At 43.7% G+C, this 72,089-nt stretch overlaps 1 protein-coding gene across 3 annotated transcripts; it reads right to left on the reverse strand.

Annotated features, from left to right (window-relative positions):
• Positions 1-10,503: 10,503 nt before the first annotated feature.
• On the reverse strand, positions 10,504-59,369 carry LOC142803889 (membrane metallo-endopeptidase-like 1). 3 transcript variants are annotated; one of them, XM_075890162.1, is made up of 11 exons: positions 58,733-59,368; positions 57,283-57,567; positions 45,274-45,411; positions 43,686-43,865; positions 39,842-39,983; positions 34,545-34,643; positions 33,298-33,582; positions 23,110-23,307; positions 18,964-19,196; positions 15,123-15,248; positions 10,504-10,943 (listed from the first exon to the last, which is right to left on the reverse strand). In XM_075890162.1, exons 3-11 carry the CDS (start codon positions 45,316-45,318, stop codon positions 10,608-10,610), a joined length of 1,644 nt encoding a protein of 547 aa, XP_075746277.1. In that variant the 5' UTR covers positions 45,319-45,411; positions 57,283-57,567; positions 58,733-59,368; the 3' UTR covers positions 10,504-10,607. The 3 variants fall into 3 exon arrangements, with proteins under 3 accessions (XP_075746277.1, XP_075746278.1, XP_075746279.1); XM_075890163.1 differs by lacking the exon at positions 23,110-23,307 and having other exon boundaries at positions 57,283-59,366; XM_075890164.1 differs by lacking the exons at positions 43,686-43,865; positions 45,274-45,411 and having other exon boundaries at positions 57,283-59,369.
• Between the last annotated feature and the right edge of the window lie 12,720 nt (positions 59,370-72,089).

Below are 72,089 nucleotides of genomic sequence, written 5' to 3' on the forward strand. Positions count from 1 at the left end.
TGTTGCCAACGCTTCCCAGAGTTTGTGGCCATACGAGCAGACCTCGTATTTCTAACAATGACATCATGTTCACAAGTCCTAAAATCATTTATATATAGCATTGGATATGCTGATAGGTTACATGTCGTGTAGTGTAATGATTTCATGATGGCAACCACAATGTAGGTAACAAAGTGTAGCGTGTATCTTTCAAAAGCATTTAATACTTTGCCTCTGCGTTCGGCGTATGCATAGCAAAGGTTATTCAACTTTGGCTATGAATTGAGAAATGCACAGTGACCTTCAGTGTACCATGTAAACATGAATTCGACGTTGTTTAATTTGACGTTGTATATTTATAACGCATTGTCAACAAGCTTGAATTTTTGTGTTTCCTTCCGAATTTGGCGCTTTACCACACTGTCCACCGCATCATATTCAGGCATAGTGATGGTCATTTGAATGAGTGTCGTAAAACAAGACCTCGCTGGATGGGCAAATGTCCTATCAGAATATATAGATATAGTAGAAACAAAGTACAAATAATTTTTTTCTGTGTTTTTCCATGTTTGCGCACATACCCTTTAAACACCAACTTGTGCCTCTAGCCAGTGACGAACCCCATCTGAAAAAGTGTTTTTAATCAAATGACACCTTCTGATGTCTGTTTTTTTCAACTAGAGTAGCCACATAACGTGATTTTGGCTCACCCAGCTCAGTTTCCTCGTAGAATAGAGCTATGTGACCAACACTTGACGGACAAAATGAAATTTTGCTGCTCAAACTAGATCATGACTCCCGAATGCAATCTACAAGTTTTTCCACGAGTCGAAATTGTTTTCTGCCACTTACGATCTGCAGCGGGACCATGGAGCTTAGCAAGCGCTACGGCGAGGAGAGTAGATGGTGTTCATGACGCCAGTCCTCGGGTGCCCTCGAGCTCTTCAAGCCACTGGTAAGCTGAAATTCTACCGTCACTACTGAAGTTGCCAGCAAAACCGAAATGTCGGACAACATATTGACTTGGACCAGAACCGTCGACCGTTGTGACAACTTCCAAAACTGCTTTAGTAAGTCACTTAGCCATCACGTACTTGAAAGTGACTGCTCAGCTGTCGAGTTTGATTGATTTATACGTGGGGTTTAACGTCCCAAAACCACCACATGATTGTGAGAGACGCCGAAGTGGAGGGCTCCGGAAATTTCGACCACCAAGGTTCTTTAACGTGCACCCAAAGCTGACGGCTGTCGAGTCGGGTTGACCAGACGGTTGACGTGTCGGCGATGTCAGCGTGACATTGTGGGCGATGTCATCTTGCAGCACCAACGGAAGTTCGTATTGACGCCAGTAGTCATGAAATTGGTGCTATGCTGGCACAATGACAATGTGGATGGAATATCGTGATTGCCTATGCGAGCAGGCTGCTGTCCGTGTCGGAGTGCAATTATTTCATCACGGAGCGTGAGCTCCTGCCTATGGCGTGGACACTTGCGAAACTTCACCCTTACTCTAACAGCCGACCACTACGCATTTTCCAGGCTCACCTCTTTGAAAGATCCGACTGGTCGTCTCGCTCGCTGGGCACTCTACTTGCAGGAGCATACCTACATGATAGTGTACATGAGTGGAAAACTGCACCAATGCGCTGATTTTGTACCGTGCTACCCTATAGCTTACGGAGACTCAGCGAGCACTGACTCCATTGACTGCATATTTTCGCTTTCCCAGATACCTCGCCTCGGAGACGAGCAGCATCGTTATCCGCACATAAGCCAAACAATACAACGAATGCAATCTTCACCGCACGACGCCTATGTACGCAGTTATGAGATAGCACCTTATATCGGCACATTTGTCACCCAGTGGTCCCAATCTACAACTGGTCGTGTCAAAGCACCCATGCTTATCCACCCTCCGCGAGCTTCATGGCATACCATCAAGCAGCATTCTTGTGTTTCTCACACGTATGACCGTGTGCGCCCCCGCTTCTACTGGCTTGGCCTATGCACGTTCTGTGGGACTTTTTGTCAACGGAAATTGCGCTGAAACTTTACTGTGTCGCATGAGGTTGGGCGTGGCATTTACGAATTCTAACTCTCGTCTCCTTGGAATGGCGAGCACTTCGGCATGCACCATCTGCGCCTGCGAGGAAACGCTTGAACACATTCTATGTGATTGCCCAGCATACCAGACCGAACGACGTATTATGGAATCCAAGCTCTGTCAGCCGGATTCACGGCCGCTTACAGAAGAGAAGATCCTGGGACCTTGGCCGACGGCTTCCCATACGCGCAAAGCCGCGAAAGCCCTCTTGTACTTTTTAAGGACCACCAGACTTCACGACCGCTTGTGAAAGAACTGTGCGAGACCGTGCTGTGTAGTCTCGAGCTGACTATTCATGCTTCTCTTTCTTACTCCTCTTCTTTTCTATCTCTTTCCGTTCTATTATTCTCCCTTTCCCCCACCCCAAGTGTAGGATAGCCAACCAAGCCAAGCTTGGTTAACCTCCCTGACTTTCCTGTCTATTTATCTCCCTCTCTCTCTCTTGTCAACTGCTCCAAAGTTTAGAAGCGCCGTAAAAAGCCACTGAGATGTTTTGCGGACTATCTTCAGCCTGTCGACATTCCATCGGAGCATTACTTTCGAGTTGTTTCGCCTCTTCTTGGTCCCTCTCCAACATCCACTACAGGCAAGAAGTGGGGCCCCATTGCGACTGATTGCGCCAACCGCTACTCACTGAACCGAGCCCTGCCAACCAGATGTGCTATGGACGTCGCTAATTTTTTGCTTCGAGACCTTATTCTAGTGTGCGGTGCCCCATGGCAATAGCTGACAGACCAAGGTCATACCTTTCTGCTCCACCAAACATAAGCTGATGTCCTCGTACCACCCCCCACACACCAACAGGCTTACGTGGAGCTTAAGTTCGCAGACATGTTCTCGAAATACGTGTCAACAGATCATCATGATTGGGACCTTGCACTGACATACGTGACCTTAACGTACAACTCCTCCCGGCACAACATTGCTGGCTACTAAATTTTCTACCTTTCATTTCGGCACGAAGCAACGTTGCCACTGAATACGCTTCTTCCGCCTTCTGCAGAGTCGACCATCGAATACAGCCGCGATACTACTGCTCGCTCTGACCACGCCCATCAGCTTACCCGCATCTTATTGACGCTTCGCAAAAAAAGTCACAGCTTTTGCCGCAAAGGGGAAAAATGAACATAATAGCAACAATTTGGAGAGTCATGCGCAGAATGGCCAGCAGATCGAAACGTGCCCCGCGTTTCTCACGCACAAATGACCAACAAAACATACTCTCAGGTACTGATACACGCAAATAGGCGTCTAAGCTGTTACTTCGCTGTATCTTAAAAGCGCGCCCTTTTCGCAAACGTAGACTGTGCAACAATTGCGGTGACCTATATGCGACCGGTAACTAAAACAGAATCGTTCCGGTGAAAGCCTAAGGCCAGCCAAGACGTACGATCCTATCTACCGTGAGATAAGGACGCGTGAGAAGCGTCGACCTCCGTTGGAGATGAGAGCGCGGCTGCCACGTCGTGACAATGCTGCTACGCGCACTCATTGTGCCTTGTTGCTGGTAATGCTGAAAATACAATAGTCCCCCCCCCCCCGAGATGCCCGTGTGCAGCGGTACGGGGTAGATATAGATAGCCTGCCGTTTAAACGTTGGAGGACGTGCTCCTCAGTGGCTCATGTAGAATTCCAGAAAATTTTGCAAAAATCTTATCAAACGGCTGACTATTATTTCTTGTGCAGTACAGAACATGGAAAACGTACCGAATTTCAGCTGCAAAAGAAAATGTTACACACCGTGTATCAGCGAATATTGACAAATTGCAAACACCCCAACATAGCGGTTTCGATACCATTTCATTCGCGTGGTCTGTCAAAAAGTGCGCATTTTTTCGTACATCTATCCAGTGGTACATTTAGGTATTCACTCAGTTCAGCGCTACGCAGCAGTTTCTCAAAGAGAGTAGGTGCGTGCCGCAAGCAACCATGCCATAATCTAAATCTTTTGTTTCTATTCAATAAACGTTCAGTTTAATCACAAAAACTCTGCGTGATCTCCAGTGCTGTTCTCACACTCTCCTTGTCAGTGCATTGAATGGAACATCATCAGCATAGTAAAGCACTCTAACTTCACAGAATTGCAACTGAAAACCTCTTACTTGATCATTATATTATTTTTCCTACGCAGGGGCTCTAAAAATAAAGCGAGCAGCAATGGTGACATAGGCCATCCCTCATTTAAAATGAATGCGTTGTGCGAGTTCCCCATTTACAACCAAACTGGTGTTACAGCTTTGATATGTCATTCGAACCTCTTTACATAAAAGAGAACCGAGGCCAGTATGTTCCAGTATATTAAAAAGTGTGACATTACCAAATTTGAAGGCTTTTAAAAAATCTACTCGTACCATCGATGCACTTCCTGAACGGGCATCGCAGCATTCTACAATACTCCTCGCTACATGTATATTTGTAAATACACTTCTACCTTTGATAACACGGGTCTGATGTGACCCTACTAAATGCTTAGTTACACTTTGCATCTTACTAGCCAAGACCTTCATAAAAGTGTCATATACCACATTTGGAACGGTAAAGGTTTATATCGTTTCGCTGTTTTACGCTGTGTTTTATCAGTAGACTTCGTAATCAGCACCGTGTGTGCGCACGAAAAAGATGGTGATAAGCGTCCTCTTCAAAAAGCTTCAACAGATACCTGTTGCAGAATTAGAGCATAGTGTGGTTTAAATGCCTTATAAAAGGCAGCTATTGAGCCGTTAGAACCGGGAGACTTCCCGGGTTTCAGGTCGTCTACAGCTTTCTCCGCTTCATTCACCATAATTTCTCTTTCTAACAAATCTAGTTGTTCTCTTTGCAATTGTTGTACTTCAGGTAAGAAATTTTACTGAAAGTTCGTATTGCAGAGTTTGCGCAAAGCGAAGAGCTTTCTATAGACGGTTTCAAGACTGCAAGCTTTGTGCCCCCCAAAAACTTCCGTTCACATCAATTAAATAAAGTTTGTTCATCATCATCACCACCTCATTTACCAGCTCACTATGTCAAAACAGAAAGGACGTTTTCACCTTTTTTCAACGGTAAAGAAACTCTCTTATTAGTTTTTCAGATAAAATGAACGTCCGTATTGTTCAAAGCGATCTGTTGCAGGTATTATATAGCTCAAAAGAACGTTAATTTGAATACATTTTAAATATAATAGAAAGGAAATGTAGAAAATCAGCGGGCTATTTTCTCACACTCTTATTCCCCACCTTTGATATTCTGGCACATTTGTGGACAAAATTGCACCGCCGTGATGGTCTAGTGGCTAAGGTACTCGACTGCTGACCCGCAGGTCGCGGATTCGAATCCCGGCTGAGGCGGCTGCATTTCCGATGGAGGCGGAACTGTTGTAGGCCCATGCGCTCAGATTTGGGTGCACGTTAAAGAACCCCAGGTAGTCGAAATTTCCGGAACCCTCCACTACGGCGTCTTTCTTAATCTTATGGTGGTTTTGGGACGTTAAACCCCACATATCAATCAGGTGGACAAAATCGGAAGTCATCAAGGGTCTCTGTTTGTAAACAGAGAAAGGGTTCTCAGTAATCTGGAACGCTAGTTTAATTGCATTCCCGTTCCTCACTACAACACCCACATACTCTATTTCACCTATTTCATTGCTACGCGCATAAGTCTTCTCGTCTTAGAAAGCAAGTTTGTTTGGCACCTCTCCTAGAAAAAATTTCTTAGATCGAGCCGAAATTTTGCCCCGTTGTATTTTTTGTATTCTAAAGCTTCCAATTTTGCATTGGTTTCTCTCATTTCGTTTATTGACAACCCAGGACTACTTGTTTCTTCAAGTATTATTATGTATAGGTGGAATCGCAAGCAATTTTGTTCCTTACGCCTCTGAAACTTTAATTGGCTTGCTCTTTCTGTTTATTTGATTTTAAAGCATCGTTTGAAGCTTTCCAATTTTTTCGAACTTGTTCCTGTTCCCTTTGAGTTGCCGAATGTCTTATTTTACCCTCTAAAGTTCAATTATTTCTTATTGCCTTAGAGGCTTTCATTAAACTTCTAAAGCTCCTATTCTACTTTCTTATCAGTCTTGACCCTATATGGAACATGACCAAACTATTATCACTACTATAATTCTTTCACAATGTAGTTTCAGTAACTGAATGCTAGGTCTGAGGTGACGTAAGCTTGTTCAAGCTAAGTGGAACTGCTTACGAGATTAGCAAGATTGTTTAAGTCGTGCAATATATGAGGTTATGTTACCGGAAGATATACCAGAATTTGTTGTCTCCACCATGAACAACGGTCCGTATAAAGTATCCTGCTTCCTATGCGAGGTGGTCTCTTCCTATAGGTTCCCAATAAAACTTCTACGGAATACCTAAAGCGTGCTCAAAGAGCTCCCACAAAAGGACCTGGTAGACACAGTTTTTTAGACTCTGCTTTACAGCACAATTTATAGGGCGGGATTGGGTAGCAATGTCCTGATACGCGACAAAACGATGTTAGTTCCTGGTGTTTATAAAGTTTTTCTTCAAACTACACACAGGTACACTACCTGTAGAAACATGGCTTGAAGAGCGAGGTATGTTTGTGCCGCGGGGAGTGAACTGTAGTTTATGCAACAAAGCAGAAGCATTAAAGCAAGTTTTCATTGACTCCTGGGACGCTGTGTTTCATTAAGATATTCTGCAGAGAACTTTGAAGAAGGAGCTACCAATTGACGCCCGCGGTATTCGTTTTCTGCCTGTTCAAGGAAATTGTCTCCCGTATGACCTCTTCATGCTTATAGGTCTTCGTATCATATGGATGTCACGTATAGATGTACCAAATTCTGACCTTCAAGCGCCATCGGTTAATGCCATTTTGTTGAACAGGTAACAAAGCTAAGAGAAGGGCTGGAACACAGAGGGAAAAGCGATGGAATACTTTGTATAATAGACATATTGAAAGCGTTCAAAATGCATAGGTAAATACAGCCAGCCTTCGCACGCTGGTGGGTCATGTGTGGCATAATCATAAAACTGTATCGACACTGCAATAAAGAAAAAAATGCTTCTCAGTGTCTCAGTGGTCAACGCCTTGCACTCACGTTTCAGAGGATACAAGTTCGATTCCGCGCACCAAAGTCTTTATTGAGCTTTTTTTTTCTTTTTTGCATTTTCATATATATTGATACGTAAGTATATACGATGCGTAACGGCGACGCTGACGTCGACGCCACAGCCGGTGACAAAATCCAGCCGAGAGTGTTCATGTAATTGGTATGGTAATAAAAACAAAAGCACCATTACAACAAGCGACGCTGCGAAGAACTATTTCGAGTGGATTGCCTCGTTGTTCTCTGGTCCCCAACGCGACGTGCCTGCCTTTCTAAAAAGCTACTGTCTAGTTTCACGGGTTCAAGCCACGTGATTTGAAAAGTAACAGACGTTACGTACGAAACCGTGTTGACAAACTCCACAGCCTCGTCGCCTATGCTAACTCATGGCCTTGTCAAGGTATCGAGGCTCAAGCTCTACCACACTCATACTGTGGCCCCCTAGACGCACCAGGTCGTTTATTTTACTACAGGGGGTAGTTTTGCATGATTTTCAATGACATTCTAAACATATAGTGCCACATATTGTAAAGAGGCGCTTAGAAGGACGTTGAAAAAATAGGTGTTTTGGTGTGAGCTCTATTGTGGCTTGCAACTTATTGTTACTGCCAAGTAACATTTCATCGATGGTGCATCTTGGAAATGGCTCGTCTTGAAGCTCACTAATGCTTTCGTTAATAGCTTTCTTTATTGCATGATTGATTAGGCGTGAAGTAAAATTAAGAAACTTTGGGTGCCTGCTGCTGAATATATTATAAAATATAGTGCTGCTGCTTATGACAGACTATCCATGCATCGGTTTAACTGGTGCCTTGAACAAGAATTGCTTTAGTTTGGTGAGTAGCAACTGATGCTTGCCGAATGAGCGTTACTTGTGGAGGCAATGGGCATGTTATTTCACAATACACAATTAGCGTACTTGCTCTTGCTCGTGACAGCAAAACACTATTTTAACGATTGGCCAATGAGATAGACACAGAATACGCAGGCTACTCTTTCAAGGTACAGGTGGCGTTCTACTTGCACGGACGACCCATACATTATTCACATACAGTAGACAGAGTCCGATCTTGTTGAATACTGGGACACCTGTATTAGATGTACCGGCTAGATAAGTACAAGTTAGTTTCAGGCAAGCATCGGCATTTTACAGGTGAAAACATTTGTTTCTCGTTTCTCAGTGTTCACGTGATTTATTGACCTCACTTTGAAGATACCCTTATTAGGTCGAAGCTAAACGTTCGGTCACAAATAGCCGACATACTTTACCATCCACCACTATTGCGAATTTTTTTTCAGGGTAGCATCAGCTACTTCGGGGCCAAGCGCATGAGGAATGCAGGACATCCTAGAGAAACGTTTGATAGGGGCTCCAAGCTGGGGTTCTCCATTGGTTCTCGACTCTGGTATGGTGACAAGGCTGCACACATTTATGATATCGAAGCATGCAACAATCTCAGATACGGTGAAGACTATTTTTTGCTTTATTGTGGCGGACAAGTAGTAACAGCCATCCTTTAACGCATGCTCAAGTATGACTTTGAGGCGACATATTAGCACCAATCAAGATAATTTGCTGGCAGCTACCCTCTTATCTATTCCGTTCTCTTTTGTCCCTCCATATGATCTCGCATATGTGATGTTCGTTTTATCGACTGCCACTGTCATTTTACTCTCTTACTTTCACATCAATCTCTGCTTCTCGGTAACTTACAAGAGCGTATTCGTAAAGTAACCTGTGTGTCTTGCTAACAATTCTCAGATGTTCCTAACGTTGTGGGCACGTGGCATGGCTGGTTGTGAAAAATTTGAAGAACCAGCGAGCCACTTTACCCAAGCCATTGTGGCTTAAATAATTAAGCATTACATACTCTCAACACATACTAACGCAGAAGTCGTAAGCACGTACGGCTCCTATCCACTTTCCTAAACAAACCTGGAGAGCTTGAAAGGTTCGTTCATGTGTAGATGCGAGAAAACTATCGAGGTTGATACAAGGACGTCGAAGGTGGCATCAGGCACCTGACCGCACGGGTCATATTGTGCGTGCAGGGAGCGTGTTCTCATACTCCTTATTTGATCGAATAGTGGCCCACTTTTGCTTCGCTTAGCAGAGAACATTATTTATTTCTCCTTTGCGAAGGCATGTGATAATTTCCCAGCAAAAAAAAAAAACAAGACGCCGCATTCAGCACAGCATGGCAATATATTCCAGGCACTGTAAATTGATTTCACTTTTTATATACCAATATTATTTTGAAATCTATCTCCATAAAGAAATTCAGTATATCTCCGGAATACTACCATGATAGTTTTGTTTCGTTATACAACCCATACCGGTCACAAGCACAATGCATGCTGCCGTAACAGAAACCTTAAACCAGGTATCGTTCCACGTAGCTCAAAGTGCACTCCAAGAGAGCATAATTTGCTGGCCAACACGGACTGCCTCGAGGGATGCCAACACATGTAACGCTGTTGTGCTTATTTATACAAATTTAATTGATATATTTTATGCGCATATCCACATGCCCACCGTCAAAGGTGATTTACAAGCTCTCCAGCGGATGTCGCAGCAGTTTTCTGCGAGCTGTGACCCTGACACAACACATACCCCAGAAGGCATTCTAGGCCAGCTTATCTGCCGCATATTAAATACGCTTCCATATGGCAGGCGTCTTGTTAAAGAAATTTTACAGCTTGCAGAGAAGTCTTAAATCTAGCCAAAGGTGATGCGACCAAACCACAATTGTTAGGGAGCAGAAACTCCTGAGAAAGAACAATTTCGAGTAATGGAGTGCCGTTATGTTGTGCTTCGTTATCAGTATTCAACTGCTTAAGGCAACATCATTTTTTTGTGCTCGCAGGCGCCAACATTTCGCCAGACTGTGTTTGCAGGGAAACAAAACATACCGAAGATGGTACGCTGTACAAGATTTACCTCGATTGCATGCGATGGTGCTCCGTCTGACAACTCTCCACGTGGTTTACAAATTTTCTGAACGTTCGCGGATGTTGGTAAAATCTGTTATTTGTTATTATGTCAAACTTCTCGAATTGTAAATCGTAAAAGCATGAAAAAAATTCCCCCGAGCCCTTTTACTCTAAATAACAAAAGTATAAAAATAAATAATCAAAGTGCTAACGTTTCAGTTATACTGGCAAAATGGCGCGATTTTATAAAATTTAATTCAGTTCAGTTTGCGTGACGCTGTTACAAAACATAATATTCACCCTGTTTTTCCCGAAAAAATTGTGGATTGGATTTACATTATTTTGTGCGAAAGGAATACGAGCCACTCAGATTAGCGCACGTCTCTCAATTATCGGAATGAAAGAAGTCAGATAAAGATGAAAAACATATTTTCGTAACGTTGTTGTCATGTTTGTTTATTCTGCCTGAGGAATTTAAACACGCATCCTTGGCTCATATATGAACAACAGCAGAACAGCGATAAGTGCTGCCTACCAAAAATTGCATTTCCGAGGTGGATTCATGCGTGTTTCTTCACTGCACCCAAATGCCTCCGAGAACTCAGGCATGTTCCTCAGAGGTACGATGCAGCGAGAACGGAATCGTTCATAGAGTTTGCCTATGATGTCATGCTCAGCGCACCACTTCACACAGTGGTTGATGAAGAACAGTTGATCCGACGTCATGTTGAAACCCACCAGCTTGACGCTCTTGTACTTCTCGGGCAATGAAGCAAACGCCTCGTACGCTGTCCTGGTTCCCACAAAATCAGCTATGTTTTCGGAGTCCACTATGTCGTCTAAAACATTTTGCTGAGTTGTGGTGAGCTGCGAAAAATGGTCAGGTATTGATTACCATCGGTAGCGGGAATTCTGATTCAAGTATATAAACGAAATGTAAGAAAACAACTGCCAATTTTACCTAATTAAAGGAGCATCAGTACAGTTATGCGGGATCATTTTTTCTTACTTTATGACTGCATTTTACATTTATTCTGATGAGCTTTGTTGATTTTTACTGCCTAGACGTAGCGATCCTCGTTGCGTAGGAATAATTAGATGACATTTCAGATCCCACTTCTTTAGACTATTGGCCGTAAGACAGGTGAGCGCTACCATCATGGGCTCTTAGCTCGGAGTTTTTCAATGTTTCTGTATCGCAATGTAAATTTGTAAGACCATGAAACACCGTATGCAACTAACCCAAGCGTTTTCATGCGTATGCGTCTACTGTTACACAGCTCATTTAGTCGTTAAAGCTTGAAAACTCAAAGGGAAGCAAGTTCATTGTGGTGGTACTGAGACACTACCATAAAACAGTTTATAGCCAGCATCAATTTCTATAAAAAGCTGTTCGTGTAATAAATCACCGGAGGATAAGTGCCAAAAGCGGATTAAAAGCATTCGACCGCGAATTAAGACTCAGACAAAGAGAGCGTGAACGACAGCAGAAATACTATAAAATAAACCCTTATCTGGCAAAGTCCAACATTTAAACTCCCACCACGTTACCCGCTTTACATGTGAACCGTTTCATTAGCAATCCCAAACGAATTAACAAGGCTGTTTGGTGGCAGTATATAGCGGTGTTTTACAGTAAGACATATATATATATATATATGGGAGGGAAATAAAATGCAAGTGCATTGCCTTTCAGCACACTCATCGCTGTAAACTGCGCAAAGTTAGTCGTGTGTAAGAAACAAGAGAAAAATGACAGATCCCACGTACAGTGAAAATTGATGATATGCGAAGGACGAAATTGAAATGCTGATATATATCACACAAAATTAGCACAACGTTACGAGGTGGAAGTAAATTATGCCTTACATGACTTTCTTGTCATGACTAACATGTTTGGAGGTGTTGGTTACCTTCGTCATCTATTCAAGTCACGTGATACCAAATTTAGTATATGTGGAGCTACCGAAACGGCCATGAGCCCCCTAGGAGCGTGGTATGTTGTCATACTCTTGCATGACACGCGTGTCAGTATTATCATGTTTGCACCAGTCATATATTTCGTCATCCATTGACGTCAAGTAACATTAAATGTGGTATATGTAAAGCTAGCAAAACGGCCGCGAGAGCATTATGAAGGGCCCAATACACTCCAATGTAGCGTCAACTTGCGCGCACGCTGGGCACAGCGACGCTACTTTAGCAAACCCGAACACTCTTTAGTCTGACGCCAGCCACGACCACCGTCCGTCGGCGCGGTCCGACGGCAAAGGGCACGAAATGCAACATGCTACATTTTGCGCCAATGCATTACCCAGACAACACCGCGTCTCTTTCTTTTCGTGACGGAGGGACGCTGGGCGCGCTGAAACACACATTTTTCAAAGCAAGGCAGCGTGGCGTGCCTGCGAGTATAAGGCTGGACCGACGCCTGGCGGGGCAATGCCGGCGGGCACGCGCACCGAGTCACGTCGAAATATACTGTTGCCTTCACTGTGGCATGTAGTCATGTTCTCACATGGCACGCATCTCATGATTATAATGTTTGCACCAGTCACACACCTTAGTCATTCATTAGCGTCACACTATACCAAATTTGACATATGTGCAACTGGTGAAACGGCCGTGAGAGCTTAATCAGTGTTGCATGTAGACGTGTTGTTACATGACAGGCATGTCGTGATTGTCATGTTTGGTAGTGTCATTTACCTATGTCGTTCGTTCGCGTCACGTAATATCAAGTTTGGTACACGTGATGCTAGTGAAACGGCCACGAGCGCATCATGAGCGTAGCATGCAGTCATGTTGTTACATGACACGCATGTCATGTTTATCATTTTTCCACCAGTATCATACCTTCGTGATCCATTCACCTCTCGTAATACCAAATTAGGCATAAGTGAAGCTAGCGAAACGGCCACCAGTGCATTATGAGTGTGGCATGTAGTCATGTTATTACATGACACGCATGTCATGTTTATCATGTTTGCACCAGTCACATACCTTCGTCATCCATTCACGTCCCGTAATACCAAACTTGGTCTAAGTGAAGTTAGCAAAATGGCTGCCAGCGCATCATGAGTGTGGCATGGAGTCATGATTTTACATGACACGCACCCTATGATTATAATATTTGCACCAGTCACATACGTTCGTCATCCACTTACATACTGTAATACCAAATTTGGTACAAGTGAAGCTAGCGAGACGGCAGCCAGCACATCATGAGTGTGGCGTGTAGTCATCTTGCTACATGACACGCATCTCATGATTATCATGTTTGCACCAGTCACATACTTTCGTCGCTCATTCACTATTGTGATACCAAATTTGGTATATGTGACGCAAGCGTTACGGCCGCGAGCGCATCATGAGCGCGGCATGTCGTCATGTTGTTAAATGACACACTTGTCATGATTTTCATGTTAGGGCCTGTCGCTTTTGTTCGCCTTGCAATCATGCAATACCATACCAGTTTTGCAACATCCCATGTGAGCGAAACCCCTGCAAGAGCTGCAGGACTAAAAAATGTAAATCATGACATTCATGACACGTATGTCATCATTGTCATGTTATGACTAGTCAAAATACGTTCTTCATACAGTCATGTTATGCCATACCAAGCTTGATATAGACACCATTATCGAAATGCCCAGGAGAACTAGAATTCGTAGATAGATAGATAGATAGATAGATAGATAGATAGATAGATAGATAGATAGATAGATAGATAGATAGATAGATAGATAGATAGATAGATAGATAGATAGATAGATAGATAGATAGATAGATAGATAGATAGATAGATAGATACGCGCTAAGCCACCGAAAATTGCTAAAAATGCTTCGCATTTATTATCTCTTCTGATCCTTCTTTTCACTTGTCATCTGCTTTGCTTGCTTCGACATGTTGCTAGCTGGTGCACAGATGACGGCTTCGCTAAGCGAAGTTCTTCTGTGCGCATGTAATGGCCACACCTTGGGCTGAAACTGTCATGCTGTTAAAGTCTGGAGGCTGCAAAACTAATCGACTTGGGCAATTCACAGTGGCAACGGCACGTCAGCCTTTGCGCCTCCTGGTACAAATTTTGCGTTAACTGTTGGTTGCGCGCGCTACTCAGGTGGAAATCCCAGGACCAGCAGGGACGACCACATGATTGACATCGGCTACTAGAGAAGTGGCAGCCGTCCCAGCTGCTCACAAAAAAATTGTCTGCTCTCGAATATAAGGTAATGCTCCTTGAGTTATATTCGGGTGCTCACTGCATTGTTTGGACGGTCATGAATGTGTAGACATGCTCACCCAATCTTTCAACAGGTAATCTATATCCTGGTGAACCCCAAGTTGCAACGCTGCGCACAAGGCTCTAAGTAGTGACGACCAGTAGGTACTATCATGAGCAATACGACTTCGAACACGCGACCACATGGCTAATAGCCTCAAAACTGAGACAGCGTTATACGTGGATGGCGCTGACGAAAGATGAGGGGAAAGAAGGGCGCTCTTCCGCTTACTGTGGGCACTCTCGTTTCGGTAATGTTGCCGCAAAACGGCGGCCGAATGCATGTCATTGGCTGCGAAGAATGATAACGCAATACAAAAGAATTTCCACAAAAATAAAATAGGAATAGGCCTGGCGTATTAAGATTTCCAGTGAGCATCACCTATATATATTACAAGCATGGCATGTGCTTAATGGCAGGGTACATAACAGGGGATATCTTGGCTGCTACATATTCTGATGAGTCACTGCATCAGGCAGAGTGCTTTGAAGTGAAATCATATCTCGGCTAGCGGTCACCGACAAGCTCCCTCTTTGCAGCAACGATATCGAGGCGGGAGTGGGCCAACAGCTAGCGGAAGCGCAGAGCCCTTTCCACTTTGTTTCCGACAGCAGCTGATGCAAATCAGCCGATGTAGGGTTCGAGGCTATTCGACGCGTGTTCGAGTGTTCGAACTCATATTGCTTACGATAGTACAGTTGAGACAGTTTTGCGTATGAATCAGGATCACGATTCCCAACATCAGAAGAGTCATCTACTTACAACAGATTTATGCGACCTTCGCAAGCAGAGTGCTTTTTCCGTGTAGTCCTTTCTGAAGTCTTCCGTCCAATAACTAATCTTAATGTTATTAAGATCAAACGCACGCATGAACTCGTGGCCAATCACCTGTAATAATAACAAGACAGTGTCAGTGCACATCAATAGCGGCACATAAAATGTAATGTGTTAACGATACGTGGACCAGTCAGCAAAGAAATAGCTTTCGCTCACAGTACAACTTATACCAAGTTATTTGAGTTCACGTAAAAGCACCCCAGGTGGTCGTAATTTGCGGAGCCCTTCACTACGGCGTCTACTATACTCATATGGTGGTTTTAGGACGTTACATGCCACATATATTTGACCTATAACAAGATGTGGCGAAGGAAACAAAAGTGCTAGAGTAAAGACTATTGTAGTGACCATGACACGAATTTGCTGTGAACGCCAATCACACCATCACGCTTGTACGCTAGTTATTAATCCGCTTGCAAATTCAAGTCAATTTGCTTTGGCAGGAACGCATGCAATGCACAGTGACGTCCGAACCTTAAGTAAACAACTTTGGCGCCTTACTGCGCATAGCCGTAATGATTAGAGCGCTGATGGCCGAGTCATAGTAATGAACATGTAACGTTTCTTACATAGCAATCGGAGCATATAGGAGGTACAGCATGACTGCATGCCATAGTGGCGAGCGCAGATCATACGTGCACAACAAAAACCGACAGTTAATGAAAATTAGTGGATGCAAGTCATGCGCTAGCGGACACTGGGCCATGAACTGGTAACACTGTTCCGGGCAAACACTCGGTCAAACAAGCCTTCTAAACCGTCACTATATTCCCAGATAACGTTAATCACGACAGGTAGCAATTTCCCCACGATAGTTATCATTAACTAAGAAAACGCAGTTTAAAGCATCATATCCCATTACACAAGTGCAGTAGGGTTGTTGAATGGGTTCCCATTTCATTGGCATAATTTCCATTTCAATGAAGCTTCGTGAGTCCTACAAGCATGAAAACGTAAATATATCAACTGGGACATTTGCTGAAATCGTTAACCATGGCGGCATTTGAAATGCTTAAACTATTGATCCTGTTACCGCTTAATGCCAGTCGTTTCATCGCCTATATTGCAATGTTTTTAAATGCTAGCGACATTTGCAATAATACTTTATACGAGCTACAAGTAGCTACGCAGATTATTAAAAAAGCGCGAAAATACCGTTCAGACTTTGATGTACGATTGCGCAATTGTAAATTATAACTCAATTCAGCCATAGGTAATCATCAAATCAAGTGACTTTTTCTCTACTTGCATTGAAGTGCTTGAGCTATGCGTCTTCTATTTGTGCTACACTGTTCCGCATAAAAGAAGGAGGTGTACGTTTAGGAGTTGGTTTTGTTTGTAAAACATCATAATAAAAAGAACACACAATGATGCTAAGGAAAGTATAGCGGATAATACTGAAATATTCGAATTAGTTGTAATATAAATATGAAGAAAGAAAAATGCACAATAAAAAGACTTGCCCGGGGCAGGGGTCAAACCTTCAACCTTGAAATAGCGCGTCCGATGCTCTACCAACTAAGCTATCATGGTAGCCATCCCTAGGTCCATAATATAGGGTAAATACATGCCTATAAAAGTGGGAAAGTTAGTAGGCACCACCTGTTACCATCTTGACGACGATGGACATCATCTGGTCAGGGGTGTAGCCAGGGCTGGGAGGGGGCAACGAGGCCCGTGCCCCGCCCCCCTCCAATTCTTTAGCAATGGCATAAAGAGCGAAAAATTGCCGTTTTGAGGAAGTACCCTCCCAAAAATGAAGGTGTCCCCACCTCCCACTCTCGAAACAACTTCTGGCTACGCACCTGCTCCCGTTCAATAACTGCTGGCGGTGCTGACTGATGCTCCCGTGTTTATATGCACGTTTACACATTAGCAGCCCACGCGTCACAGAGCAGCCCACACAGAGCAGCCCACGCGTCATTCGAAGGTCGCAGGTTCAGCCCCTGCCCAGAGCATGTTATATTTTTGTTCACTTTTCTTTCTTTACAATTTAATTTCAATTACTTCTGATACTACAATATTATCTCCTATACCTTCATTAGTATCACTGTCTGTGAGTTTGTTGTAGGCCCGTGTGCTCAGATTTGGGTGCACGTTAAAGAACCCCAGCTGGTCTAAATTTCCGGAGCCCTCCACTACGGCGTCTCTCATAATCATATAGTGGTTTTGGGACGCTAAACCCCACATATCAATCAATCAATCAATCAATCAGTCAATCAATCAATCAATCAATCAATCAATCAACTGTCTGTGAGTTCTCATTATTTATGCTTCTCTCAAAAACAAGCCCTTAAGCGTTCATTTGCTTTCTTTATTTGTAGCGAGGGCCTAGATCTAGCAGACTTGGTGCCTTGAGACAGTATAAGAGGAATAATTAGTCAGCCACTAGATCGTAGTAAGATCACATTCTATACGTGACGCCGATAGGCAAAAAATAAAACGTGGCTTATCACGTTTCACGCTTTTTTTTTTTGGAATTGGCGTAACACGAAAGTGAAACGTCTTTTCGCACAGAGTGTTCATAGAGCATTGTTTCACCGTAAGGGCAAAGAAATAAAATGCTACAGCAACAAATTGCGATGTCATGCAAAGAACGACAAGCAGCTCGAAACTTGCGGCGCACACATCAAGAAGAAAGCACGCCTGAAATCAGCATACACACTTCACGACAAAGGCAGACAAACTACTGTCTCAGCACGACGCTTAAAGCTCGCTGTTCAAACGGAAAGAAATACGCACGAAGTGAATGCACAGTTTACGCAGGACGAGCGCGAACAACTGTCACAATTTTACTATTTGGTGTTTGAGCAGCACGCTTTTTTCGTAAGCGTGGGCGGCAGCAGGGAGCAAAATGACTTTCGTGCTATTTTTAACCACTGCAACTTCTAAGCAAACTTGCGATGAAAGCACAGGAAGTACAAAGCACCCGAATCTTGAGATAGGCGTGCGTGCGAGTGAGCCACCTAGAGAGCACCTGCACGCACTGTGACCACTCCATGTGCAGGTGGCGCGCATAGACACGCGCGTGTTGCGCGGCAGGACTACCATTAGAGCGCGAGTGCCTTCTGTGCGCTCTTCATGATGACTCCGAGCTGATGACTCCCAGCTGCACATGATTCATAGATATGGTTTGCGATGGTTCGCTCTGGGCTTAGTGGTTAGCGTCGCGCACTATTGAGCGCGAGGTTGCTCCTTCGGCGCCTCTTTCCAGAAGACTTCCTTCTCGTACTTTCTGTATAATCTGTATGTACACACATTGCGACCTCATATCCGAGATGGAAATACATCAGTGGAGCCGTAGTGAGCACCGGCATAAAATAAAACAGTCTTGTGGTAAAGGAGTCTCTCACACTTGCCATAATGGCAATAGTTGGTGCTGACTGACTCTTCCGCCTTTAAATGCGCGCATATACCATACAGAGTGGACGGGGAGATAGCCGCCATGGTAGCTCAGTTGGTAGATTATTGGACGCGTTATTCCAAAGTTGCAGGTTCGGTCCCTATCCACGGCAGTTTATCTTTCCGTCTGCCTTTTGTTCTTCCTAATACATTAAAATTACTTCCAACATTCGAATAAAATACCCCGTGCTTTTCTCAGCAGCACTTTAGTTCAAAATAATAGTAATCCGTATGTGCTATTGTGCTTTCCGGCCTGGTCAGTGCGCCCCACTGCTTTTAGAACTCGGTACACAGCGAGACAAAATTTACCGAGTAAAGCATACTGCTTTCTGAACCTAGTGTCACAAAAAATATGCGCCCTTACCATTCCAAGGCCACCATAATTGATTGCTAGTGGCACAAAAGGATATAGGACAGGACCACACATAATTCCTGTTGGTACTGTAAGTGTTTCCTCCTCCGGCGTGTAATAAGCGTTCACCTCGTCTTCTCTGTACAATGGAGTCGCCTTGTCGATCCAAAAATAGTGTGCGGAGTGAGAGAAGGCCTTTATCCACGTTGGGAAATATCTGTCCAGTGGCACATTTGGGTACGGTTCTGCGGCGAACGATAAACGATTATTTAATAAGATACACGTCCAGCCACGGCACACATATTGCATAAAAATCGGTGATTGCTGTCTCGTAATAAATATTATTGCAGTGGAATAATTGATATCAAAGGTTTCGCAGCACAAGAGGGAACTACTATATGTAGTAGACTCTATCCAGTCAAGCTATTGGGGACATGCTCTGGCATTATTGTCATATACTGGCTGGTATTTGGAGAACAGCGATTATTATTTCCTGTTCTCGCGCGTGATCTGGTTCAGTGCCTGGCGGCCCTGATATGTCATCGTTGTGCGAGTTTCCCCGTTGCGAAGAAATATGAATGGTAGTCTAGGTACAATCAAACCTAGTGGTAGTTTGCGCATTAACATCCATCGAGAACGTGGGTCAGCTACCAGAAATCAGGAGGTTCATTGACCATTACACGACACTGATGAGAACGAGTGACGAGAGTTCACTACGAAGGTATGTAAGAGATCTTGAAGTAAAGTACACACACGTCTTTCATCTACGAGACGCCCAAAATATACTTTTTGCCCCTTCTTGATAGAAACCGGTAGCTCGCACACCGTCTATTTGTGTAACGTTTACTCTTTATTCGGTGTCAATACCAAATTCAAGAATTCGTGGGTCTAACGAACTAATTTTCCTCAATCAGCACTCCACTGTAGTGTTAATGATTCGTCAACGTGAACTAAACGTTCAACAAGATGATGTAGTGCTCAGTGTACTCGGCTGGAGTGCCTAATCTTGTGGGTTTGATCCCGTAAGCTGCAATGAGATTACAATGAAGCATAAATTCTAGAGGCTCGCGTGCTGGTGGAGTCAATGCACGCTGAAGAAAACCACATGGTCGCAGTTTTCAGAGCCCTACATCAAAGCGTGCTGCATAGACATATAGTGGTTTGACGCGTAAGACCCCAATATTCTTCGTGTCATCGACCTGAAATAACACACAGGATTTTGAACTAAAGTTCATAGAACAAAGGCTTTGGCCTAAGACATTATAGCTGTTTTTTTTTAACGAAATTGCTTCTTTCAGGCATTCGCAGTAAGCAGAATCACTTAGAACATTTAGTCGACTTCATCACGACCCTATGTTTGTGATGACGCGGCGCAGTATACGCTCAATTATTGCAGCATATCACGCCAATATTCGTGCGAAAAAAACTTTTAAAGGTTACTTAATGACCTTTTCATTGTCTAAATCATGCTGCGACTATGAGACATGCCGAAGCGAGAAACTTCCGAAAGGCTCATATTCAGGAAACGTCCAGAGAAGCAAAAGCAAGAGTTTGCTGGTATGGTAGTATGAGACAGCTTTTCCAGCTAGCTGAAGGTTTAAGAACTGCGAGCGTGTTTTAGCCAGCACTTCCTGGGTTTTTCCGATTCATTGCTCTTGCTTTCAGCGATTGATTTTTGGGACGCGGAGTATATACACCTCGCAAAATTTATACATAAAACTTTGTCCCTGTTCGCTCGAGTAACAATAAAAGTCTACTCAAAAAGCCTCAGTGGTGAGCTTCTGCCGCGTTGTTGGTCACCCTGTAGTGTGTGCGAGTACCCAGTTCATCAGGATTTTGCGAATGGTCTACATTTCTTCTGGCACTCGCACTTGTATGTTTCTAGCATAAATAGTAAGGATCTTAGGTTTTTCAATGATTCAATAAACCACCTCAGACAGAGTTTCACCAACAGCAGGTAGCATGGTACACGGGATACACTGGTTGTTCCAGTTAGTTGGCTGCTGTATAAACTTTGCGTGGCCCATTTTGGGACTTCTCAGCGATTCTTGTTTTAACGGGAGTTATCATCTATAAGTGTTGCGGTGGTGAGCAGAAAAGCCGAACTATCACATGATTTCACCCAACACAACTTTGCCGTCGGTACACAGTGACATCCAATTTGTAGCCTCTGGCCAAGTATTTTAGTTGCATGCATCTAGTTAGTTGCATGCATTTAGTTGCTGCACTGGTGCCTGAAATCAACAGCTGTTCTTCGTTATCCGTGCAGCGTGTGTTGTGCTCGTGACCAAACATCTATTTTCGCTCAGCCAGCCACGCATTCCCGCACTGAGTGTCACGAAGAGCAGAAGGCCAGTGGGGCAGGACTCACCGACAGCCTGAAAACTTAAGCGCTGTGCAGCGCTGCAGGGGAAGTGGACAAGTGAGCACGGGTTTTAGAGAGCAATAGAGCTGTTGTTGAAAGGTAAAATGAAAACAAAGGCCCCTGGTGGATGCCTTCTTTCCCGGACCATGACACCACGCTTCGCACCCCCTCCTTGTTGAGTCACATCACAAAATTCTTCTTCGGTGACCTGCATGTGTGGAACGCTACTTCTCAAGTCGACTACCGTAGAGCCCGGCCTTGCTCTCTCGTACGTGTCAACCCTATCAGCTATGCACCGTGTCACCAAGTTTCGTCTTTTGTTAAACCACCATCATTCGTGGTGACAGAGAAGTATGGCGTACCATGTGGCTCCTCCACGTGGGAGTTAGCATGCGATAAAAAAACAAAAAAAAGATATTAAAATACAATAATAAAGGCGCGTGCACAATATTGCGATTTCGGTGGAAACTTTGTTGTCGAAACCAACGAAAGTAAAACAGCGGCATTTCGACTTCACTAGTGAATATCGGTAGTTCAAGCGACGACTTTTATTTATTGAAGTGTGCGACTTCTTATGGAGCTAGGCGATTTCTTCAGGAAGATTACTTTTATGCCTTATGCATAAATGCTTCCTCTGGACGTCCCAAAGGAAAAGACGTTTCACTCCTTCTGCAGCGGGCAACTCGTCGAAGGCAGCGCGAGACATTTTTGAACCGGAGAGTGGACGAAAGTCGTCTGCTACTCAGTCAGAGCAAGTTGTTCTGTGGAGCCAGTTCCTCGCAGCGCGCGCGTCCACTCCTCGACTCCGCCCCTGGCGTGACGTGTCATCCGCGTCACTTGTCACTCTGCCGCGTCTTCCACGAGCGAAATTTTCCAACTCTGCCGATATTTACTACAGCGTCCAGTCGCCGCTGTAGAAACCTGTGTTAGGCTCGCGCGGCGGCTACTGCTCCGCTCTTGGAACACAATCGCTTGCATGTGAAACAGGCTTTACAGTTCTTGTCAAAGGATAGAATTTTGGCAAGAAAATTCACAGGAGGGCATGCCTTACATATAGCAGGCAGTTTCGCAGCCTTGTAAATCAGTGAAACAGCAAGTATCAGTCTATATCCTTAAAATTTTGATGTCGCACTTTAGTCTGTGAGCACTGTTAATCAGTTGTTGTATTCACGCCAGTGGCTTTACCGAGGTCATCTCCATAGCTCGTGGCAGTCGTAGGCGCCCGATTGCAAACGAAGACGTTATTACTGGAGCATTGTAATCGAAATAAGATGAAATGTCGGTTAGGACGGAACACATCACGACGAGCAAGCGGCTTTAACTGTGCTGCTCTCTCATTAATTTAATGTTACTTATCTGCAATTAACTAATGAATTGACTAAAGTAAACCTAATCAAAAAGCCTCAAGTAAGAACGTAGTACAGACAGTGATTCAAGATTGAAATATTTTCAGCACTTAACAGTACTTATCATAGACAATTTCTGCGAATGGGGACTCTTTGATGACAGCGCAGCGGCTCTGCCGGAGCAGATCATGAACCCTACACAGCGACACCCGTACATGACAGAAGCATTCTTCAAGAGTTTGTGTATAAATGGCTCGGCAGAGCACGCAGGCTCACAGACGCTTATATTCTGAGCCATATGCCCAAAATCGCAGCGCTGCCGTTCCTGCACCAATACATCGTAGTTACGTTTCCACAACGCCGAAAACCATTTGTATATAAAAGTGCTAACGGATGTCACGTTCCGTGCATGCCATATAAAGCAGGCAAATAAAGATGAACACTGACTGTATATCGCTTCGACGAACTCTCCATCCAATCGTCGTCCTGCACTTCCTACGTATGCCGTGATACCGTTCAACGTGTCGATAGCGTCGGCTGCAATCTCGCGGCTGACCCAGCTTGACGAGTTCAACTGATTCGCGAAGGCGTTGCGAATTCTGGACACCATGCGCTTCGTCTGGTACACCATGCGAGGTGAAACCACTGTTAAAAAAGAAAAAAACGTCAGGGCACATGCTTACTCAAGCCTTGTCGACCAATAGTGCATTGCATATTTTAGAATAATATTCTCGGAATAAATAGTAGCGAAATATAGGAAGGTTCACCACTTTGAGGACAATCCGCCATACCTTGTTATGTTTTTGTCCTAATTAGGCATATGGCTGTGACTTTGGAGGAGATGGAGAGCCTGCTATTTTGTGCCTCACCGAGCACACAATTTATGAGGCCTAAGCCATCCGCTACTCCATGATGAGAAATTGAGTACCAGATTTGTCAGCTAACGGTTGCTACCTTGAACTGAGTCTAAAGCCAGCAGCATTCAACAGCAACCCTACTCCGTGGCAGGTATCTTCTTTTGACTGTTAGAAAACACCTAGCGTTAGTATCTGTTCATATCATTATTTTGTTTAGTTATTTGGTTTTATACAATACTGCAGACAGTAGTCCAAGCCGGGGAGGATGCACATGCACAGACACAAAAAAAATATCAAGACTTTCTGCGTAGCAAAGCTGGCGAAGATGGTAATGAATTCCACGCTGTGATTGGTCGAGGGAAGAATGAATATTTATATTAATTAGTTTTTGCGAATGCAGGTTTGACTCAATGGCTGTGCTTGTGACGTGAGCCTCGACCGATGAGTATTGGAAAGTAATCGTCCGAGTTTATTCCGAGCCCATTAATATATACTCAAGATAAGAAGTATAAGCGTGCCTGTTTTCTTATTTCATATAGTTGCTCTAATTCAGCAAACTGTAGCATATGTGATGATGAATAAAGGCGTCTGAAATGTTTGTAAATGTACTACACTGCTAACCTTTGATCTTTCTCAGAGTCTTTCTATGTTGATCTCTGTATAAGGAACCCAAACAGCACTGCCGTAATCTAAGAAGGTCTAATAATTGTTTTATATGTCATCAACCTAAGAGAAAAGGAAGGATTCGCTCAACTTGAGTTTCAGCAAGCCTTTTTTTTTTTGGGGGGGGGGGGGGGGGGCTATAGAGCATATATAATTTATATGGCTTGATCAGTTAAGACGAGAAGTTAACGTGATTCATAAATATTTGGATGCCTGAACTTCTGCGAGGGGGTTATCTTGTTGATTGATTGATTTGTGGGGTTTAACGTCCCAAAACCACCATATGATTATAAGAGACGCCGTAGTGGAGGGCTCCGGAAATTTTGACCACCTCGGGTTCTTTAACGTGCACCCAAATCTGAGCACACGGGCCTACAACATTTCCGCCTCCATCGTAAATGCAGCCGCCACAGCCGGGATTTGAACCCGCGACCTGCGGGTCAGCAGCCGAGTACCTTAGCCACTAGACCACCGCGGCGGTGGTCTAGTGGCTAAGGTAAGTTAACGTTTAGACAGTAACTTGTAGACAGTAAGTAAAATCTTGTAGACAGTAAGTAAGTTAACGTTTGTTCAATTTGTTAAGTGATGTTCATGTGGACAGTTTTCTGAAGGTTTATTACTATTATTCATTTGTTGCGCAATTCTGCCAATTTATTTAAAGTGCTGGTAAAGGTGATTGGATTAAAGACAGAATTTACAGATGTAAACATAACGCAGTCATCTGCGAATAAATTCAAATGAACTGATTGGACCGGTACGTGTTGAATGACATCATTAAAGATGTTCAACAGGAGTGAGCCCAGAACGGTCCCCATCGGATCTCCTGAGTACACATCTAAAAATCGCGAACTGGACTCGTCTATGTTTACGTACTGTTTTCTATTGGTAAGGTATGTATTAACCAAGTGAATAATCCGCGAAGGTAATCCAATTGCTCTAATTTTAAAGATAATAGCCTTTCTTGGGGACCTTTGATGCAGAAATTATGGTCTGTCTGTCTGCATATTTGTCTGTCTGTCTGCCATTACCGGTACACTAAACGGCACCAAAGTGGCGAAACGATACTCCGAATGGCCGAGCCCATTCGCAGCGCCCACGAATATTTCTCTACATTCAACGTTCATACTTGTGTGATTGTCAATTAAAAAGCAATTATTGCGCATATCTGAGGCACCATAAAAACACGTCAATATTCTGTATGTGTCTCGTACTAGGAGAAGCATACAAAATTATAAGGACCATAGAGTTTATCACGTTGCGCTTACTAGGCAACGCTTGCACGAAAAGGCAAGTGCTTGCAACCCTTTGCTAAGACGACACGGTGGTGGCACCTAGCCGCCATGCGTTGTACACCTTATCACCTCTAAGACACGTGCGCAGGGCATGCGTGCTTCGTTTTCCAAGATAACTGCCAGATAGCGCTCATGTTTCACGTGTGACGTGACTTGATGCGCTCGAGGCACTCTAACGCAGCGCCTCCAGAATACCATTCACCGATTTTCTTGTGCAGAGCATCAAATAAACGTTTTGTTTACTCTCTTCAGGTGCAAGGCTGTCACCTTCCGACGACATTCGCAGTGTAACATGCAGATACGGGGCCAATTTTTTTAATAATAACTTTGAATACACCCCTCTGTCAAACGTCTTGGAAGTGTATTAAAGTATTAAATCAATCTGACCACCTTTGTCAAACACCTTAATAAATTCATTAACTGTTGTGAATATTTGAGTCACTGTGGAATATCCATGCCTGAAACCGTGTTTTTCCTCAGGTATTACATTTTTTTGTGCTAAAAAGATCATTTTTGTATTTTGCTAATATATGCTCAAGCACCTTACACGAACACGAAGTCAGGGAGATAGGACAAAGAACGTTTTTAAAAACTGCAACCTCTTTTGCGACGCGCCAGTCGTCAGGTAACGTGGCCGTATCGATAAACTTCTGAAAAAGTATTGCCAAAAGAGGAACAACCTGTACTGCATATCTTTTAAGGAACGCGTTTGGAATGTTATCCAGTTCTGCAGATTTTCTAATGCCGAAGTGCAGGGGATGCTCAATCACGCCTTCAGTAGATATACTAACGGTGTTATTTTCATTATCCTGGAAATCTTCGGAAAGCGACTGTGTCATCGAAGAGCATGGTATCGTAAAAACGCTTTGAGAAAAAAAAACATCTTGAATGACTCCGCTATTTTTTTTATCGATAAGAATTTTTGCGAGAATCCTTTTGGGAAAAAAACTGCCAAAATTTGCGAGATTTTCAGTCGCAAAACGACCGAGCTTAACAGTAAAGTAGCGCTATCTCGATTCTTGTAGCTTCAGCTTTAGATCGAGAGTCAAATTAGGTATAACAGTCCTGCCGTAGTTTTGTTTTCTATAACGTTTTATTTATTTTTAATAGAATAATTTCTCTAGTTATTTATGGTTTATCTCGACCGATTCTTTTCATTTTATCTGGGATAAGAGTTTCAATGCAGTGCTGACAGCATCTTTTGAGTTTAGTCCATAATGTGTTGACGTTGTCATCGCAGAGAGAAAAAAGGGTGTCTTCTAAATGGAGTATGAAGTTTGAGATATCAGCTGCATTGTAGGTTTTACCTTTTACCACTTTAGGACTACATAAACGAGAATGACCTCATCTTGAGGAGTTCCGGTTCTAGGGTGTAAAGTGGCCGCATATACGCAAAGATCTCTCTTCATGTCGGAGAGGCAATAACGCTAACCACCGTGCGTCCACCATGCTCACCAATAAACTCATGAATATGACTTGACACATCTCGTACTTATGGCGACTTACAGAAACAAGTGACGAATAATTTCAATGCGGTTAGTATTTGTCTGATAGCCCGGTGATGGCAGGTGGGTGGTATTCCTTGCAAGGCATCGCCCCTTAACTGAGCGCCACTGCGTCTGCGTGATCGCCCCGACACGAATGCGTCGGCAGAACAGCTGACGCACAGCCGGCACTTGTCTCCTACATTGCTTCAAAATGTCGTGTAAGCACAACATGCTGCAACAGCTGTTTTCAAATATCTACTGAAGTGTCAAGCATTGGTTACCCACACAACACTTCCCTAAACTGAGGGCCGAGAATTCCAGTGCAAGAAGACTATGCTGTTATCGCAAAAACATTACAAAAGCTTTCAATGAAGTATTCTTCTCCTAAACAGTTTTTTTTACCGCGTATCATTTGCAAGTGAATACGCCACCGGTGAAAAGAGAGGTGGTCGACAAAAAAGTAATTGTATTAGTACTGTATTTAGAAGATGAGCTGTAGAAGCTGAACGAGTCACTTGAAGTTGTCGTTGTGTATTCGTGTGGTACCGAAAGTTGTCGGGGTTTATCAATTAAAGCTGATGCTGTACGCTGAGTGATGCAAATACGTCATTATTTTCGCGCGAATTTTCATGCCTTATCCTCTATTTTACGTTATTAGGCTGGCCGTATCCGTAAATACTAGTCATTATATCTGACTCCCGAGAGAACCACCACCATATTTATTCACCAGAGTTTTGAATACTACTTCAAAAGACCAATGTATTATGTTACAGCCTCAATGCAGCGCCAATATATTCTCTAGCAATTAGAAACTATTTCCGTTTGCTTTTGTTTCACGCCGACCTCCCGCGACGTATACGCTCAACGTAACAAACGCATAGAAATAGCCGATGAGTTCGCAACACAGGAGGTTGCAACTAATCAGTTTAGAGTAAACGTCAAAGCAGGTGTGTGACCACTTGAAATTAGCAAACCTCTGGCACTACGGACACTTGGACGCCAACAATGTCAAAATTGAGGGCGAAAGGAAGAAGTTCGGAGAGAATAAAAGCGTGAGAAAGAGGGTCATTTGGGGGTCTTAGCCATCAAAATAGAATTATGGACTTTCAAACAGTAGAGGAAAGACCAGGCGAGCTACGATCCATGATAAGTTGATCGCTGATAAGCAGTCAAGTAGTATTGTACAGTGCTAAGAAAGTGCAACAAAACTCTCTACTTAGAGCTAGCATGACGATAGTTATAGCGCGAGAACAAAACGACGACACAGAGACAAGAAGGACACGAAAGACACGAGCGCTCGTGTCTTTCGTGTCCTTCTTGTCTCTGTGTCGTTGTTTTGTTCTCGCGCTATAACTATCGTCATGCCATACCAACTAGCCCAAGCCGCCACACTTCTAAGTTAGAGATAGCACAGCAGCCTAGCATAAAATGAGAACTTTCGATTCAAATGGAGATGCTGGAGTAATCCCAACCGTATCTTTACCAAAAAAGCGTGATAAATAAATCGTTAAATAGAATAAAAAGAAGAGGTCTGCGGTTTGGCCTCCCTGGCGACCACCTGCTGTGGTATACACTTCCTCACCATAGCAGGGTATTGCACCCTGGTGAAGTTCTTGGTCACTACCTACATGACTACAGCAATTAGCCCTTGGCCCTAAGTCCGCAGCGGCTGCGAAGCAACTGTCAAAGGTGGTGGTCAGACCTGCCACGCAGCGGAGGGTGTTGAGAATCTGGGTACGGAACGGCAATCATTGGAATCTGAAATTGGTTACGTTCAGCTCTAGAACGCTCTCTATTGACACTAGTCACGCTGTGCTATTCGAAGAATTACAGTGTTAAATAGGATTTAATAAGGGCTCAAGAAATGTAGGAGGAAAAGTGAGAATTCTACCGTAGGGGCGGGTTTTTTTTTTATACAGAAAAATACCGCTGGCCACACAGAGGAATGCTATAGGATCAGTAAGAGGGTGGCAAGTATCATACTTGAGTTTATCAAAAGGTACAAGCTCGAAATAGTAAAGGCCTATGCGTCTAAATCGAAACATGATGATCGAAACATGTTGAATGCTTCTATGAAGACGTAGAGTGAGGCATTAATAAAGCAAATACGCAGTATACTATTCTGATGAGCGACTTTAATGCCAAGGTAGGCAATAAAAAGGCCGGAGATTATGCAGTGGGGATTATGGCATCGACTCTGGAAATGACCCAGGGTAGGTATTAGCAGAGCTCACAAAACGTAATAATTTACGGATATTGAATACCTTCTTCAGGAGAAGGGCTAACAGTAGGTGAACATGGCGAAGCCCTAATGACAAGATTAAAAATGAAACAGATTTTATAATGTGTGTACACCCAGGCATTGTAAAGGAAGCAGAAGTAGTTGGCAAGATCCGATGCAGTGACGGTAGATTGATAATTGCACGTATTCACCATGAGCTAAAAGAGTAAAAGCATAAACTCTTGCGCAAGAAGCCAATCAATGTGCTCAAAGGAAAACTACATGAATTCGCAGTTTTGCTTCAGAACAGATTTGAGGCTCTAAACGAGGTAACCGACGTTAGCGTTGACACAACGAACAATAAACATACTAGTATCATCGAAGCGTGTGCCATGGAAGTAGGAGGATCAGTCACTAGACACGACACTGGAAAACAATCTGAGGAGGTAAATATTTTATCAAGGAACAGCAAACCGTAAGAGCTTCAAACGCAACCGACTATATGAAGCTATTGCCGCTTTCAACGTTAATCAAAAGGCGCAAGCTAGCCGAAACCAGAACGTATAACATGAAGAGAACCGAGAGAGGTGTAAAAACCGACAGGAGCCTAAAAGCTGCGAAAGCAAATTTGTGCATAGGAAAAAATCACAAAGGTATGCATTAACAAAAACAACAATATCAAAACCAAGATGGATAGGAAAGTTGAGGTGGTAGAGGAGTTCCACAGAGAGCTGTACAAATGCCAAAACTACCAGGATAATATCATAAGAACCAATAATAGCCCAGATGAATTCGACATTCTGCAAGTAACAACAGGGTGAATAAGCAATGCATATAGGCAAAGCCGTTGGTGACGATAAGTCAACAGCTAACCAGCTAAATGATGGCGGACAAAATGTGTAAGAAACACTGGTCATCTTATACACGAATTGTCTCTTGACGGGAAGGGTACCAGAATCTCGGAAGCATGCCAACGTTATTTTAATCTATGCGAAAGCAGACGCCATGGGCTTGAAAAACTACAAGCTGATTATCTTAGTTTCCGCTCTCTACAAACTATTTACAAAAATAACAGCTAATTCAATTAGAGCGAGATTGGAGTTAACTCATGCAAAATACCAAACAGAATTTCACACCGGCTACTCATCAACGGACCATATTCACTATAAATAGGGTAATACAGTAATCCGCGGAGTACAACCAGCCCAATTACATAGCTTTCAAGTGTTTAGAAAAAAATCTAACAATTTTGAGTACTTCGTATTCAACTATGGGAGAGCACTGAGCCGTCCCGCTAAAAGAAACTAAGCTTCCATAGATTACGAAAAGACTATTGAATAACTCGAGGCATCAGCAGTATTGTAGGCGCTACGGAATGGGGTCATCGATGAACCCTACATAAACATACTGGAAGAAATCTACAGTGCAGACACAGCAACCATAACTCTCCATAAGAAAAGCGACAAAATGCCAATAAAGAAGAATGTAAGGCAGGGAGGCACAATCTCTTTAATGCTATTCACCACGTGTTTACAGCAGGTTTTCAGAACCCTAGATTGCGAACAGTTGGGAATAAGAGTTAATGAAGATTATCTTAACCTGCAATTCACTGTTGACATGGCCTTGATGAGTTGTTCAGGTGATGAATTACCGCTCACAACTACGAAACTGAACACAGAAAGGAGAACAGTAGGTTTGAAAATATTATGCACAAAACTAAATTAATGTGCAAAAGTATTGGCAGAAAATAGTACTTTTCGATAGGTGGAGAGACAGTAGAAGTTGTTAAGAAGTATGTCTAACATTATCTGTAGCCACGGAACCTAACCATGAGAGCAAAATAACTTGAAGGATAAAGATGGGGAAGGTCACATTTAGCGAGAATTTCATAAATAAGAATGGCAAACTGACCCGTCCATCAAGAGAAAGGCATATAATAGCTGCATCTGACTGGTACTTACCTACGATGCAGAAACGTGGAGCCTTACAAAGAGGGTTCAGCTTAAATTGAGGACGACGCAGCGAGCGTTATCAAAAATCGTAGGTGTAACTTCAAGAGACAGGAAATGGTAGAGTGGGTCAGGGAACAAACCAGGGTTTAAGATATCATTGATAAAATCAAGAAGAAGAAATTAACACGGGCCGGGCACGTTGCACGTAGGCAGGATAACCGCTGGTCATTAAAGTAACGGACTGAATTCCTTGAGAAGGCAAACGCATGAAGGGGAGCTGAAGAGTTAGGTAGGAAGATGAAATAATCACTTCCCAGGTATAACGTGGCCGCAGAAAGCACGAAATCGGATTGATTGGAGGATCATAGAAGAGCGCTTTATCCTGCAGTAGGCGTATTCAGGCTCATGCTGATACTTTACATTGAGCACAATACAGAGCTCACCGCAGAGTCAAGGGCTCCGGCAAACATCGAAGTAAAGGCCGCTGTCCCTACTTAGTTCGCCCTAAGCTTTGACATGAGCATAGAAAAAAAAAGAAGAATCAATACATTGAATTCAAAAAAATTCTGAACAAACAGCCTACTAGTGTACACACAAGATTTACACACAAACAAATTTAAAAGTTTACATAACACATTCGAAGAATTGAAGGTCACTTTCGAAGAGACGCAATCAAGCGAAATTGGCTAAATATTCAAAACCTGTGGTACACAACATGCATGCGGATACACCAACATACACTGTACACTAATGCAGTCAGAATTCAAATTTACGAACGAATTAATTAATGGTCGAGGCAAGAACTTTGACTAATTAACTATCAATATGTATACCAAAGGTTAGTAATAAGTTCAATTTTTTTAATAGTCTGCTCTGCTCACCATGAATCTCCATTAATTTGCAAGGGCATCTATCACATTAGGTATAGAAATTTGAAAAAAAAGGCAGCATACAGTGACACAATTTTGTGTATGTTGTTTAGGAAAAATTCAATGCAAATTGGCTGTTTGTGACTGCTTTTGATTCAGGCATAGAGGCTTATTCTACACAATATTTATGTCACCGCTTAAGATATTGCCTACGCTCGTTTGAGCAACATTTCTTCACACATTTCACTATTCTCAATATTTCATATGGGTGTCCAAATTTGAAAGCTTCGAAATCAGACATAAATGAAATGCATAAAAAAGACAGCCTTCGCACAGCCACAGGAGATTAACGGTCTCCACGCGGACCCCCTTTCGATAAACAGGCCCTCATCTACAGGGTAAAATTGTGCACAGCTGTAGAACTTGTTTTTATTCATCGTCGGTCACGCCCCGTACAGGTTGTAACAAAATACTCGTGGGCAAGGCGATGCGAACATTTTGAGATGTTGAAGACTAGAAAAAAAAACAAGTCGTCAGAGCACTTCTTCGACTATTCGTATTTACAGAACCAAATTCATCGTCGCTAGGATTGCATAATAAGCTTGGGTGAATGCCATCAGCAATGACCACCATGGTAAAGTAATAACGAGTGCTATTGCATCTGGTACGACAGGCACTGTATAATCGACCTAAATACGCGCGTAATCGCTGCACATGCTATTATTGTACAGGTTAGACATAGCTACGACTGTTTCTTCAACCTCTGCCTTTAATTATTTACCGTAATTCAGAAGGTTGCCCAGCGATGACTAGCGACCATAATTTTTTCACCATTGTGTGAAGGCGTTCGCAGGGCGCCCATAATAGTGACTCTTGTAGATGTTCTCTGTCTAGTGGCCCCATTGGCAGTAACGGCCGTGGATCTACAGAAGCTAGGGTGTTAAAGCTCCTTCACATCAGAACTATTGTCAACGCTTTCTAAATCCTGCTCAAGTAGCCTTTTGTGAAAGAAGCATTCAGCGCGTAAAATCCCCAAATCTCATAATAAAGGGTCAGAGGGAAATCTTTCAGATACCCAACTGAAGGTATTATACACTAAAAATTAAATACCTATATTTTGGGGGGCCAGTACTAGTCTCTGGTCTTTTTGATATTCATCACGTTTGTAACTATTGAACTGTTGATGTTCATATTCTGGCTCCGCCCTCTCCTTACAGTTGTTCTGTCAGCCAGCTCACGTGTGGAATCATTTCAAAGGCAATCTGAGCGGGATAAAGTATGTGCATATACATACCAGTATGAAAGTAGTGGGTTAAAATTGCCAGATTCATGACGTCTTTCACATGCTGGTAGCAAACGTCACTGGCTGGCTTGCCGCGTAAGAAATAATACTGATCAGTGACTTCCACTAGCTGCCTGTAGAAGGTCCAGGCGACCAGGTATCGCAGCCCTTTTAGGCCCACACTCATGGATTTGAAGAGCTTTACGATGATGGCGATTGCGTATGGACGGCTCATAACAGAATCGTATTCCGTATAGGTGCCATTGGTGTACTTGTAAAAAAAGGTGATCCACTCATCTGGTAAGACAAAGAAATGTCGATTAGCGTCACTGCAGTCATAAAATATGCATAAATGAAATTCAAGGTACTAGGGCGCTATGCAGGATGGCCCCAGCTTCTCGGGCAGACGAGTTCACTCCGAATTCGATTTACGGCGGCTATGGCTACAAGATGATGATGATAAATTCTTTTATTACGGAAAAGGAGGAACTAAGGTCACTGAAGGGAGCGGACTGATGATTAGCTCGTAGCCTCAGGTTTAGCTGGGATCACGATGTTGTCAGGTGCTCGACTACAACGAACCTCAGAAGCCGCGCTGATTATTCTAAAGCAGACCTGGTGCAGGCATTAAAGCTTGAAATTGAATTTACGCAGATCTTGTCAGGAAAATAACACCTGAAAAGGCTTCTTTTATACGATGGGCTCATTTTTTCACTCACTGACAGGATAAACAAATTAAAGAAGGCGCCACTTCTTTGGAAACACAACCCAACTTCGTCAACCATCTTTGACGCGATTACAGGTTGCATGGTAACCAATTGAACGCATTGCGCTGAGGAGTGGATTGAATTTTTTTGCACTGGTGAGCGCATCCCAAAAAGCGTTTCGTCAGAGCTCGGACAGATCCTGAATTGCTCTAGGTCAGGCGATCCTGCATGGCAACGCGCTATGTCCTAAACATGTGAGCGCTGATTTTCAAAAGTGTTTAGGAAGCTGGGTATCATATGAGAATGCAAGAAGCACAACACAATTTGTTTAGAAAAAAGCAAAATCGTATTGGCCTTAAAATTTAGTAGGCGCTATACTCTGTAAAATATATAAAGAATGCAGATAAAACATAACTGGTTAGAGAAGATGATAATAAAAAAACAACTAAATATAGAATAATAGCTATTTTTAAGTTGTGAATTGGCAACGAAAACCTGTTGAAATAAAAATCTTTGGCAGTTTTTGAAAATGAAATAAAAACATACACCTACTTGCAGTAACGTACGGTTTTGTGGATTCACCGAGTTTTTCAAAAGGAGTGTACGTCAAGTCCTCAAACGGTGTGATGGTAGTTACCTCGATGGCTTGTACTACAAAAGAAAAACAAGACAGAACAAGAAAATAAGTGCAAGTGTTTTTACTCATGTGCCTTTCAGAGAGATGATACAATGCTTTCTGTTCTGAAAATGTGGCTCTAACACTATAAATGTCCGTGTAATAATGCCATTTACCCACAGGTTGGGTGTCCTAAGTGATTTCTAAGTTTTTTCTAAGTAAATTGCCCAAAACGATGTTCTACCAATTCTTTTAAGTGGTTAACTGGTTGCAGCTATGCTTGGCCTTCTTCAGTTTACGTGGGTGCTCAGTTGTTTCACGTAAGCTATGCCACATCCGTGGGCCTTGCACACACTTATTCCACCTCCTTTAGACTCGAGAGCACGAATGGCACTTGAGAAATCATTGTGTCAAAAGGGCGTTTTTTTGTCCCACATCAATATTAGTCATCCTTCTCGCGGAAATTTTCTTGCACTCTCGTCGAGCACCCGGCGGTTCGCGGTTCCGACCTACAAGTGAGTTATCAGTGTGACAAAGCATTTTCGATAGGAAAGTCGCTATCGCCTAGTTTTCAAAAAAAGTAAACCAAGGCAAGTCGGAGGATGATTAATGTGGGACGAAAAGACACCATTTTTCCTTATTCTTTTCTCTTTTTCTAGGAGTGAGCCAAACGCTATATGAGAGTGGTTCTGTGCCATCACGAAATCAATGGTCAATGCCAGTGTCGTAGAAATCAGTTTACCTGTCAATTACCTCATCTTCACTGAAGTACTTGACTCTTAGTTTTACGTTGATATTTGACAAATCGCAAAATATGTAGTAGCGTACGGCCGGTGTATCACTGTTCACGTTGATGCACCCATTTTTGCACTTGGTAGCCTATATTCACCCCGAAAGCATGTCACCGAACTAGACGTTGATACAGCATACGGTAAATCTCATGAAAGGTTTGCATAAAAAAGCTAATTTCATAAAAAAGTGGTGATCAAAATGTACCCTTTCAAAGCGTACGCGGTCAAGGAAAAGAAAACCGTGTGCGTTCTTAATAATTGCGCGGCCAAAGTTCTCACCTCATTGTTACCTAAGCTCATAATACACTACTACACAGTGGTCAAAGATCTAAGGGGGCAGAGTTCGAAGCTTGATCTTTGAACGTGAGAAGCAGTTATCTTGCTGGCTGCGTGTCTCTCTCCGAATTAAACTGAATGCTGGCTCGACATTCGATTCCTGATGCTGTTGTTAACGCAGCACATCTTTTAGACTGTTCCATCGCCCATATCCCTTTCAGTCACGAATGATGATGTGCTGTCGGAAAAGTGTCAAATTCGCGTGGCATATTTCCAAGACACTCAGCATACCATTCAAAGTAGGAAAATGAATTAAAACGTTCTTCCATGTTACTTATGGAAATTCAAGTTAATGAGTGTGCAACTAATTATCTAAGTATTCTGCCACTAGTCAGCTTCAGTACTTTCATAACAAGAACCCTCTGTTAAGCCCGAAATTCATGCACAGATTGTTTTTGGTTGTATTTGTTTCAAGCGAAAAAACTATTTTCACGTTGGTATTGAAATGCGTCACGTCGAACAATCGTCGAACGTGGTATTGCATGCAGCAAAGCACAAATTCTGCCTTGTCACAGCCAAGGCACGCCGCAGTTAACGCTGTTCGCGTGTCTTTCAGTGGAATAATGCGTACCGAATGAAGTTGCTTCCACATTCTATGTGCTGCAGACATTCCGGACTGTCGAGAAAGGTCTCCTCAACGCGTCACACGAAATCAGCATGAAATTTTAGCACAGCAAGAGCGCGAAACATGCTTACAGCCGCACTCGGGTAGTGAAGTTTCGCGGTTTGATTTGCAGAGCGTCTGCTCGCGTGGCAGTTGAGGGTGTTGCTCCGCCACGCTTGCATTGGATGGCACCAAGCGCTTTTCAATATGGCAGCAAGCATTGAGCTTGCTGTGCTCTGGTGTATACACTGAAGTCCTTGCCAGGATACATTCCTTCGACGTGGGTGCACCTGCTGCGCACGCTAACGTCATCCATACGCCTTGACTTCAGCCCTTCATTCAAGCATAACAGGAGCCACACCATCCCTCGCGTCCTCCCGCATGAATGAGACCTATCCTTGTGAGCCGATGGCGCACTTGCAACAACCGCCCTATCTCATTCACGCGCAGTCGGGCCTGTCACAACGCCCGCTGTACGAGACCAGCGCTGCATTGTGACAAACCGGAACCTGCAGCGCGTTGAGGCACAACTGAGCTTCTCACACAGAGAGAAGCGGCCACAGTGTATCGCAGCAAAAGCACGCCTGTGAACTGTTTTCGTTTTAAGTTTCAGCGCGAATAGTTCGAGCAGCCATTGCATCAGTAATACTTGACTGGGGTTCAGAAAAACATTCCATAGATTGAAGGGTACTCCCTGAGGAAGTCATTGCAAAGCGGAGAGAAGCCTTGGAATAGCGGGCTGCGCTAACATATGTTTCTGGCATCGAATGCAATATTGTATGTATTTTCACTTCCTGACACCTTAATATGATTGCGAGACACTGTAATGAATGACGACGCCAAGTTCAAGAATCTGGTGTTCTTAGACGTGCACTTAGATTACGTCGTACACGGGCCTCTACCATTTTGCATTCATCAAAATGCGAACGGAATAGCTGGCATCAAACAGGCGACTTTCGGGTCAGCTGGCGTCGAAGAGACAGTGCTGTCTCATTTAGTGGTTGCTTTCTTGAAGTTCGGTCAAGCAGGCTGACGCCCTTCCATTGATAAGCATGTGCTGCGTTGCAACCACTCCACTCTCTTGTGCAGTAGGGCACATAGAGGCAAGGGGCAGCTACGTGAATTTCTTTCTGGCGTGTTATCTATGTTCTATGCATGGTATGCATGCATGTGGAAGCTGATAAAAGAAAGCACCGCTGCAGCAATACACGTATGGTGTCGCGCTGCTGTGCTTGAAGGCGCGATATAGGCGTTTTCCGCAGATAGTTTTTTTTAGCAAAACTAGATGGTACCACCACATCAAAGCACCATGGCGTGCTCCTCGGTGGCATGGCCGCCATTTGGCGTGTGGCGGACGTTGCCCTGCCGTCTACGGTCGCCCGCGCGCGCAGACTATGCGCGCGCGGGCGAGCGTAGCAAGAATATCGTCTGGTTATATATAAGTGGCTCTTTATTTCAAGATGAAGAAAAGAGAAATGAAAAGACGCTTATTTCTGTCTCTGGTATCGAAGACCCAGCTAAGCGCCAACTCGTTAGCAGTTTGCTGAGCCCGGCCTGCTGCCGGGCGACAATGTGAAACTATGTGAAACACCGGCACTCATCGCCCTGCCTTCCATGTCAACACCTTACCCTAAAACCGCTGTGCCCACATTGCTGGCCTTTGACGCGGGAGTAACGACGAATCAGCCCACCATTAGTGACGATGAGGAAGTTAAAGGGAGAATCCCATTAGATCACGTGTTAAAACGTGGCAGTGATCATTTGCCGCTGCGGAAAACGGTCTATAGATTCCCAGCCACGGCGGTCATACTTCGATGGTGACGAAACACAAAAAACACCCAAGCGCGATTTAGGTGCACATTACAGAATTCCATGCAGTCAAAATTAATCCTACAGTTCACACTTCGGCAGGCCTCGTACCGGAATCTTGTTTGGCAAGTAAAACGGTGCTTCTGAAACACCTTCATTGTAATGAGACAGGGGCAAGAAGAAAGCTAAATCTCTCGGTTAGACAAATGAAACGATCAAGCCAATTAAAAGTATATTTATGGTACCGTTGCGAGCGATAACTTTAGAACCCACTTTAGCACAGCAGCCAACGCAAAAAGAAGCTATACCGCATAGAGTGGCTCCAGAAAGCTGAGCTTTAAGTGATCCGCTATTTTACCCATAGCATGAGACATGTGTGTAGCCTAAATAATTTGAACCGAGGCATCCCCACATGAGTTATCTTTACGAGCTCATTTTCAGAAGAGCTACTTCAGCGGCTTAGGCAAACGTGCGCCCACGAACCTCTCAGAGACAAAGCAGCTTTCATTCTAAAAAATAGTTTGCAAATAATGTGTACGTCCTGTCTATCATATGATGAAGTTGTTTAATACTGCCCGTCATAACCTACGATATGGATAAGTCTTGGTCAGATAAAAATAATGTTATATGTGCAACACCTGCATAATCTGCTCTCTTCTTCTACAAACAACCAGTTAAATGCTACAGTACCATTCGCTTCGAAAATGCCGTCAATGACAACACTGGCTCTGTCCCATCAGAGTAGGAGGATACGAGGCCATGCGGGAGGAAGGCTCTGCCACGAAACGCGGAGTTTCTAAGTGGCACTGAACTATTCGAAGAACGGACTTGGCCCGTTTCCACCACTCATTTCCCATAGGTAAATCAGTTATGTTTATGTCTATAAATACTGTTCTGAATATGTTTAAGCAACCTCAACTACAGTAAAGGAAACGCTGCAAGTAGCATGCAGTTGCCTCCCTTCAGTAACTGTTCAATCGTGGTGGACGCACAAACGCGCTGTATAAGCGATTGCTACTTTTGTTTTCACGAAGGCTACATTCTTTATTGAAAACAATCGATATAGAATCAGTAGGGCAACACAACACAAATAATTATGTAGTTGACATACAATAAAGTAATTATGCGTTGCATATCGCTGCATTTATACAGAAATATCTAAATCGTAATAGAATGCGGAGTGCAGGATGTGCAGGGCGAGAAAGATCAAGACATTTTAGTAAGACAAGAATACATAGAAAAATTATATATCACTAAATAGGCCAAGGTGTGGGAACGCCAGAGCTGAGTGTCCATGACCTATCACACAAACAGATGCTGTCCGGATATTTTTCTTGTATTTATATTTGTTGTTTGGACATTTGTGGCCCAGGGTAAACACAATGCGTGCAACACACGGTTGAGTAGAAATGACTTGAATTTTTTCATTGATTTGAAATATATAATAAATACTCCTCCTAGCGCAAAACGTTTTGGTATCCTTATTCAAGTTAGTGTATAATGTAGGCGGCTGAAGCATGATGACGCAGGATTGTGGGTAGCGCAAGGCCCTTATTGATTAGAGATGTCATTCGCTGTCACCATATAGTATTAAATTTCATAATATCTTTCTCGAAGGAACCTGCACACATTTCATGGTATTTAGCGCAAGCTAAAAGATAATCAATAAATAATAACAATGAACTCATCTCACGTCGGTTCTCGTATCGCTGAATCTTCAAGGCGAGTTGCTTGTCCAAAGGCGGCTTCGCACCATACATCGTCACGAATGGGTAGTATTCCTCTATGTCTCGATTATGAGATCGCCACTTATCTAGTTTATTGCTGCGCTCCACCTATTATTGAACAGAAAAAAATAGAACGCCCGTAAGAGACTAATTTGCCGGGAAGTGTCCTGTAGCTTTGCAAGGTTGACAGTACCACACCAACCCCAGAAAACAAGCAATAAAAAACATTTCAACGCTTTCTTCACGACTTGAAAGTGTACGCTCTGGGATAATACCTAATACAAGAAGTCGCATTTTCCACGTTCTACATTTGGTAATTTTATACTGTATGTCAGAAGTAATAAAACTGGGAGCGTTGTGAGGAAATTGTGTTTCCAGAGTAATATATTCCCAGTATTTGAAGACTTTCACAGGGCTACCACCAGGAATCGGTTTATTTTCCACAATTTTGTGTTCAACTCGTTTTGTATTCAGCTCCTGAGAGTAACAGCGCTGGGGTCGAGGTGTAGACCAACTTCTTTTGATACCCCGGTGGAAAACAAAGAGGGAAGGTGATTCTTTCATGGTGAGAGTGTTAAGGGGGTTATAGTTAATATCAATGATGGGTGGGGTTTAACTTGCTAAACCCACCGCATGCTTACGAGAGGCGCCTTAGTAAAAGGGTGCGGAAATTTTGTTTTTCTGGGGCTTTTTACCTTGCACCAGCCTCAAGCATTTTAGCCTCTATTGAAAATGCGGCTACAGCTGCCAGGGCTCGATCCCGCGACCGGTGGGTCTGAGGCCGAGTACCTTAGTCACTTGACCACCGTGGTGGGCAGGGCTGCAGTTGCCTGAGTGTGATGGGCTGGGGACTACTGTGAAGAATCGACTTGACTCTATTCACCTGAATACTTACAAAATGTGTCATTCACCCGAATATTATAGTGGTAGCGTTAAAGAGCTCATTTCACAGAAATTCCGGTGTCTGCGTCGTTGGTTATTAGCGAAAAAGTGTATTGTGCGTGACGTGAACTAAAACAAATTGAGATGCGAATAAAATAAATAACAATAAATTCTGGGTCCAGATAAGAACTGAACCGTGGTCTAAAGCATGGCAAGCAAGCGCTCGACCACATAGCTGCGAGTCTGTTGAGAATGAGGTTGAAAATAGCTTGCTCGGCTTGGAAGCAGTGGGAGTAACTTGCAATTTACAAAACAACGCGTCCTGTGTACATGCTTCACAATGCATTATGTATTACCGCAGAAATATTTTTTGTGCTAGAAGTGTATATTCCAGAACAAGTGTTTATGAGGACTTCAAGATTTAAAGAGAAGACTTCTCGTGCACCATTGCCCGTTATGAATCATACTACCACAGATGGCAGCCCCATTCGGAAGCTTCACTGATACAGCCCTTTGAAATCAATACGCACCAGGAACAAGTTGAACACGATATTGATATCGCGCTCAAGTCTGGAAGGCGTATTTTAAGGTACGCAGTTTTAGGGGCGAAGCTCCTTAAAGCGGCACCCGTTCGTCCCTCGCAGTACGTAACACGTCTTACGCTTTGACCTCCAAGGGGGTGCCGGTGGGAGATTTATCCTGTGCGTTGTTGAACAATAACAAAATCGCAGCGTTCGCGTTAACTAAAAGCCAAATTCTTCTGTCTCTCATTTCCCATTAGCAGCCATTGGCATGTACATTGGGCAGTATCTGACAAGAAAAGGTTGCTACGTTATACTTGCTGGACGTAACCTCCTTTATTTCAGAAAGGTTTAGCGAGCGTTGAACCGCAGTGCCATGAATACAGTGAACTAGTATATACCATGAACTCGAAGTGGTTAAAGGTGGGAAGTAGACACGAAGCGCCAGCCGTAAGAAAGTGTGCGTGTGCCACCTCTCTTTTAGTCCTTGGAATGTCTGCTGGATGGCGGTGCTTCTATATGCGGAATATATAATGAAAAGATGTGAGATTGTTGTACTTGGAGTGTTGAATAGATGGACGAATGGACACACAGACAGATGCATGGACGGACGCACGGATAGCTGCACGAACGGATGGACGCATGGGCGGACGCAGGGTGGATGCATGGACGAGCGCATGGGTGGACGCATAGATGGACGCATGGACAGACGGAAGCAAGAACGAATACACGGACGGATGCTTCGCACCCCTCTCCATCATCCACCCCGTGGAAATGCTGCCATTTTTTTACATCAAGGAGTGAGAAAGATTCGTCTTTGTTGCGATTAAAACTGTTCCAAATGACTGTTTAAATAAAATCAAGGTAACAAAGTTGGTTGGGGACTTGTGATTTCTTACGCTGTAGAAAGCATTGTCCAGGCACCCAAGAAAGAAAATGGGTTTTGATGAAGAAACGCTGAGGACCCTAGCTTCAACGCTTTTAACGGTGGTGTTGGCTATGGTCATTGAGATAGAAGCTTCCATAGATGCAGATTTTTTAGCGCGTATAGTAAAACTATTGAGACAAAGTACGTGTTTAGTAGACCGCATTCCTGAGTTTAACAGACCTGTTCTACATTTAATGGAGCTCTCTTGCAAAATATTGGTACGTTCAAGGGTATCTCGGGTCACGACAACTGCAAGTTCAACGGGTGTGCTGGTGAGATGGGATTCCGTATCAGATGGGATCAGGTACTCATCGGTTTCTCGCTGTAGTTTTGATGTCAGCCCGACAATGTTATCGACATTGCACGCATGAGGCACCGTAATTTCACTTAGGGGTGAAATTACCTGGTGCATCTAAATGGACATTCATCGCATCGATAAATTTAAGAAGTCTGACGGCGTAAGGGGAGCTGAGGGCATAGGTGTATTCCAGATTATAAAGTTTCCATTAGGCCATTGAATGTCTATGTTGAACCGTGTTTAAACGTCAGTCAAATGTATCCAGGAAATCGGCCGTTATTTCAAATTGACGCCTTGACCACAGCAAGCAAAGCAATCTAAGCCGAACCAAATAACGAACTAAACAGTTTATAACCATCGTTCCTAAGCAACTACAATAAGCACAGCGTCACAGCCCTCTCAAATTTCTCGCCACCAATAAAGACGCTTCTTGCCTCTTTCTGCCCCCGCCCAGCCTTAATAAACTTGTAATAATCGCCTCTGCTCCTTTTGACATTTCCGCTTTAGAAGAATTGTAGTTTATAGAAAACACCGGAAAATCAACGTATTTTCAGAATAGAGCCTTGTGAATGTCCTAAATAACTCTGCTAGACAGGAAACTGTGTCAAAGTGACCAGTACGAAGTATTTTTAGACCAAGAATATTTGTCTTGACAAGAGTGGAAAACATAGCTCAGATTCTTGCAAACATCCGCAAGAACAATGATTTCATCACATTGTCAGCTACGCGCAGGATAAACCTCACAATTGTGTTGAAAGGAAAGGCAATGATTTGTGAACCAGCCCAACCAACACCCTCTGATGAAGTTCGAAAAATATATATATATCTGTGTGTGTGTGTGTGTGTGTGTGTGTGTGTGTGTGTGTGTGTGTGTGTGTGTGTGTGTGTGTGTGTGTGTGTGTGTGTGTGTGTGTGTGTGTGTGTGTGAGAGAGAGAGAGAGAAAGAGAGGAGATAGAGAGAGAGCAAACACAGCAGCTTTAATTCTCTGTATGGTTCAGACTGTGCTGCTGTATGTAAGTGGTGACGTTTCCTTGGCGTCTATGCACACTCGCAAAATCATGTCATGGGAACGATAACGGTCAGTCATCGCAGGTATAATACAGTCTTTCCTGCAACACTATACTATTTGATTCGTTTTCGTGATCTATGCTTATCCGAAGGCGAAAAATCATTTTCTCACCGTCACCACTCTCTTGCCGTCCTCAAATTGTTTTTCTTCCAAAACAATGGACAGAATAGCCTCCACTCCAAAGTCGAGGGACCCGCGCACCATCATTTCGACCGGATTGACATTCATCAACCTTGTCTCGTTAAGAAGATCCAGATTCAGTGAAACCATCCACCGCACGAGGTACTTCGTCTACAAATTAAGCAGGTCAAAAACATCAATTAACATAGTGTTACGAGAATTTATTCGTACAGGCACATGGCTAGCGTAAATCACAGCACCATATCAATACATCTATGGTGTGTGCGGAGTTTAAGTCTCCATTCGTCAAAGATAATGCAGAAAGTTGCTCAAAAAACTTAGCGTGTGCATCGAAGTAGCGTATGTTCTTTAGAATTTGTAGTCCTTACCCTACAAGCGACCAAAGTCGTTCTGGGATTGAGACGCATGTCAATATATATACGGGTGGTTAAGTGCCGAAGCATGCTTAGTTGTCTGTTAAGCAGACATCAGAGTTCAGAAGCATAAAATTAAGTCATAAATCTGTGTTTCGCACTCTCAGAGGGCTGCGGAATGAAAGAGAGGGCTGTGGTTCAGCATTTTATTTTCAGGTCGGATATACACGTTTCTTAGACATGCACAGTTTAATCGGGAAAAAGCGAACAAAAGTGTAAAACAAAAACGTGAATCGAACTGACAATTCTTTTTATCCAAATTCAGTTGATGTCAAATCACATGATGCTGAACTATTGATGTGGGTTTTATAGACATGCCGCTTTTAGATTACAGCCACAGCGTTTCGTTACCGCGCCTTTTGCGAACTGTACATGCGTGTCACAGGAATCTGGCAGCACGTACATGTAGGATTGCTCTAAACATATCTTCTATGACAGATTAAAGATGATTTTGTGTTCGAAGTGTCTAGCACATGCCAGCGAGGCAGCCTTTTAGTCCAAATATATTGATTATCCAACCTGAGAGCATTGAGTAGAGTTAGTTATCACATCGCTTCTGTTCGCAAATGCGACTCCCGTGGCCTTGTAACGCTGTTTAGCTGATGACTCGGATCACGGAAACTTGGATTCGGTCGCTGCATGCACATTATATAAAGGTTCAACCTACGGCCTGTCAAATAGAGTTCGTATGTCAGACGTTTGAGGCCTGACAGCGGAGGGCTTCTTTTCCTTCATACGGCTTTTTTTATATCGCTTTCTTTGTTAAGTAATCATGAATGGTAAGTGCGCCCTTATTCTCTTAAAGACCGGCAGCCATTCACCTTTACACGTAAAGCATTTTTCCCGTAAGCCTCCCTGAAAAATGCCTATTGAGTGCCAGTACCAGCGTCTTAATGGTCACATAATCAAACATGACAGTAGACGCTAGTGACGAGTGACGCCTCGTTTCGCAATAGGATTCACAATGCGCCGCTGGCTTTTTTTTGTTTCCCCTCTGGCATTTTCAGTTCGTTATAGCAGCAGCTATTATTATCGAAAGTGTCTACAAACTTTGTTATCATTATGACCTTCTTTTAAACGATGTGCTAGTTAGAAACAAAAATTTATAACTTTCTATGAAGATGAGACCCGAAAATTGAGCTTACCTCTGGCTCATACGACGACGTGTAAGAAATGCAGGCGTGATACATCGCGGCTGCCTTCTGCCAAGAAAGTTGGTTAGACTTCGGTATTTCCGAAATGAAAAGGTAGGATCGAATGGATAAGTCCAAGTCCCTTTGTACCTGTGAAATTACGCGGTACATTGTTATACCACTTCTACAAAAAATGTTCGCGTGTACAGAAGCGATATGTTATTTCTAAGGCGAGGGTGGGACTTTTCTGAGCAGCGTATAGCCGAAGAAATGTTGCTGCTATACAGTGAATATTCCGACAAACTTTATAGCAAAGTGGCACGGAATACAATTTGTTTAAAGAAAATAGTTTTTCTTGGGGACCTACGACGCAAAAATTTTGGTCTGTCTGTCTGTCTGTCTGTCTGTCTGTCTGTCTGTCTGTCTGTCTGTCTGTCTGTCTGTCTGTCTGTCTGTCTTTCTGCACATCTGTCTGTTTGTCCGCCCTTATCGGTACCGCAAACGACACCAAACCATACCCCAAAAGGTGGAACCCATCCGCAGCGCCCACTGATATTGCTCCAGAATTAGCGTTCATACTTGCGAATGTCAATTAAAAAGCGATTATTGCGCTAATCTGAGGCACTATAACAACACTTCAATATTCTGTGTGTGCCTTTATACTAGAAAAGGCATACATAAGTAATCCTAAGGACCGTAGTGTTTATCACGCTGCGCTGATAATGTAACGCTTGCACGAAAAGGCAAGTGTGTCCAATGCTTTGCTAAGATGACACGGTGGCGGCACCTACCCGTGGCCTTGCATTCTACACCTTCTCATCTCCAAGACAGGCGCACCCGCCGTGCGCTTTCTTTTCCAAGATAACTGCCAGATAGCGCTCACATCTCACAGGTGACGGGGCTCGATGCGCTCGTTCGCCTCCGCTGCGCGCTCGAGGCACTCTGACGCATCACATCCAGAATACCATTCACCGAGTTTCTTGCGCAGAACATCAAACAAACGTTTCGTTCACTCTCTCCAGACGTAAGACTATCTTCTTTCGACGACATTCACATTGTAACATGCAGATACAGGCCAATGTTTTTCGCTAGGGTAAAGTGCAGACATTAGTCTATATATAAAAACATTCATTTTTCTTTAGCCATAGTAAATCGACACCACTCACGTAGATATATTAGTCGGCGCGCATTTATCTTCATGTACAGAACTTAGACAACCAGAACCGTCTCTGCGGTGAGGGTTTAACAGATGGCAAGAATAACTTCTCGAAAGAGAAACTACCGAAACATTCTTCAAGCGAGAAGTTCACTGCAGATTTAAAAAAAAAAAAACAAACGAAGACTTTTGATATACGGGGCACAACGGTGCCAAATTTTTCACTGAAAATTATGTTGTGTGGGCTTTGTGTAAACCTAAAACATGCTACTGCGTGCGAACATTTTTTAATATGCAAATACTTGAAGCACTAGGTTAGTGTGCCTGCAAAGGATGAATGAATAAATTGGAATCCGGTCGTGCCTGAACGTGTGCGTAATATCAAGAGCAGTGATAAATATTAGCGCTGGAATCAACCGGTCATTTATGAGGATAAAAAGAGCTCATATTCAGACGCAGACACTATTACGTAACTGGTAAGAGTAAGGGTAGAAGTAGGCTCCAAGGTACCAATGCAAGTAAGTGCGTATATTACTTTTCTACGGTACTTTTCAGTGACCCAAAATAGTACAGTATTTCTTTTTCATACAAAACCTCAATTATTTGTGTATTTATTTGTCTTTTATTTATTTATTCATTTATTTATTTCAATACTCTCAAGACGCAATTGTACTTTGTATGGAGGAAGGAGGTATTTAGTTGAATAAATGCATTTAAAACGACATAAACAGCGAACAAAGCAAATAGAACAAAAAAAGTGAAGCAGCGAGTAAATATAATTACACAATCATGTATTAACATCACTCAATTTGATATTTGTCAGAACAAAAACGAACAAAAAGTAACAAAAACAGCACGTATGAAAATACATGGAAGAAATACAATATATATAGCAAAAACTGTAAATAAATCAAGCGAGGCAAATCAGACAGGGATTCATTGTTCCTCGCCATACAAATAGCCCGGCAGCATCGAGTGAACTATGAAATTATTTGTTATTTCGGTAATTTTTGATGCAAGCGGGTTCCACTTGATTATGCCTGATGATGATGCGTAATTTAGAAAATTGTTGGCCCTTGATAAAAAGAGGGCCAACTTGTGTTCATGATACAGGAGGGTTGAGGTATGACGGGCTGCAAAGGTATGAGACGGGATTAATAATTTTATATGTGAGGTTAAACGTTAAAAAACCACCATGAGATGGGGCGGGCGCAGGTTGGGCTTCTGGTACAAAGCGAGTGAACTATATACAAATATTATGTCTGCAAATTGCAAGATTGATACGGCTAAGTTCTGCTTTCAGTAACGAAAACTCATGTAACGTGACTAGAATGGCAAGATAAACTGAGCAGCTTTATTCTGTAAAACATTGAGCATGTTAGCAAGACTGAGTTGGTAAGGTCGCCATATGCATGAAGCGTAATCCAAAGATGGCCGGATCAATGAATCAAAAGCATTCAGTCTTGGACTTCTCTGAGTAAAATGCAAGCACCTTTATTGAGAGCCTTAATAAAAATATGATGCATGTGTGTAGTCTAGCTTACATGCAAAGCGAGTATTACGTCCAAATATCTAAATAGCTTGTTTTTTTTTTCTACTAAGCTTATGTAAGAGCTAAACCGTGCAGAAGTGATGTTAGTGCGCATTAAGTTTTTCATTTTTTTACAGAAGTTTCCATCTGCCATAAGCTGCACCATTCCTTTAGCCTCGTGAGATTCGCTTGTAGCTTTGAAGTGTCATCTGTGCAAGGTATTTTTCTGTAAAAATTACAATCACCTGCATAGCGACCAATTGAAAAACCTGATTCAAGAGAAGAGGGCCCAGCACACGGCCTCATGACAAACCAGATGTTACTCAGATTGGATGAGATATATAGTAAAGTTTTACTGACGGAAACCTATTGTTCAGAAATTCTTGAATATAAGTAATTGTTTTATGGTCAAGGCTGAGGTGACTTCTTTTTATCATCAGGCAGTTATAAAGAACGCTGCCGCTATCCCTGGGAAAGTCTATGAAAATCACATCGATACAGATTGATATATAAAGAGCTGTGTGCCGCTCTGCCACTAGTTCAAAAAGTTGAATATGAGATGATTACTTTTTTTTAAAACCACCTGGTATGCGAAGAAAGAAACTGTTATGATTGAGATGACGAATGACCTGGGAGGGTTTGATGTGCTCTGGTAACTTGCGCGAATTGGACGTTAATGAAATTGTCCTATGGTTCTTGGGGTTATTGCTGTTACCTGACCTAAACTACCACATTATCAGAGTTTGAGTCATCTCGTACACTACCAGAGTCATGGGATTGCTAAAAATATACCCAGGCATGTGGGCTGTATGTTGGTGAGTTTTATTAGGAAGTTTCGCGCTGATGTCGTCGGTGCCGCGATTGGTTTTGACGGAAAGTCGGTAGATAGCGCTACCTAATCCATGCTCTGTTATTACGTTTGCAGAAAAAGGACTTTGAATTGGCATATGTTGCATTACGAGAGAATAATTCAGTGCAAGTTTGTTAGTTGATACCTCAGTGAAGCGGTGACTGAATTTCTCAGCAGGGTGTTCTTTAGATAAGGTGCTGCCTTCTTCTCTCCCCAATACAGGTGTTGAGTGGTCGTTTTTGGCGTTTAGAGTTTTTTAAAAAAAATTGGTGTCTGTAATTATTAGGCTAGGTAGCGTTTTTTAAAGAATATATATTTGGTTTGAAGAATAATTCTTTTTGCTACAGCTGAAACATATTCGCAGGTTTCCTAATCTAGAAGCCAGTTCGAGCGTCTTGTTTGTCTGTAAACCTTTTTATTTTTCTTCAGCGCACGTTTTATGTCTGGCGTGAACCAGCGGCAATCTGATCTAGAACCTATTGGTAATTTAAAAACATAAGAAGTTTCTGGTTCTTCACGTTTATCCCAGAACAAGCGAAGGTTTTCACTTGTTGTACCCTTGTAAAAGTGTTCAAAAATCAGCTGCGAAAGTTTGTAGCGTACAATGTGTCACGCATGTAGTGCGGTAAAGAGATACTGGGTTATTACTGGTTCTCCACTTTGGTTTTCATTTACTCCCGTTAGCTGCACTAGAGTAATTGTTTTAAATGCATTTTTATTTTGTCGCCTCAGCCTCATCCGATGGAGGAGCAGGGCATATATTCGAAACACATCAAAGAACTCCCAGTAGGCACCTGCTTTGTAGTGCATTTTGTAAACAGGCAGCCCTGTTTATAAGGCCTCCGCAAGAAGAACTAAACCCAGCCAGGATGTTTTCCCTCATCCCTTATACTGTGCTACTTTCTGTGAAATTGGTAATGTGCACGTCGAAAATGAGCTGCCTCACTAAGAGCACGCAAGTTTGGCTAAGCTGTGAGATTCAAATTTGATACTTGAAAATATCAGTCACTGTACAGGAAAACGGCGCGTGTGTGGTTTGATGTGCACAAGCAGATCTTGACCAGCTGGGATGCATGAACATTAAAACTGAAACACATTTTCTGAAAGCCGATTGGACGCCGATGAGCTACCCAGAAGGAAATTTGGGACCACGCACCAATCTCTACGGAACCTTACTGTAAGCCACATTCATAAAGCGTCTCTGGTGACGGTTTCCATTTGTTTATCTACAAGGCATCCTGCAATACTGAAGAACCCATAAGAGATTGCCCACTCTTTGAAGAAGTGGTCAACGCTGCTACTCAGCCAATGTGTGCTTTACGTCGTTCCCGCGATATCCGCTGTTCAATTGTACAGCCAACAAGGGGCCTATAGTTTGGGCACCATAATATTCATTGGCCCACACGTGATTCATTGGCGCACACGTGATGGCACGTCTATATGCTTGAACTGCAACGAAATAGGTTGCATCCGCCGCTATTTTTCACTATCATTCAACATCGTATATTTGTGCGGCATATCCCCGCGCTGCCCCAGTGAACCTTGATGCGCGAAACTCGGCTGCACGACACTACCGCTTGCCGAAACTACAGAACCAAGCGAAGGTCTGTGTAGCATTTGACCCGTCACTAACCTTCGCCGATTAATCGCCGTGCATCATAGGAAAACTAAGTAGTGCAGCTCCCAAAGGCGACACTTCACTGACATACGAAAGAGGAAATTATCTGATGGCTGTGGCTACATGACAAAGACGTTTCGATAAAAAAGTGGATGATGTGCCTGTTTGAGCGCTTACAGAAGCTGAAACGCAATGATTAGTAATGAACGTACACTTTTCTCGCAGTCTCGGGAAAGTCCTTACCCCAGCATTATCTCCCGTTCGTGTATCGATGGCGGCACACCTTGCGTTCTTACAATGCATACAGCGTGTGTGAGCTTAGATTAGTCTGAGACCTCAGTTGTTTTTGCAGTTCTGGTTGCCTGACCTCTTGACGTCATCTTACGACCACATCTTTATGAGCACCAATTCTACCCATATCATCTCCTATTTTTGCTCTTTACAGCACTCTATTTGGTCTTTTTATGCTATGCATGACTTCACTATCTAGTCTTCACCACGTTTCTGTGTTATCCTGTTCGCTTTTCGCCAGGTACTGTACATACGCCAAATAACTTCTCCTTTACCAGGGATCATGTGAACTGTCTGATTACTGCCTCTTTGGACAGTTTTGTTACGTTAAGTGCTCCGCAGCCAGACTCACTTGGGAGTGTTTCCGCAAACCACTCATACAAAAGCACAGTGAACCTCGGATGGCTTGCCAGTATATCACGTTTATTCATGAAATAGCCGTTAGGCCTTGGTCACTGATGCGCCGCATTTGTATCAGGAGCCCTGTTGGTATCGCAACACTTCATCACTTATTTTACTGTATATTTTCCTCAGGTCATTCTGCTTCTCATTGCAAGGACCTACGCATAACCTGGTCATGCATATCTATAGTAACGCAGTGCGGCGTCATTTATTAAGAAAAAAAAACCTTACTCTTCGTTGGGCGCAGCGTCTACTTATGCGAACGCAATTTGCTTTGCCAGTCCCTCAGACCAGTGAAAAAGAAAGAGCAATATACAGTGCGCCTAAAATATTGAAGCTTCTCCATGGTCTACGCGTCTTCAATGAACCCCCATGTGCAGCGTCAATCCGTAACTGATCATTTTAGTGAAATCATTGGAATGTTCAGCGTGTCGCTCGACGCGCCACCTTTTAGGACAAACTTTATAAGTATAATTTTTCTTTGCTCGAAATGAAGGCAGCTAGAAACGAATTGCGCGTGCATTATTATCCTATGTTTTGTCTTTTTATGTGTCGAAATTGAACATTGATGATGATTTATCTGTATGTAGAATGTAACGTTCCAAAACCCCCATATCATTAAGAGAGACGCTGTTCTGGAGGACTCCAAAAATTTAGACCACCTGGAGTTCTTGAACGTCAACCTAAATCTGAGCACATGGCCCTACAGAAATTTCGCCTCCATCGAGAATGCAGCCGCTGCAGCTGGGATTCAATCCCGCCACCTTCGGGTTAGTAGCCGAGTACCTTGCCACTAAATTACCGCGGCGGGTTAAAGTTGAAGATTACTGACGTCAGAATGAATAATTATGTAAATATATATATATTAAAAATATATAACGAAGCTCACTAGGAAGAACTTTTTTTTGGATGTAATTTTGAGTATCTTAGAATGTTGTGCAAAATTTTGGCATTTACGGAAGTTCATCCAAATTTGCACCTAATGGGCTAAAACTGAAAAAAAAACATTTACGTGAGCTGTTTCACATGAGCGAGTATGAGCCGTTTTGTCATATCGGCTACAACTTGCCCGGTTAGTTCCCGATGTGTGTCTCGGGAAATGAATGAATCGCCGTTGTCACAGAATACGCTACACGGTTTGGGATTGCTCGCACAATTCGAACTAGCTGCGCGATTGACAGGGCAAACTTTTCGTCATTTAGTAGAATAACGAAAAATAGCATAGCGAATGCCAGCCTACTACCCCGAAAAATTCAATATTATTGCCCTCGTGGGTATCAAGCAAAAGTGTTTGCAGTCGTTACTTAATGATTGTTTTGAAAGGCTCAGAAAGGCCGCTCTTCTAACTTTCGCTGTGACTGTGCTGCATCTTCCACGCAGGCGTGGCGTTTTTTTTTTTTCAGGTTCATCAATGACCTGATGTTTATTGCATCTAGGATGGTACAGAGAAGAATACACATAACAGAGAGACATAATATCGAACACCAACAAGCCCGCAGTGCCTCCCCAGTTGACATCATCAATTACATACTCAAATCTTGGTCGACCGAAGATAAGCCAACCATGCCTTCATTGCTCAGACGAAGAATTTGACAGAACAAATCAACCAAAATATTACCCGATACTCTGGTAAAGTATGTGTTGGCCGAACAAAAAGACTGGGTATATTTTCGCATTAGTGTATAGAATACGGCCTCGCACGTGATAGCTCGTTATCCGCCTTTATGTTTCTCTCTCTCTTATTCGGCCGAAATCCTACTTTGCGTAAGAACACGATGATGCTTCCATTCACTGACCCACCAACTGTCCACACCGACCTTGCATGACATGTCCCGTGCGTTCGGATAACAGAGTCACAAGCGGGCTAACATTTTCGTTATGATAGCTGTTTTCCGACTTTTTACTAGATATTTTGTCACTCTTTGGTTTCCAGCTCTCCGCGTTGGGCTTTCTGTTGTTGGGCTCCGTGTTGGAAAAGCGTCTGTTGCCACAAACAGGACCATACCGTTTATGCTGCCAAGTGGCCAAGCGCCGCCGCGGCGCTCTCGTGGTTCAGGTACGCGGCCGCTGACCCGCAGGTTGCGGGATCGAATTCCGGCTGCGGTGGCTGCATTTTTGATGGAGGCGAAAATGCTGCAGGCCCGTGTGCTGAAATTTGGGTGCAGGTTATAAAACTCAGGTTGTCTAAATTTTCGGAGTCCTTCATTACGGCGTCTCTCATAATCTTGTGATGGTTTCGTAACGTTAAACCTCACATATTAATCAATAGATCAATGACAATTGACTTGCGAAATCTAACCATTCTTTACGCCGCCGCTGAGTCAGCCCAACAGCGACCACATTCCTGAAGTCAGTGTGAGGCATAATATATGCCGGACTTGTATCCGCTTGCAGTAACAATAGGGCTATTTTTTTATTTAAATCTCTAATAACATGGTATTATTATCTTGGAAGGCATAAACAAGCGTTCTGGAAATGTGAATAAGATAGGGTTCTTTAACGTACACCTATATTTTCCCTTTTTCAGAAATTATGGCTGCCAAAACTGGGTGGGATTCGATGCCGTAAACTGCGGGTTACATATTGAGTGCTGTATTTACTTCACTAGTGTTAGGTGCGATCGAGAATTGAACGCCTTTAAAATGTTACGCCCGTCTCGGCACAACCTGCCATTTGCTTGCTAAGAAGAATGCACCGATAAAACACGTAATGGCTGAATTCAATATTGCGAATATATATGCTTAAGAATGCCTTTGAGACTCACAGAACTACGATTCGTGGCGCTCACTGCACAACGATCATTGACGACCTATGATCGTGAGCGCTACTTGGGCTGCTTTGTGATAATTGCATCGAAACGTTTTGATTATGCAATTGTTTTTTGTAGTTGAAAAGAATCGCGGAAGTGGATTGCATCACACGAAATCGAGCTTGTCTAAGGGATATTTTCGGAGTAGTTGTCTTGAGTTTCATATGTCCTGCGGCGATGTATTGGGAAAATTCATTCTCCAGTGCGCTGAAAATTCTCGTGTGGTAAACGTCTAGTCGCTAGTTAGATATTAACATCATAAAATAAGAGCACTCATCAACAGTATGCATTTCACATTCAGAAAGGACCAAAATTGTTAAATCGGGATGTTTGTATTAGTTTGTCCGAAGCAGCCTGCATTCATATATAATAAAACTAACACTGTGTGTCAGTATTTTCTGCTTTGGAAATAGTATTTCGCTGATAGCCACTCCAATGCGTTAACTTTGTGATATATTAGGCAAGCAATATTCATCGATGCCAAACAACCACAACCTTGCATGAGAGATTTGCAAGTACGATAACATGAAAAAATATAGAATTATTCGTAGAACTAGCAAGCGCCACAGTGTGGGGGGTAAAATCATGGAGATTACACTAAAAAAAAAACCTTCGCATTCGCGTCACTTGATGACACTGCGTGTGTAGCAAGCAAGAGTAAGGTAGCGATTTCATGTGAATTCATGTTTCAATCTAGTGCGAATACACGAAATACAAAGTCAACTGCGGAAACAAACGGACACAGAGGATGCCCAGCGATTTATGCTATATCGACTTTTGGACAGGATGGAGTGAAAACACTATAAAACACCAACACGCCCAACGGTCAGTGCTCTCAGAAGGCGCTTAGTAGGAACCGGCTCACACATTCGTACTTTCGATTGCAGAACTCTCGTAAGCGCATACGCGAAAGAATATTATATATATATATATAGTGGGAGTAATGAATCAATGGGCCAGTTAGTCTTCGTAAAGGTATGGGATATGGCACAACGGGAGCGTTGTCAACAAGGATAAATATATTTATTTCCCAAAAGTTTCGGGAAGGTCCTCCCTTCATCAGGGGATGAGTTATACTCATCCCCTGATGAAGGGAGGACCCCTCCCGAAACTGTTGGGAAATAAATATATTTATCCTTGTTGACAACGCTCCCGTTGTGCCATAACCAATATATATATATATATATATATATATATATATATATATATATATATATATATATATATTCTTAGGTAGTCCACAAGAGAATATTAATGTAATTTTTAAACTGCTGCCTGTTCCATTCGGCCTATACCACTTTGTCTGGTCGAGTGAGGGAGAGCCAATTGAACAGACAATATCTCATCCTAGCTGTGCCATCGCACGCTAAGTCAAAATGAAGCATAGTATAACACAGCAAATGAGTAATAAAGGATATTAAGGGTTAAGGGGGCATTCAAAGCATATATAGGCAGCAAAAGAGAAGTGTGAGGGTGAGGAATGATGTTATCATCATCATAAACAGCCTGACAACGCCCACTGGAGGGCAAAAGCCTCTTCTATAATTCGCCAATGAATCCGGCCTTGTGTTTTCCTTTGCCATGTTATACCCGCAAACTCTTTAATCTCATTGGCCCACCTAACTCTCTGTCTCCCCTTCGTGCGTTTGCCTTCGTTTGGAATCCAGTCAGTTACCCTTAAATACCACCGGTTATCCTGCCTGCGTGCTACGTGTCTGGCCCATGTCCACTTTTTTTTTTTGATTTCAACCATGATATCCTTTACCTCGGTTTCTTCTCTGACCCACTTTGCTGTCTTCTTGTCTCTTAAAGTTACACCTATCATTTTCATTTCCATCACTCGCTGCTTAGGACACTAGACTGGGAAGAGTTAGTGATAAAAGTTTTTGAAGAGTACCTTAGTAACCTGCGATTCTCTGATGACAATGCCTTCATGAGTAACTCAGGAGACTAACTACAACTCGTGATTTCTGAACTCGACTTGGAACGCAGAAAAGTAGTTATGAAAATTAGTATGCACAAAACTAAAGTAATGTGCAACAATCTCGGCAGAAAACAACACTTAGTGACACGTAGAGATGTGCTGGAAGTTGTTAAAGAGTATGTATGCTTAGGACAGGTACTAAGCGCGGAGCCAAACCACGAGATTGAAGTAACTAGAAGAATAAGAATGGGGCAGAGCACATTTGCCATGCACTCTCAAATCATGACTGGTAGATTACCACTATCCCTCAAGAGGAAGGTATATAGAAGTTCCATCTTGCCAGTACTTATCTACGGAGCGGAAACCTGGAGGCTTACATAGAGGGCTCAGAAGTGATGTAGGGCTCAGTAAAAGCAAAAGGAAGAGAGATTATGGAAGACGAATGCATACAGAAAGGTATTGGGAGATGGGAGTGAGCGTTAGGATGATTCACTGAGGGTGAGAAGAAAGAAATGGAGGACGGGGAGAGGCTAATGCACAGCCAATTCCTACATTGTATCGTAAAGTATTTGTATAAGAAAAGTGAGTCAGGGTATTGTGAAGCGATGAGAGATTGAGGAGTGTAGAGAAGAGTAGAAGTGAAGGTTAGCACAGTGATGTAAATTATGGTTTAGCTAGGGGGTCGGAAACAAAAGTGATTTTATAAAGTGTGTGAACGTAATTAGAAGAGAATTCAAGCCTAGAGAAAGCTTAGCGCAGCGTGTTAGGGTATATTGTGGCAAGGAGGTAAAAAAGCGAGTGTGGGCGGGAGGGGAGGATGAGAAGCAATAGGGAGTAGTAAGAAGGAAAAGGGGAGAAAGCCAACAGCTCAGCTACTTTCTCAGTGTTCGCACCACTAATGCGTAGCTTACTCTATTTTTTAGGTCATGAAGAAGGAAAGATCTTTCCTCGATGAATAAGTCTCTGTGCGTATCTCAGCTCCTTGCGCCCATAAACATGTAATCCAGCTCTATATAAATCCTTATCAGAAGGACGCGCGTACGTGTGACTTTTATTGATCGCGTCGTCGTAGGATTCTGCGTTCAACGCGCATACTCAGTCTCACAGAGAAACTCGCGCATGTACTGTATTGAAGATACTAACAAGTCCCTTTATATAGTGATTAGGCACAGTTCTACGTGCTAAAGAAAAATTTCACTTCCGTTGAAAACACTAATATATGTGTTTGTCGTCGGTAGTGAAGGCTGGCGAGCTATTCTGGCCACTATTATTGTCATCAAACCGGCATGTTGGCGTTCGCTTGCCGGTGAAATGAAACAAAAGGATTACTGAACTATGTTGAGCAATTAAAGCCTCTGTAATCTTTAAATGCAGCATCTGACAAAGGGAATGGTGTAATGCAATCAAAGAAGGAAAATGTTGGTATCATTGCTCACGTACGTCAAAGAAGGTGTTGTAGCCTCGGTATTTTCCACAGACGTGCTTGTAGAAGTCATCGCACGGAGAAACGGTGTAGTCGGTACTTTCGCGCAACCAATTTGCCAGTAAGCGGCACGTAAGCCCCGTGCAGTCATTGCTGTCTGAATGAGGAATCGGAACGACATGCGCCTGTCCGCTAGGTGTGCTTTCCGAGGTATTCCTGGCATGCTCTCGATTGTCATCCGATGACCACGATAGCTTGATCGTTGGTGTTTCCGGAATGTCGAGTGTTGCCACTTTGTCAGCCTGTTAGTAAAGGCAGAAAACGTATAATGTAGTTGCAGGTCATTGCGTATATTGTTATTCTCTGGAAACTCTTGTTTCACTTCGAAGAGCTTGTTGCCTAAGAATAGATGGCATTCTAGTTGCGCACCCTTCATATTCGTCAATATTGCCGGCACAAAATGGTTAAAGATACCTACGAAAGTTTCGGAGTTGGCGCTTTACGTGGCAATGCAGTCAACCGTATAGCCTAATGATCGATATATGTTCGTTACTCCTCCGTAATTTCGGAGTATTTATTCCTCATCCTGGTATCAAAATTTTTAGCATGGTGATAATTTTATTGATCACTTGGTCTCTTGTTTCATGGCAGATGACGAGCGTTTGAATGTACCACTTCATAACCGTGTTATAATAAGTAACGCATATTCTGTTGTGCCTAAAATTTATTTTTTCTACTTAATCAGGTAACTGAATTCTTCGTAGCGTTTACAGTTTTTAGTTAAAATATATAAATAATGCTCGAGGTTCGCATGTAGCAATCCAGATGGTCGACCACATAAAACGCCAACTTGCCACTCTCAACATAAAATAAAATAACGCAGTATAAGTGTTAACCACGAAGTGCAATATCTCTCACACTCTAAGGCGAAAGGGTGTTAAAAGGGTGTGTGGTTCATCCTTTTGGGGACTAATGGGGCTACCACAACCACTAATCTCTTTAAGGACTAACGGCACTGGGTCTAACAGTTAGTCCCCACAGATGAGCTCTAAGAACTAACATTTGGTCCTCACGTTTACACCTTAGGGAGTAACCGTTAGTCCCACAATTCACCTCAAAAGACTAACAATAATCCTCACACTTGCATCTTATAGGGCAACTGTTAATCCCCACATTTACACCTTACCGGGCAACCGTTAGTCATCACAGTTGCTCCTTGCCGGACGAACGGTTGGTCCACTCAAATACTCCAATCGGATTAACTTTTTGTCCCAAGTTCAAACATTCTTTTTGTTAATTTTCCGCCAGGCCTGATATTTTTTTCACCTGTTTTTCTGCGCAGTGAGCAACAAATTGCGCAGAAAAGAACACGCGAAAAATTAGTTAGCCACCTATGTGTAACTGCTTTCGCAGTCACGGCAACAACAAACGACAAAAGTGAAGCATCGAAATCTTTGATTTTCCTACATTCACATTAAAGTTTCTCCATTCTTTTAAGTGAACTCATGGTGAAGTGTACTAGTCCAGTCTCGTTGTCAAATCTTGTTCACTCCTTGCGGAGCTCCTCCGTCGGAAGCGATAGATGACAGGCATTGCAGACGACAGCGCACGCAGCCTTCTGCCTGTTGTGTTCCCACGGCTGCACGTACAATAACATAGTAAAAATAGTTAGACGCACGTGACAGAAGATGAAGATGCACGCATATGACAAGTGCACGTTAATATAAAAACAAGCGTTAAAATATGACACACAAATAACTTTACGTTCACATCTCGCACAGTCCTTCTGAAGGAGCTCTGACGAAAGAGATGGATGACAGGCATCGCAGACGCCAGCGCACACAGTCTTCAGCACGATATGTGCCCACGGCTGCACAATAAGTATGTAAAATAGTGAGTCACACGTGACAGAGGATGACTACAAATGCATATGAGAAATACGTGCAAGATGAAATGAAAACATGCGTGACATCGGACATGCTACTAATTTCACCGACATGTCACACAACGTCAAAGACTCATTTCGATCCTTGTAGCGCAACAGCAGAGGAGCGGCGGCCGGAGCCACAACTCCGCGAACCACCGTGCCACTAAGAAGTCGGTGAGTCGTTAGCGACGTCGCTCAGCTCGAACAAGCGAACGCGAGGCCAAACACGGGGCTGCACGCGGTGTGTTTGCCGCCGGCGAACTTCGAAAGGGAGAGCAAGCGTATAAGCTTGGCCGCTGCCGCGAACAGCGCCGAGCTAGTTGGGAGCTAGCGCCGAAGAAATCGATGGTCATGCGGTCCTTTTAACTCGAGCGAGTGCCGCGCGCAAACGTGAGTCTGCTGCCGCGGCCAGCGGACGGCCCTGAGCTGCTTGCGACCGACTGGCGGGAAGCCAACTGCAATGGCGACCAATTTTCAGTGAGTTCCGACGCTAGCGAAAGCCCCGCTAGCCCGTGCTGGTGCACTTACAGCGCGCGACATATTACAACCAAGCTCTTTACGAGAACCCGCAACCTGTTTTCGACGACTTTCAATGCAGAGATGAAGTCTCAGCCCAATATTGTCAGCCCGAAGTTCATCGCGGTGGCGAAGACAGGCGAGCACTCGATGAGCGAGCTTACGGGAGGCCGACGGCAATGGCGGCATATTTGCAGGTGGCTGCAAAGCACAGGTTAAGTGCAGATGGCGAAGGTGACCTTCGCGATGCATTTCGCGTGTGCGATATACAACACGACCGAGCTAGTTGTCGACAAGCGCGATCCGTATTGCACACGCGACAAGTAGAGTAGAATAAAGAATGATAACCTACTTGCCTTAGAATCCAGCGCTGTTTTCTGCCCTGAGTCAGACTGAAGTATATATCCGATAGGCCTGTTCTTCTCGGCAGCCATATTGGCCTTCCCAACTGTTGCTGTCGTGTGTTGGTCGTGACTATCTTGAGCCCAGAGATATACAGCGCGGTGGGGACCTGTCGTGGCTTGCTCCAGACTTCGTGGGTGCAGTGAAACGCTAAAGCAGCAGCCCACGCTCATTCAAGCGTATACACACAAGCACCACGTCGTAATTCGTAGATCGTCGAATTCAGGCGGCCATGGTCGAGCACTCCGAGCGCGACGCAACGTGACGTCGCCGGCAAAATACGGGGAAAGACTGAGCCAGCAGAGGAGGAGAAGTTCATGTGTTCTGTGGAGAAGGAGGGCTGTTCACCTTGGCAACACTTTTCGCGCTGCCTGCAATCCCCGGCCGGTTCATTCCTTTGAAGCGTGTTTGGAGCCTAAGTAGTTTCGCGCGGCACACTTCCCTCTGTGGTTGCTGCTCCACGGTCTATCCATTCATCGCGCGCGCCTATTGGGCTCCGTTACTCTTTTTTCGGGTAATTTTGCTTTAGAGTGCATCAGCGATAGAGCACGGTGCCACTTGCAGCAAATAATGTGTAATATGAACATTCGATCACGCAAATAACGTTTGAGCAAGTGCAGGTGCACTTAAATGTAATAGAATGGACGCAATCACCCTTTGTACATTTAGTAAAAAAGCTATGTTGAATTTGTTCGTGTGTCTTACGCCTGAAAAGAGTACAATGTATTACGTCCGCTGTCAAGTTGCGTTTACTCTTTCGTACCTTAAGATGGTCTCAAAATTCCTATTGCAGCGATATATCACCTTTTAAACTTTGAAATACTCACTTTTAGAATTATTGTTGTTTATCAATAATCAATTATACTTTCGGTGTATACTATACTTATACTAGGAAGTTCATTTTTGAATTCCTCATTGAAGCTTTGGTAAGTGGTGCATCCTTTTTTGCGCAAGAAATAAGGACAACGTTATTTGTCTCAGAGTCAAAAGCGTGTCGTCTATGAAAATAAAAAAACATAAAACCGCATGAAGAATATCATTGCATACATTTTATTGTCGCCCTCTGCTATCCACCACCACTGCCGTTTTAACTTGATTCTCTTCATCTCGTCAGGTCTGTTTACTGGCTCTACGTTATTTCGCTTTCGAAAAAGAGTAACCCTGTGGTAACTTTAAACGCTGTGCTTTTAGGACCAAAACAAGGTAGAATACTATGTGAGTTTTTCTACATATTTAGGTCGGCACTAGTTAATTATTTTTCAAAAAACGCAGCTTTCAGAGTGCGTTTATACTCGGAGTGTTCATCTTTAGTGACGATATTTGCTTTCTGTCTGCCGGAAATAGTTGACACTTATCACGTAAACGGTTATCAGGAAGTTACAGACATGACGTTTTAAGACTTTACGCAATCATAATATTGCTATGGTAGTAGCTACTTGAGCACTTTACGGTATGGTACTCACTGTGGTGCTGTCTTGCTCCGATGACCCACTGGATACCAAATATGCGATTACAAGTATGCCGCACAGCAGTCCTAAGCACACAATGACCAAGCTCGTAAGCAGACCGGTGCTCCAACGGCCTTGTCGGCCCTCCGCAGTGCCGCCCTCGGGAAAACTTTTCCTGTAGAGAGCTCGTCTCTCAGTGTCCTAGAGTCACCAGCGCAAGTAACAGAAATACTCAGTTGCGAACCAGCAGATTGCAGTACCTTGGCATTTTTACCATGACATATTCCTTCTAAACATGGGCACCTTGATGGGATAGTTTTTTTTTTCAGTTAGGCTTGTTCACAAGAAATTGAGAAATCAAAAACTACGTGGCGTTTCATTATTTATTATTTTCATAGTTTTTTGTATCCGCTTGAGTAAAACAGAAAGAATCACATTTATTTAAAGAATTCGACGTAAACATCTCTTTCAGCATGTAGTAAACATAAGTCTCGTCGCTCACTGATTGAAAGAAAGTCGACAACTTTTGAGAAGCCGGAGCACTGCCTAATATAGGCTATATTACTGAAGGAAGAGGATCTAGATGTTTTTGTGCGAGAAACGTACCGGGCAGACACGCGAACAGAAAAAAACCAGACACGCCACAGCCAGGTAAAATTTTTGCCAGTCTGTGGGACGTATAAGCTCATTGTGTATTAATGTTTCTAGACGTCTTTCTTCTCTATCGGGGTCTCGCTTCTCTTACTACCAAACCCGACCTCCTAGTAAGCCGACCTCCTAGACGATTTACTTTCTGCGTACCTTGGCTTATGTAGCACCAGTGAAAGTAGTGAGATCAAAGCTTTTGATATTTATATTTGTTTCCGAAGTGCGTGGCTACGCCAACGACAGCGTCATGATTCAATAATTTCTACTACAGTTTGTGATGCATCGCTGTCCTTGTGCTGGTAATTTTGATTGGCTGCAAATAAGGCACATATTGTGAATATATTCATGTACTCATCGCGATAAATTTTCTTCTTGTTCGGATTTAAATGCTTGCTAGAGCTCCAACAACGCAGCAATTTATTCCTCTATGGCAGTGAGTGAATTCCTTCGCACCAACAGCACTGCTGTTATAGTTTCCTCGTACCACTGCTACTCTTTCTGTGCAACCAACCCAAATGAGTGCAGCTTTCTTATTGCAACGCGCTTCTTTCAGCGTTCTTGCACAGCTTTTCCTGCTGTCGTCTCTGTGACACAGGCACCAGTGGTGTGCCAGGGCTTTTTTATAGGAGCACGTCTTCGTACGTAGCGACACATAGCTCACACCTTCCCAACGATATTCTATGTCAGCGTTTTCCAAGTCGGAGTAGCTCGTCATTTCTCACGCTTTTGGTCAGCCCATGTTTGTTTTGACAAATTAGCGATCAAGTTCGTCATAAAATTTGGTGCCCTTTTGAGGCACGAACACAATCTCGTGTTACAGCATTCCGATACAGCAGAATAGCGCAGAATTGGACACAGATGTGTGCATTGGTTTGGGTGTCTATTGAAGCAAAAAGGGGGCACTGCTTGAAAGATAGAAAACGACGAGATAGACAGAACATTCATTGTTCTCACAACTGTAAGTTTTATTAAAAATCCCAGCACATCCACGGAGTGATTAATGATGAATAGGGCGAAGCGTCAATGATGGGGTTCTTTATTATAAGTAGACGTCGCGTCGAGGGCGGCAACGCTCTCAAGAAAATGGCGAGGCTGTTTACAGGTTTCGAACTACATTTTATAAAAAACATGAAAAGTAAACGAGCACAAAGCCGAAGACAGAACTAAACAAATACAAACGAGTTAACGAAAGGTACTCGCGAGCGTCGCACTTTAACAGAGAGTGTCTTTAAGCTGACACAGGCTCACCCATCGGGGAATCGAGCTCTTTGGCCGATTCGATGACTTGGCGCCAATACGATAGCAGAAAACTGGCTGGAAGAGGTTACCGGCGGCTTGCTGAGACTAACAAGGAGCTTGGAGTCTTGATGAAGAGGGCTGTCGCAGACAAAAAACGTCAGCGGCCACATTGAGCCCGTCAAAAATACGCGTGGACTGCGTCTCAGGCGTCGACCCGCGGGCCTAATCAGGTAACCTGACTCCGTTGAATGCCCAGCACCTTCGGTACCCTTCTTTTTCTTTCTCTGCCATTCAAGCTCACCGCAGAGGTGTCCTCTTGCACGTGCGCCAGCGTCTTCCTCCTTCTCTTCTCCCTACGCACACACCAAAGCAGTGCCAATCTTACGTACACATCACAGCGTCCGTCCACCTGTCCATGTGTCTGTCCGTCCATGCCTGTGGACGGACAATTGGACTGAGGCACGGATGCTGGGATGGCCGGACGAAAATATACAGACGGATGAACGGAAGCATAGACGAACAGATGGACGGGCGTATGTACAGACAGACAGGAGCACGGACGCACGGATGGGCAAATGCATGGAAAGACGGAAGTATGCATGGAGGGAAGCACAGATCATAAGACAGACGGACGAAGCACAGACGGACAAATGCATGGAGAGACTAACGGACGGGTGAATGGACGGATGGACAGATATACGGACGGAACAAAGAACGGACAGACACACAGATGGTTCGACACGCTGACGGACGGAAAGACGCTTCGCCCTTTTTATCATCATTCACTTCGTAGATATGCTGTGAAAAGCACTCATTGTAATAACAACCTTGTAATAATCACCTCCGGCTCTGTCGTTTATCATGTGGCAAAGCACGCATTTAATAAAGCGTGAAGTAGTGTAGTAATTGTGAAATAGATGCGAGTAAACTAACATGACACAAAACTTATGCCACCTCCAGTTAGGGGAATCATGTGTGGATGGGAAACAGCGGGCGCTAACGCTTACACTGATGGCGACGTTGACGCTGCCACACATCGCGGCGTTGCACAATACAGAATCCTTGGGAGGCGCTAAACACGCAGTGATGAACCGCTGTTCCTTATTAGAACATGTCAATCGCTGGTAGTGCGCAGTGAGACACAGAAAACTCTAATTGCAGACAGAGACCCACAATTCGCTTTCATTCAATGTGTCCGCGGCGATTTTCAGGGGCGAAGCTCCTTAAACTGTGGGTCTTGCGGCCCCAATGTATGCAGTTGTAATAGTAAGTAGCCACCTCTCGCTTAGTTCTTAGAATGCTCGCTGGATAGCGGCACTTGTATTTGATGAATACATGACTAATGATGCGAGATGGCGGTACTTTTAGTGTTCACAAAATGGACGGATGATGGACACTCATGCAGACAGACGGGTATACACACAGATGAACGGACAGCCAGGTGTACAGACAGACAGGCAGACAGACAGGCAGACAGACAGACGACGTAAGGACGCTTCACAGCTTAGAGATATAACCCCCTAATGCTTCGCCCCACTCATTATTATGCACTCCATGAATATGCTGTGATTTTTACATATCTTTGGTTGCCACCTGTCGGTTAGTTCTTGAAATTTCTGTTGATGGCCTGCTTGTATATGATGAATATATGATGGAAAGTTTTGAGATGGCGGTAAATTTAGTGTTCAGTAGATAAACAGACGGACGGATAGACATACAGATAAACAAATTGACAAAGAAACAGACAGATAGATTAACAGACGGACAGACAGAAACACAGACAGACGTCCGGATGGACGAAAGAACTGACAGACATACGCACGGACGTGGCCAGCGTACGGACGATTCACGGTTTGAAGATAAAATCCTCCGTAGTTTTGCCCCACTCATCATCATTCTCTCCGTAGATATCGTTTGAATTTTTAATTAAAAAAAACTCCCTAGCAGACGCTGCCTGTGTCGGCGTCGCGAGGCTTTAGAATGAAGCATAAGACAGGAGAGAGAGGGGTAGGGGGCGCGCATGCGCAATGACGGTGTAAACGCCGCAGGTAGGAGAAATTGCGGTTTAGTAAACAGCTGTGATAACCAGAAGAACATTTCTTGTTCCTACCCTACGCTGGGAAAAGGGAAAGGTGCCTGAAAAGGTAAGGTAGGAAAAAGGAGAGAAAGGGGTGGTTACGAAAAGAAAATTGGAAACGCGCACACACTCAAGCATGGGAATGTCACAGTAATTTAGCAGAGTCTGGTTGACCCCGAAAATTTCAGCAGCGTTTTCGTCGCTTTGTGGCTTGAAGGTTGAACGTTCCGTGAGGAATTCTTAGAAGAAACGGGGGCGTAAGCATGGGTTAACAGACGTTTGCTGCGTCAGTGTTAGGAGGCGAGAGAACGGAAGTGTAGGAGAGGAAAGGGGAGGTGATGTGCATGCGCATTGAGGGTGTTAGCGCCACTGAGTGGTTTGCCTAGAGGAAAGAGGGGGCAGTGAGCGCAAGCAGATGGTAAGAGATAACTGAAGAGATTAAGTAACACAAAGCTGTTGAAGAGAGAGAAGGAGGAGAGTTGAGCATGCTTAGTTTGAGTGCGGAAGCCGCCACCGCCTCGGGATTTAAAGCCGAACAAGAGATGCGTCGTATTTAAAACAACTTGCCGCGGGCAGGGACCCAACGTGCAACGTTTGGATAGCGCACCAGACGCCTTCTTTTTAAGTGTGAATGCACTTTATAAGCGACCCCAAACCATCCACCGCCGTCGGCGGCGCCCGCAGTCTTCTCTCTATCTTTAAAAGAAAGAGGACTTGGCGGGCCGCGGCGCGACGCTCTACCGAATAAGCTACGGACGCGACGCTGATATGGTAGTGGTTACAATGAAGAGGAAAAAGGCACCTAATTTCTGTCTGCCTTCAGGCGACACGGCGCAGTGCCTTATAGGGGTGGGGGGAAGGAGGGATAAAAAGAATAGAAGGAAAGTAGAAGCAGAAGAAGACAGCCAACGAGAGGAAAAAGAAGGAGATAGGAAAGTGGGGATCCGGTCGAAGCAGTCCAAGGGCGGGGTGCCACAATGCGAGAGCTACACGGCATCAGGAGACCGCGGAGGGCGAACCAGTCGGCGGGAGCTACGCTGAAGTCGGAGATCGCGAGGGCACAACCGTCCAGCTTGAAATCCTGCGAGCGAATCCGTCGCTGATATCGGTGTCAGTAACGCGCCTTATGCCCCCTCCTACTTCACTCGCTCCTCCGCTCTCCTCGCTCGCTGCAGCTGCGCGCGCACTCCTCTCTCTCGCGCGCCCGCCTTCTCTCTCAGTCTCCCGTCGAGAGCGGGTCGTGAGGGGGAGTAAAGTTAAAATCCGTTGGCATTCCCCAGTGAGTTAATGTAAACTCCCCCGTGTGATAAAATTGCGATTCCCAGGAACCATTACACCATAAAGGCACCATAGTGTGATTAATAAATATAATAGTGCGAATTAATAAATACCCCTTATAGCATCACCCTGTGTATTCGCACTTAACCATGTTCAACCTCGGGGAAATGCTTGGGAGTTTTTGTGTTTAGGCGTCGCCTGTTACTCACGCCATTTTATCGGGTATTTATACGCTTGAATATTATGGATTGCTAGTCAGTGCCACTGCTCTTCTTGGTGGCGACTGTGGAGCTATATTGTATATGTGGTGAAGACTCGACGATGTACATAGGGCTATTATATGACGAAGATGACATTATTATGCAGCAGGTACGGGATCAACAGTCATCGTTTCCTCGCGCACCTAGGAACAACTATACGAAACGGCATCACGAAAGGGTCAGCAAGCAGCACATGGCTGCTACAATACACTTGTTGTATGAGCATTTATACCAAGTAAATGCAGAAGAATTCGCGAAGCCTAAATTACCAAATTTAAGAGCGGTGCATTTCAGATCTGCACGTGTATCATCCGAACGTTTTCAAGGTTTCGCCGCAATTTATCGTGCATACTCATGTGTTCTAAGTGCTCTGGCCTTTCCATAATTTCGGTTGTTCCGAGCGAATAAAAAAAGTATCTGTTGCGGTGGAGCTCATCGAGACTACGTTGTTTGGAGACGTTATTTTTCAGCCAAATGTTAGTGCAAAAATTAAATTAACTCACCATGTTCTACAAGACTGCCCGTCAACCTGCGTGGTACAGAAGGAGAGGTCACGCACACTGAAAACCGATGTGGTTTCTCGATGCAAAATTACGAAGCCTATCAAGCCGACCAGATTCGACGAACAGTGGAACGTGCGCGACGCAGAGCGCGAGCATTAAAGATGATGACTGCGTTTGATTGTAGCGCCACACACCTTCACCACAGACAGCCCCACCGTGGTGGTTTAGTCGCTAAGGTACATGGCTGCTGAGCCGCAGGTCGCGGATTCAAATCCCGGCTGTGGTGGCTGCAGTTTCGATAGAGGCGAATATGTTGTAGGTCTGAATGCTCAGGTTTGGGTGATTGTTGAAGAATTCAGGTGGTCAAAATTTCCAGAGCCCTCTGCTACAGTGTATCCAAAAATTGTATAGTGAATTTGCGACGTGAAACCCCACATATCAACCAATCAACACCACGAACAAGGCAACAGATTTGACAGTAATAAATGATGGATCTTACCTCTTAGACACCCGGGTCCTATAAAAACACACGAAGTGCAGCTACAGGCTGTGACAGAAATAATTCAGACTGTCAGAGAAGTGGGGGAAGTATCTAAGATAGAGCAGCTCGGAGCTTTTCTAAGTGCATAGCAAGATGGCTGTCACAGCAGTTAATAAGAATCAAGGCACTCTAATTATTAACTGAAAAGCAGCGCCCTCGCGCGGTGCTCTTCTCACGAGTGTCGTTAGTCATGTCTGGGATTTGGTGAATGGTACGTTCGAATCATAATGACTCGGTTCATTCTTGGCTCTCGTAGGGCCTTGTCGTTCATGGCTATCTATCTATTGCTGGTGCCTTACAACTGCTAGTCGGTCGGATATATTTAGTTGTATTAAATACCAAATGAGAAAAAGACAACAACGACACCATATATTTGATGCAACTTTACTGACTAAATATTATCGTGGCAGCTGTCATACTTTTTTCGTAACAAAAACTTTCAACTAATTATTTACAAAGTGGGTCTTGCCTACCATTCATGTGTCACCCTAAGCTATGCGCTATCTTCACGTTCCAAATACCTGGCCCCAAGACTATTCTAAAAAAGGTAATGCAAACACGTGAACGACTAAAAATTCAGGACACCGAAAACTACTATAGAGTCTTTAATTCTTATGTGATTGTTAAAAGAAAAAAAGAGAAAAGTGAGCTCCGCAACAGTCTGTATCAGAGTGTGACATCTCAACAGTAGCTCTCAAGGAATGGAAGTAAGGAGGGATTAAAAGGATAGGATTAAAATTTATACATAGGGAGAGGAAGGAGAGAGTGAATCACCGGGACAACGAGCGACGGAAGTAAAGAGGAGGCAGGAAAGATGGAAACTGTCGCAGGAGTCAGAGGACGGGGCACCACTCAGCGAGAGCTCTTGTCGGCGGCAGGCGATGGCGTAGGGGGAGCCCAGTCAGCCAGAGCTGCGCTGTCGTCAGAGATTGCTTGGACACAACCAGTCTACACAAAATACAGTGAGCGAGACGAGTCTTTACTTCGTACTTGAACACCACAAACGTTGGTGGTGTCCTGACCTCCCTCTTGTGTCCGTGTGTGCACGTGCTATCTCTTTCTCTGTTTCTCTAACTGAGTGGCTCACATATCTGAATGCATTGCACACTAATCCACATACCTATAATCGGAGTCAGCTACTTATTTCGTGTTATTAGCCTGTAGGCATCCGGTAAAGCAGTTTTCCAAACTTGATGGTAGCGCCTAAACACTTGATGGTAGTGAATTGGCCCAGCAAAACCGAGTCTTCCAATGCGTAGCCTAGCGAGTAGACGCTGCAAAACCAGGCTTGCCCCCGCATATTACTTTCTTTTTTTAGTTGTGAGCAGGCGGCTCACGGCTGAGTATGTAAGGAGAAGGAGAAAAACTTTATTCATTCCAAGAGGGAAAGGTGCGGTGGTGGAGTGCCAGAGGAGCCTACCCAGCGTAGGTCTGCGCTACCCTCTTGGCCCAATCCAAGATCTGGTCCTGGACTTCGGGCGCCGAGCTGCACATAGCAGCCTCCCACTGCTCCTTAGTATTAATGTGTAGAGAATTGGGTAGTGGGTTTCGAGGAGTACGTAAGCGCCTAAGAAGCGTTCTTTGAAAACGTGCTAAAAAGGGCACTGAAACTTGAGCGTCTCAATGTGTTCAGCGAGAGTTTCCTTTTCTTGGTATCCATCACGGTCCGTACCAAGAATGATCAGGCGGCCCAGAAAGCTTCGTCGCGCCCTCTGGTTCACTGTCGGGTGCCTATGGCAAGCCGTGAGCGCATCGGGAAAGAAGGAGCAGTTGTACGCAGCTGCTCCGTGCATTCGAGCCAGCACGAGAAAAGAAGACGCCAGCAATAAGGACAGCGTCATCGGACGTCCACGCCAGACCAGCGATAAAAGAAAATGTGGGAAACGAAGGGCCGCACGCCTTCCTACAATGCTCTGAAAACCCGCCTCGATTTGTTAGCTCATCTGTGAGAAGCCTCCAGGAACGAGATTTTTTTAGGCACTGTAATACTTTTCGGAACTATATGATTGATGTGCGACGGAGATAAAAGGAAATGAAGGGGGAGCATGAGTGAAGAATGCTTTGCTGCAGTGAACGAGGATTCGTCCAACATGCATGTATGAAGCGAAATCTTGAAAAGTGTTTATTATTTGGAAGATGTACATTGAAGTGACATGAAGATAGGTGTGTCCCGAAGAAAAACACTTGCTTTCGAACATCAAGATGCTCATAATATTAGACGGTTCATACGTGCTAGCTTCACAGAGATTACACAGTTTAACAGAGTAAATATAGAAGAACTGTTTATATTGACCATGTTCACTTTTTATTGTCTTTAGGCAATGTATGTAAGACATGGTGTCGTCTGCATTGCTTTGCTGACGAATTGCTCAATATACGCAATTTCGGGGCTCTTCAGTTGGTAATTAAGTCAAACAAATCCAAAAAAATCTGTCTGAAAGCTATAGTTGGGGCTGAAACGATTCAAACTTGCACGTCTCCCGCGGAGAAGCATCCCTTTGTGACCATCGGGTGATCTTGTAACCCGCTATGAGCTAAGATGTAGCAACACAAGCAGATTTCTTTATTTCAGCGTCTTAGCCTGAACCATTCGACAGACTTTCCAGTGTCGGCTTGTGGTAGCGGGAATGTGGCAGCAGCTGCTCTATTCACTGATCGATGAAATGGCTCAGGAATAACATGCATGCGGTGCCTCGTCGAGCAGAAAATGACGTTTTAGCTATACTTCACTCCCACGTAATGTTTAGATTATTTATTTATTTCAGTCTATCTCGAGCTTTCTTTCATGAAAACTGATTTTACGATCACAACCTGCAGTGGCAACGCCCCCACAAGCAACAGGGTTTAAGCGAAACAACCTCTCTCACGCGATTGCGTTATAACTCTGAATATTTGCTTCATACACTAGCGACCTCTTAAGGGACACCATTCTCCCAGAGGGTATCAGTGACTGTGTAGGACAATCATCATCATAAGCTAAATCGCTCCCCCTGGTCACATGATTTAATACGTCAACTCAAAATATTATCTGTTAGTAAGATAAAAGCACTATATTTTCTATATTTGAGTGAGCATCTATAACAATCATATTTAATGTTCCACAATATTTCACGAGACTACTCAATTCTCCGCTAAATCCCACTGTGTGTTTGAGCCACGGTAGAATGTGAACCAGAACAAGATATCGCCACAGAGCCACTCTGGCTACTTTACATCTTTGCTAGTTTTTTAACAAGGATGAAGCAACGAATCAATACTTTTATCGTGTAACTGCACCAACTTACCGAGAAAAAAAAAACATTCCTCAAGCGTCCTTGAAAAAAATTACATTGAATTTCGTTGTTTATAATATTCTTTTTCTGGCATGGCAGCCTCCCCAATAGATCGTGGTCACCGGAGCACCAGTTCCACTGTGGAAAGATCTTTAATTCAATCAGCACGATTTTGAATGGAAATCTCTAATTCAGTAAAATAATTTATTTGAACCCTTTATGTTGCGTTGGATATACAGTTTGTTTGCGATACATTCTATCTAATTATTTCTTTCTTGGCCAGTTAGGGTGTGAGACAGACACATATTATAATCATCATCATCATAATCATCAATATCTTCATCATCATCATCATCTTCATCATTGTTCTCTCGTTTCTTGGTCGATCTACTGTGGCGAAACACGCCGTTTGACTTTGCGGCAACGAAGGACAACGCACCTGCGATCACCTTTTTGGCTCCTGGATGGTCCACACGGACTCAGCTGAAGCATGGTGATGTGAATAATTTCCTGGCAAATTTATTCATACTTGGAAAAGCCGCTTTGGTAGACGACTGCACGCTGTAAGACGACTTGTAGAATGAATCCTGATCTAATTGTGCTTGCATTATCGCAAAAACGCATACAACAATCAATTTGTAACCATTTTACTAAGCCACACATTAGTGCTCATTCGGTAAGGCGAACTGTTCTTGCAAAGCACCGGGTGGCTC

Source organism: Rhipicephalus microplus, chromosome 3 (assembly GCF_043290135.1).
Source record: "Rhipicephalus microplus isolate Deutch F79 chromosome 3, USDA_Rmic, whole genome shotgun sequence".
NCBI classification, from domain to species: domain Eukaryota; kingdom Metazoa; phylum Arthropoda; class Arachnida; order Ixodida; family Ixodidae; genus Rhipicephalus; species Rhipicephalus microplus.

Excerpts from the sequence above, each read along its gene's own strand:
- LOC142803889 (XM_075890162.1), bottom strand. The coding sequence starts at position 45,318 with ATGTATCACGCCTGCATTTCTTACACGTCGTCGTATGAGCCAGAG. Across the intron at positions 39,984-43,685 it reads ACGGCAAGAGAGTGGTGACG|GTGGAGCGCAGCAATAAACT; the intron begins GTGAGAAAATGA and ends GTTCAATAATAG. Across the intron at positions 33,583-34,544 it reads AAAACCGTACGTTACTGCAA|ATGAGTGGATCACCTTTTTT; the intron begins GTAGGTGTATGT and ends TTGTCTTACCAG.